This window comes from Prionailurus bengalensis, chromosome B3 (assembly GCF_016509475.1).
Source record: "Prionailurus bengalensis isolate Pbe53 chromosome B3, Fcat_Pben_1.1_paternal_pri, whole genome shotgun sequence".
NCBI lineage: Eukaryota > Metazoa > Chordata > Mammalia > Carnivora > Felidae > Prionailurus > Prionailurus bengalensis.
In genome coordinates this window covers 79,131,710-79,203,798 of record NC_057355.1, presented here as the reverse complement: position 1 = coordinate 79,203,798, position 72,089 = coordinate 79,131,710, and the positions used below count along the sequence as shown (strand labels likewise).

General features: G+C 39.5%; 2 protein-coding genes, 1 long non-coding RNA gene and 1 pseudogene across 3 annotated transcripts; 1 reads left to right on the top strand and 3 right to left on the bottom strand.

The window, feature by feature from the left end:
* The first annotated feature begins 18,002 nt into the window (after positions 1-18,002).
* Positions 18,003-36,656, top strand: LOC122468085 (annotated as a pseudogene).
* A 2,797-nt stretch (positions 36,657-39,453) lies between these two features.
* LOC122468084 (serine/arginine repetitive matrix protein 1-like) lies at positions 39,454-49,312 on the bottom strand. Its single transcript, XM_043554547.1, has 3 exons — positions 49,150-49,312; positions 45,267-45,549; positions 39,454-39,801 (listed from the first exon to the last, which is right to left on the bottom strand). The coding sequence occupies exons 1-3, from the start codon at positions 49,310-49,312 to the stop codon at positions 39,573-39,575; spliced, it is 675 nt and encodes a 224-aa protein (XP_043410482.1). The 3' UTR covers positions 39,454-39,572.
* A 423-nt stretch (positions 49,313-49,735) lies between these two features.
* LOC122468976 lies at positions 49,736-58,363 on the bottom strand. Its single transcript, XR_006293359.1, has 3 exons — positions 58,002-58,363; positions 57,452-57,522; positions 49,736-49,876 (listed from the first exon to the last, which is right to left on the bottom strand). It is a non-coding gene; the product is annotated as an uncharacterized LOC122468976 (long non-coding RNA).
* A 2,894-nt stretch (positions 58,364-61,257) lies between these two features.
* Positions 61,258-63,936, bottom strand: FOXG1 (forkhead box G1). The gene has a single exon (XM_043555953.1). It carries the CDS (start codon positions 63,677-63,679, stop codon positions 62,207-62,209), a length of 1,473 nt encoding a protein of 490 aa, XP_043411888.1. The 5' UTR covers positions 63,680-63,936; the 3' UTR covers positions 61,258-62,206.
* Between the last annotated feature and the right edge of the window lie 8,153 nt (positions 63,937-72,089).

Below are 72,089 nucleotides of genomic sequence, written 5' to 3'. Positions count from 1 at the left end.
GAAAGTTCATATTTAGAAAAAGAAAACAAACAACTCATGAGGCAAGAAATAAGGAAAGGAGGGATTATTTTTAGAAGATATTTTATCTAAATATATTTGTATATTAAAACTAAAAGTTTCATTTTTCTACATTTGTATATAGAAAATAAAACTATTACTTTCTTTAAAAAATTCGAAAGGAATAAAAAATTAGAAGACCATGTTGTCCCAGTGTGCTAAATAAAACATACACACGCATACCTCCAAAAAAAGAAAGAAAAAGAAAAATCACCTCAACTGTTTTTTTTTTCACTTCAAAACCTTGCTCTTGTGCTTGTTATAGAGATTTTGGAAAGCTTATGGTTGGAGCATTTTTTAATAAAAATGACTTGGGAAGGTAAAGCATCAGTTGCTAGCCTTGAGAATGTGAAGGTCCAAGCAGGTAATAATTGTTCTGAATTGTCTTTGGCTAGTCAAGAGCCTTAGGACTTTCTTTTGTCAAAACCTTGCAAATATTTATTATTTAAAAAGACAAACAAAAAAGAGAAAAATAATGAGGTGTCAGATTTTCACAGGGTATGTACACCAAGATTTTTTTTTTCTTGCATTAAAACATGACATTGCATTGATTTGTATGTACATATCGTTGTACCAACAGACTGGTATCAGTTTCCTCTATTGAAAAAAAATGTTATGAATTAATATTAGTGTCATCATAGAGAAGTCATAAGCAAAAAAAAACAAGCAAAGTGGTTAATATTGTAAAAACCTGCAAGATAATTAAGGGGATTTTTTTTTTAAGAAATTCATTGTCAAATTGGTTTCCATACAATACCCAGTGCTCATCCCAACAGGTGCCTCCTCAATGTCCATCACCCACTTTCCCCTCCTCCCCACACCCCATCAACCCTCAATTTATTCTCAGTATCTGAGAGTCTCCCATGGTTTGCCTCCTTCCCTCTCTGTAACTTTTTTTACCCCTTGTCCTTCCCCTGGTCTTCTGTTGAGTTTCTCAGGATCCACATATGAGTGAAAATATATGGTATCTTTCTCTGCCTGACTTATTTCACTTGGCATAACACTCTCCAGGTCCATCCACATTGCTACAAATGGCCATATTTCAGTCTTTCTCATTGTCAAGTAGTATTCCATTGTATATATATAAACCACATCTTCTTTATCCATTCGTCAGTTGATGGACATTTAGGATCTTTCTGTAATTTGGCTATTGTTAAAAGCACTGCTATAAACATTGGGGTACAAGTGCCCCTATACATCAGCACTCCTGTATCCCTTGGGTAAATTCATAGCAGTGTTATTGCTGGGTCGTAGGATAGATCTATTTTTTAATTTTTTGAGGAACCTCCACACTGTTTTCCAGGACAGCTGCACCAGTTTGCCTTCCCACCAACAGTGCAGGAGGTTTCCTGTTTCTCCACATCCTTGCCAGCATCTGTAGTCTCCTGATTTGTTCATTTTAGCCATTCTGTCTGGCGTGAAGTGGTATTTCCGTGTGGTTTTGATTTGTATTTCCCTGATGAGGAGTGACATTGAGCATCTTTTCGTGTGTCTGTTGGCCATCTGGATGTCTTCTTTAGAAAAGTGTCTATTCATGTTTTCTGCCCATTTTTTCACTGGATTATTTGTTTTTTGGGTGTGGAATTGTGGTTAGTTCTTTATAGATTTTGGATTTTTTTAATGTTTATTTTTGAGACAGAGAGAGACAGAGCACGAAGGGGGTGGGTGGGGTGGGGGTCAAGAGAGAGAGACACAGAATCTGAAGCAGGCTCCAGGCTCTGAGGTGTCAGCACAGAGCCCGACACAGCGCTCGAACTCACGGGCTGTGAGATCACGACCTGAGCCAAAGTTGGATGCCTAACGGACTGAGCCACACAGATGCCCCTAGATATTGGATACTAGCCCTTTATCTGATATATGATTTGCAAATATCTTTTCCCATTCCATCGGTTGCCTTTTAGTTTTGTTGATTGTTTCCTTTGCAGTGTAGAAGCTTTTTATCTTGATGAAGTCCCAATAGTTCATTTTTGCTTTTAATTCCCTTGCCTTTGGAGATGTGTCAAGTAAGAAACTGCTGCGACTGAGGTCAGAGAGGTTTTTTCCTGCTTTCTCTTCTAGGGTTTTGATGTTTTCCTGCCTCACATTCAGGTCCTTCATCCATTTTGAGTTTGTTTTTGTGAATGGTGTAAGAAAGTGGTCTAGTTTCATCCTTCTGCATGTTGCTATCCAGTTCTCCCAGCACCATTTGTTAAAGAGACTGTCTTTTTTCCATTGGATGCTCTTTCCTTCTTTGTCAAAGATTAGTTGGCCATACTTTTGTGGGTCCAATCCTGGAGTCTCTATTCTAGTCTATTCCATTGGTCTATGTGTCTGTTTTTGTGCCAATACCATGCTGTCTTCATGATTACAGCTTTGTAGTAGAGGCTAAAGTCTGGGATTGTGATGCCTCCCGCTTTAATCTTCATCTTCAAAATTACTTAGGCTATTCGGGGACTTATGTGGTTCCATACAAATTTTAGGATTGCTTGTTCTAGCTTCAAGAGGAATGCTGGTGCAATTTTGACTAGGATTGCATTGAATGTGTGGATTGCTTTGGGTAGTATTGACATTTTAACAATATTTATTCTTCCAATCCGTGAGCATGGAATGTTTTTCCATTTCTTTGCATCTTCTTCAATTTCCTTCATAAGCTTTCTATAGTTTCCAGCATACAGATCTTTTACATCTTTGGTTAGGTTTATTCCTAGGTATTTTATGATTCTTGGTGCAATTGTGAGTGGGATCAGTTTCTTTATTTGTCTTTCTGTTGCTTCATTGTTAGTGTATAATGATTTTGTATCCTGCGACTTTGCTGAATTCATGTATCAGTTCTAGCAGACTTTTGGTGGAGTCTGGCAGGTTTTCCATGTATAGTATCATGTCATCTGCAAAAAGTGCAAGCTTGACTTCATCTTTTCCAATTTTAATGCCTTTGATTTCCTTTTGTTGTCTGATAGCTGATGCTAGAACTTCCAACACTATGTTAAACAACAGCGGTGAGAGTGGACATCCCTGTTGTGTTCCTGATCTCAGGGGGAAAGCTCTCAGTTTTTCCCCATTGAGGATGATATTAGCTGTGGGCTTTTCATAAATGGCTTTTGAGATGTTTAAGTATGTTCCTTCTATCCTGACTCTCTCAAGGGTTTTTATTAAGAAAGGATGCTGAATTTTGTCAAATACTTTTTCTGCATCGATTGACAGGATCATATGGTTCTTATCTTTTCTTTCATTAATGTAATGTATCACATTGATTGATTTGTGAATATTGAAACAGCCCTGCATCCCAGGAATGAATCCCACTTGATCATGGTGAATAATTCTTTTATATGCTGTTGAATTCGATTTGCTAGTATCTTGTTGAGAATTTTTGCATCCATATTCATCAGGGGTATTGGCCTGTAGTTCTCTTTTCTTGCTAGGCCTCTGTTTGGTTCAGGAATCAAAGTAATGCTGACTTCATAGAATGAGTCTGGAAGTTTTCCTTCCCTTTCTATTTTTTGGAACAGCTTGAGAAGGATAGGTATTATCTCTGCTTTAAATATCTGGTAGAATTCCCCGGGAAGCCATCTGGTCCTGGACTCTTATTTGTTGGGAGATTTTTGATAACTGACTCAATTTCTTCGCTGGTTATGGGTCTGTTCAAATTTTCTATTTCTTCCTGTTTGAGTTTTGGAAGCGTGTGGGTGCTTAGGAATTTGTCCATTTCTTCCAGGTTGTCCAATTTGTTGGCATATAATTTTTCATAGTATTCCCTGATAATTCCTTGTATTTTCTGAGGGATCATTTGTAACAATTCCATTTTTATTTATGATTTTATCTATTTGGGTCCTCTCCCTTTTCTTTTTTCAGAAGCTGGCTAGAGGCTTACCAATTTTTTTTTATTTTTTTCAAAAAACCAACTCTTGGTTTTGTTGATCTGCTCTACTGTTTTTTTAGATTCTATATTGATTATTTTTGCTCTGATCTTTATTATTCCTCTTCTTCTGCTGGGTTTGGGGTATCTTTGATGTTCTGCTTCTATTTCCTTTAGGTGTGCTATTAGATTTTGTATTTGGGATTTTTCTTGTTTCTTGAGATAGGCCTGGATTGCAATGTATTTTCCTCTCAGGATTGCCTTTGCTGCATCCCAAAGCATTTGGATTGTTGTATTTTAATTTTCATTTGTTTCCATATATTTTTTAATTTCTTCTGGGAAAGGTTTGATTTTGAATACCTTTCAAAAGGGCATTTGCCTCAGAGAATTGAATATATTTTTCCTCCCCCCCTTCAAATCTATTGTTTATCTCATTCACTGACATGATCAGTTTCCAAACTTCAACTTCTGCCGATGTGAATGAACTTGCACTTTTGTTGACTTCCTTCATCCCATGCATTCGCATTCCAAGTGGCATATGTTATCATCCACTGAAAGTTCCTACATAAGCAGCTTCTGCTCTTTTCTGAATCTGATACTGATAAAGGTGTGAGCTTTTAGCCCATACCATAATGTTTTGTTAATTTTATCAACACTTTCTAAGATTAAGCAAAAATTTTCCTTCCCTTAATTGAGGTTTCAAACTAGAAATGAGAAGCTTTCAAAGCAACAGTCACTACCAGAATTATTATTAAATAAATTCCTTAAGTTATGCCCTCTGTTTTCTTCCTGTTTCTGATGCTGACACTAGAAACACTCCAAATAATACATTTTCAGTTTATTGATGTTTTTTAAAGTTTATTCATTTCAGTACCCTCTTCAAATTCTCCCAATCTTCCAATAAAGACACTTAAGAAGCAGTAACATACTTAACTTTTATTAAAAGTTTGAAAATCTTATTACACAAAAATGTGTATAATCTTATATATATGCAAATATAAGAACAAAACAATATATATGCTATTATATATATTATATATTATTATATATATTATATGCTATTATATTGTGACACATGTTATTCACTATACCATAGAGTGTGTCTATACCTATGGAAATGTATTCAGGTTACTAAAGCTCTGTTTCTCAAAGTACAATATTCCAAACACTTGGATCAATCATTTTTTCCCTATGCTTTTATCAATTTCCCCAAATCATAATATATTTTCTTTTGTAGTATATTTAGAAAAGTATTTCTTTTTTTAAAAAACATTAATGTTTATTTATATTTTATAAGAGAGAGAGAGAGTGCAGGTGCAGGGAGGTGCAGACAGAGAGGGAGACACAGAATCCAAAGCAGGCTCCAGGCTCTGAGCCTGATGCAGGGCTTGAACCCACAAACCATGAGATCATGACCTGAGCTGAAGTCAGATACTTAACTGACTGAGCCACCCAGGACCCCATAGAAAATTATTTCTCACAGAATATTTTTCTTTCCTGGATTTCCTGGAGGCTCCAATTCTATTCATTTCATTCTTAGAGACTCTGTGATAAATTGGCCACTTGCAAAGATCTGTATGAGAAAATGTACTCTTATTTCTAGGATGCCTTCCTGACCTTTAGCACTTGACATGATCACTTTGTCTTTGACAATGAAGTGTGGCCATTTAGCTTCTGCTATTCTGGAGTCAGTTCATCCCCAATGAAATTGGAGAACCCATCTCATTGTGGGATCCCGTACAGTCGTATCTGGTCTACAAAAGGAGACCAACCTTAGAGTTTTTCAAGGATGCAGGTACTTCTCTTACTAATATTAATGTCTCAGTGAAGCAAATGTCCTCTAGGATTTCTCATGGAACGTATTAGGTGGGTGTATAAATGGTGCATGATAAATCCAGTCCAACTTTCCTGTCTCCATTAACTTTTGGATCCTTCCCTACACATCCTTCCAGAGAGGTTCTAGAATCACAGTCTCTTTAAATGTAGGCCAATATTGAGTCCAAGTTTCAGTCAACCCAAGCAAGTTGTTAGAAACATCTCCTGCTGCATTAGCTAACTCGTTCAATTTTAATTTCTTATAAATAATACCAATAAAATCTGTGTTATATTATGCCTTCCTGGGTCTAATACCTCAGAATGCATTCTCATACATGTATCCTAGGCTTTTGCTGACAGATATTAACAAAGTCTTGTGATTTCTTTGGTATGTAAGCTGTATCTTCCTAGTTCATATTGTGTAACTATTTGCCCTAGTGTGGTGATTCCCAACTAGTGGTAATTTTTCTCCCAGAGACATTTGGCAATTGCTGCAGACATTTTTTTTATTGTGCAACTGGGTAGATTTTTTTATTGTACAGTCTAGTGGGTAGACACCCACAATATTGCTACATATCCTACAAGGCACAGGACAGCCCACATAAGGAAGAATTATCCAGTTCAAAATGTCAATAGTGCTGAGGATGAGAAAACCCAACATGGAGAATGCTGAGATTTGACATTAGTTCTGGGTTTAATGGCAACAGAGGGTAGTTGAGGTGGATCTTAAGAAGAAGCGTCCCCTTTCAAGGCATCTGTTCAAATATGATTATCACAAGGCTTTGAGAGCAAGCTACTTACACTGACAAGAGAGTCTCAGAATGGCATGTGGATCCAAGATTGTCTGTTCATTTAGATCCAACCAGATGTCCCTATTGCAAGTTTCAGAGTTTTATTCTTTTCCATTTTCACATGAGAAACTTAGCAAGTGTGTGGGTTTACCTGTCATTATAATTCAGCAACTCACCCAATAACATTTTGCATTTCATTTACACGAATATCAGTCATGTGGCTACAAGAAATAATATATTTTTAGGAGAAACTCTCTGGTTATGAAGTTGTAAGTTAAGTTTAGAAATAATGAAGCTAAGATGGTTATTTTCTCTATATAAGTGCTCAAGTACACACGAAAATATTTCATCCCACATTCTAGTCATTATAGGATTCATTACTTCCATCTGGTCAAGTGTAACAGCCACTCAAGTTCCCAAGAAATGTGCTTCAGTTGGCACTTCATTACAATCAACCACAGTTGGTAGCTTAATTAACTGTGATGCCACGATAAGTCATGGATTACTAGCATCCATTTCCCATTGACAAAAATGCTCAGCACTGTGCTCAAGCTCAAGGGCATAGCCAAACAATCTCAAAATCCCATCTTGAAGGGTCTACCTCCTGAGACCCATCCAAATTCTTATCCCCATTCTGAATCAGTCTGGGTCTAACCAGGAGATAGAAACAACATAGTGGTTCAAGCAGAAGTTTAATATAAATAATTATTAATCTCTGATAAAAGACATAAGAAAATTCTATAATTCTTCTTAGGGCTATGGGGGGAGTACCTAAAGAATTGCAAACTTGGACTGAGGGCTTCTTCCACAAGACTGTGGTAGAAAAAGAAGGTACAGCTGCAGGTTTTGAGGGATGAATTTGGAGCTGAGAGGCAATAAGCTGATTGCAGGTACATATTCTGTCCTCCACTGTCACTTCTTTCCAATCTTCTCTTTCCAATCATTCTTTTACTGAACCAATATTATTGAACACGTATTATACCTCAGGTACTCTTCAGTTCTAGAGATAACACGCTAGGCAAGACAAAGCCTCTGCCCTCATGTCTTTCTATGAGAGGAGATAATAAACAAGGAAAAAAAATCAAATAATACATTCTCAGATTATAATGTAAAGAAACTAAAGTAAATAAAATATCTTGTTTCTTAATAATTTTTTTAAAAAAAGAAAGCAGAGTAGGATGGTGAATGTGATTTAAGAGATATGATTATTTTATTTGAAATGGTCAGCAAAGTCTTTCTGAACAGGTAACTTTTGAATAGATCTTTTCACCAGCAGCACCTATCCACTAGCACTCTTATAGTTACCAGGCAAAAATCATAGTTGAATCATATCACTTTCTTCTAAAAAAATCTTTCATAATTCATATGTAGTTTAAGCAGATCAAGGCTACATTTCAATAATAAAAGTAGTCAGGACAAATCTCTAATTCTAGAAAGGTACACTAAGCAAGATAGAAAGATGGAGGGGCACCTGGGTGGCTCAGCTGATTAAGCCTCAGGCTCTTGATTTCAGCTCAGTTCATGATTTCACTGTTGGGTTGGTGGGATCGAGTCCTTCATGCTTGGGATTGTTTCTCTCCTCTCTCTCTCTCTGTCTCTCTCTCTGCCCCTCCCCACCACTTGCATGTGTGCTGTCTCTTCCTCTCTCTCAAAAATAAATAAATACACTTTTTAAAAAAGGTATAAAGATGGAAGTCAAATTGTTTGGACTGAGTAAGCCCAGAGGAGGCTGAGGAAAAGCTCTCTCTTAGTTGAGACTTATGTGCCTAGGGTCTGTACTGTATTAGGGAGACCAGATACAAGATCTATGGAAAGTTGCAAAATTCTAGACATTACAATAATGGCTTCTAATCTACTTCCTTTTAAGACTCGTTCAAATTCCGTATTAGATAGGTGGAGCTGAGTTTAAAGGTTTCAAGTGTTCAATCCTCTGATAAGGTATTTGAATGTGTAAAATGGGAAGACGTGTTTGAACACATAAAAAAGGAAGGAAAGGGATCTGACTTTCTGAAAGTAGTCACTGTAGATTATCCCAGGTCCTTATTTACTTTTCACAACATGTGATAGGTAGTGTCAACATTTTACAGATGAGGAAACAAGTATTAGAGTAAAATGTTTAGTCTCCATTTCTACCTTTCCTTCCTTCCAATGATGTGACACACCAGGCAGAAGACTTTCTTAATTTGATTAACAATTTCAGAAAGCTTACCTAGGCACGCCTTGCAGAGTCTTTTCTTGCTTTTCCCTCTTGGGAGTTCTCTATGCCTTCCCATCTTATGTTTCACTTAGGCTAGGGCATCCTATGGATCATTTCCTCTTGCCACAGATAATATACTTCATTAATGGAAAAACTGTGTGCCTTGAAATGGTCCATCAGTGCCTGTGACTGGGATTCACTTCATAGTTTCATTTGTCATTCATATTAAGCTCTATCCTCCCACTGATACCCATTAGAGATAAAACGTTTTAATTTCCATCTGGTACTTCCTTGTTTACTCCTTTTTTACCAGAACCTGGAGAAATAGAAGTTGACTCTTTACTGGTCTCCCACAGAGTCACAAAAAGGAGATTATGAGAAATATAAGTATCTTGCCCAAGATCACATGAATTAATTGGTGCCAGCCAGGATTCAAATCCTATTTTTATCCTACCATAACTCTCAAAATATGTGCATGATAAATTAATATGTGCATGATAAATTAGTCCCTCCATGAAAAAAATCTATGATCAAATAAATTTGGGAATCATTACATACCACCCTCCTAGAAATTTGAGTTATATATTTGCATACTTAAAGCTTTGAGAGGTCCAGGATTTGAAGGGAAAAGTATTTATTTGTTCATTCATTCGTTCGTTCATTCATTCATTCCTTTAACAAATATATATTGAATCCTGACAAAGTTCAGGGCATTTGAGGCAAAAGAAAGAGCATATCCAAGGACCCCAGGGCAAGAAAAAAAAATTGGCTTGTTAGAAGAACTTACATTAGGCTGGTATGGCTGACAGGTAGCAGTGACATGAAAGCCATACGAGGCAAAGGGCCAGAAGCCAGCAAGGGCCAGATTGCGCAGGAATTAATGGGCTACCAAAAGAAATTTGGATTTTTGTTCCCAATAGAATCAGAATCCACTGAAATGTTAGCCCAACATGAAACTTATTTGGTCACAATCCTCTTTATTCACATAATGTTTTGATAAACATGTGCTTCTTTACACTTTTTGACACCCTTTCACTCCTAGAAATGGATAGTGACCGAGATAAGCTCTTTCAAGGTTGAGACCAACTGATAGTCACTGTAAGGCATCTAGCATGGACTCTTCACATAATGACACCTTGATACATGATTTGTGGAGTGAATCAAAACCCTGAAAAGATGGAAAGCTATGGCATTTACAAATGCTCGAAAGAACTTGACATGTTTTACCCAGACATCTAGAAAATTTATGATTAGAAAACAAGACACAAGCCTTCACATGTTTACAGTGGTACCAGAAAATGAATTAGACTTACTTTGTAAGGCTCAGGAAGGTGTAACTAGGAGCAAAGGAATGGTAGTGACAGAAAAGCAGACAATAAAACGGACTTGTTAGGAGGTAGGAAGTTTCTTATCTGTTTTCAAGCAGGGATTGTAAAACAATTATGGAGAATACCACAGCAAAGGCTGGATTGCATATGTTAAAGGTCTCTTTCAATCCTACGATTGTAGGGTTCCATTTGAAAAAATTGGAGGAAGGAAAATGATTAAATGAAGAAGTAGGTGTAGCAAGAAAGAACTTTTGTATGACAAAAAAAATAATTTTGCAATTAAGGCAGAATAAGGACAATCATGTAAAAGAATAGGAAGCAAAGTAACTTGCAATAAAAGATGTCAGCATAAAGATATTATACTTCTCATTCTGACTCTAATATGAAATTTAAAAAAAGAATAAAAACTAAAGGAAAAAATTTCATCACCAAAAAGGCTATAAAATTCCCAGAATTCCAAGTCAAAACCTACAAAATCTGTCAATAAAACTAAAGAAACTCCCTTATAATTCATAGAATTTTACATTTTTTTAATACACAAGAAAGCCCTAAAAATAGAGAATTTTAACAAGTGAGGACTAGGTTTGTGGAAAGGTAGGAGGGGACTTCTGTTTTTCACTTTGTACATTTCCCCACTCTTTGAGCTTTTTTAGGTAAAAATGTACATACATTTTTGAATTGTTTACAAGCAATTTCAGTAGGATAAAAGTGGGGGAAGTGAATTTTTACTGAATGTTTTCAAGAGGACATATCTTTGGTGTTACACATGTGAGTACATGAACAAATCAAGAGGTCCCCGAAGGGAAAGAAAAAGGGTTAGCCAACAAACAATGTATTCTACCTCTACACCCTGCAATCCTATAAAAAACAAGTTCCTGAAAACCTGAACTTCCAATGTGATGCATACCACTCTGTAGAGACAGCTGGCAGACACAGGTGCTCATTAATAAAAGTACAATCCCCTCAACAATAAGAATAACTCCGTGTACAAGGTTGTAGGAATAGGCTGAACAGTAGCTGAGGTTCTAATCTAATTATATCCTCGTTTTAGCCTCTAGAGTTTACGTTCGCAGCCTATGAGTATCACCTTAACATGCTAATTTCAATGGGGAAAAAAACATGAGTGAGTGGGGAGATACTTTCCCCAAATTCCAACTTTCAAGTAGATTTCGCTGAGAATATATTTTGTCTTCTGTGAAATGTATTACGTTGGAAATATCCTGAATGTTAGGTCATGTTTTAAAGGGAAATTTTTCTTTTAATGCCACTTACAAGAATTGACCTGGAGCTATACAGAAGTAATTCCATTCGCCTTTCTTTTTTAAGAAATCTACATTCTACCCAAAGCATCTGTAGGCTACAGAATATTATCAGACAACTAATACATCCCAATCAGACTGAATTTATTTATAGACAACGTTCTTTTTGCAATGTTAGATGCCTCATTAACTTGATTCAGCTTGTGCATAGCAAAAATATTCCCTCCCTCTTCAGATTTTTGATAGAGTGAATTATAATTTCTTGTCTCACTCATTATAAACCTTTAGTTTGGAGGACATTTCAGAAATGTGTAGTGCCACTTATGTGAATCCTGGATTACTTGTCCTGGATTAATTAGGTGCTTTATTTATTTTTCTTTGGGAGGAATATGAAGTGGGATAGCGACCATTCTTACTTTTTTACTTTGCAAGGAAAATAAGTTAAAATTTAATTCTGCTATAAACCTCCTCCCAGGAAAAAGGAAAAGTGGATTTGTGTCGGAGTAGATGCCATTATATACATTATTGTCAAGTTAGTGGGATATTGATGGGATAGCTGGGGGTGTAAATCTCCTTACTTTTAGATATGTTCGTCTGAGAACAAAATTAAGGAGATACTATGAAAAACCAGTACATGTAACCCCCATATAATGTTACACACCTTCAGAATTTGAAATTTCCATTTGAATATCACTAGGTTCTTTTAGTTGGTTTGCACTTCAATAAGCATGGGGAGAAAGGATGTTTCTTTCCGAATTTTTCACTACACCTGTTTCAAATTTATCATTTTTTAAAGCAGATTTAGTAGGTCAAATTGAGCTCAGAAAAAAAGATAATAATTTGAAAAACTAACTTCTGTTTCTCTTAAATTCAACCTGTCATGCTTTCAATGAATTTTCACACAATTAAATAAGAATACTTCATGTTTGGTGTCAAGTGGCCACAAATGATACTAGGAAATATTTCCACATTTTGTTTTAAATAAAATAGTAATTCTGTGAAGAAGCAAAAACAACTTTTCTTAAATTATAGCCTGCAACGCTCTGTGATTTGAATAACCTGTTCTATGTGCCGGAATGTAGAATGTCCAATGTCTGTTGTTTTCATCGTCTTCCACATGGCAGAGAACATACTATCTTGTGGCTCTGATACACTCACAATTGTTTTAATCAAAGTTGGTCATGTAACTTCAACAGCAGGAAAGGCAGTTTCACTGCTGAGTCTCAATGCTTGAAAATATGTAGCAGAAATGAGAACACCTCAAGCAAGTTTCAGGACTTCTGTTTTCAGTTAAGGGAAAATGTAGAAAGTCTTTCCATTCTGCAAAGCAGACTTCATTCTTTCTTCTTTCTGTTTTAATCCTTTATTATGTGTATTCTAAGTGAGCTGTTCAGAAAGGATGAAAAGGAGATCTGTAAATATGAGATCCTGTTTGCAATTAGGAAAGAAAAAAAAATATTTTTGTAATGTTTTTAAAAGCATCCCCATGCAGTGTTTTGTCACTAAAGACAATGACATCAACTAGAAAGTTTTCTCCCCTCCTAGACCATAACAGTCCTGGATCCATACTGTTTGATACAAATTCTGATTCTCACACAAAACTGGGAATTTGTGTAGAACAGTATGATCCACATCCATCAGAAGCAATACTGTTCTTCGTGATGGCAATAACGATAGAGAGTTGAAAGGGTTTGAAATTACAATGGAATTCCTAAACTTTTGAAATTGGTCTAGAATGTCAAGTGTATGCCAAATAGTATTGGTCATGGTTTAAGCATATATGGTTAGCCAGTTGACGAGCTGCCTTTTACAGAATATGTTGATGGAAAGTTATTTGTAAGCCGATGTTTTAGTCCAAGAGAAACTGAGTTTACCTGACTATCGGGCTTTGAGGCTTCAGAGTACATATGGTATGCCCAAACTAGCCACCATCTTCTATTCTAATCACGGTTAAAGTCAGCTGTGGGAGGCTGCCGCCCTTGAATGGTTTATAATCAGCTTGAGACATGAAACTGACTCACTTCTGGAAGTGTGGGGGCTGTTCTTTCACTCTTTTCAGTACATGAATGCCACCATAAAATAAGATTAAATGCCCTGGGGTTTCCCCCGCTGCTTCTCTTCCCTATTTGTTAACTTTTCATGGTATGTGGGCTCATACTGTATTTATATTTTCTCAGCTTCAAATGATCTCACTCACAATTTTGCATTGGGCAGCCTGCTTTGCTGTACTTCTAAAATAGGACGTATTTTCCTATTATGCTATACTTTTATCACATTACTTTAAAGAGGTGAATACTTTAAACATAAATAGATGTAATACTTAAACTGATTAAAGTTATAATATCTGTCTTGGTGCCCCACTCCCTTCAATGTCATCTCTTGGGAGGTTACTTGTGAGCTTTTTTCACATTGTCTAAAGGTAGCTGTAAACTCGTCCTCTAAAATACCATTCTTAGGGAATCACACTGCAATTACAGACTTTCTTCCTAAAGCTTCTAAACTTCAACTATAATATTCTGTTTCCTTCTTCTAAAAGTGTACTAGTCTTCTAAATTATGGACATATCTTCTAGGATCTTATAGATGTTTCTCTTATTTGGGTTACTGTTCCTGTGAATTTTGAAAAATCTTATAAAGATCTTCCCCACGTAGGATGTTCTTGCCATGAATTTCAAATAATCTTCCTGAGCAATTTCACAAAGGTAAAAATCCTGTATGACTGTGTTAGTCTGGGAATTATGCATAAAGGCAGTTAACTTATATCCATAATCCAGAAGTATAAAGCTTATTGGTACCATGGGACAGCAAAATAGAGAGAAATAAAAAGATACTGTCGAAACCTTTCTCCATCATGGACACAGGTATAGGCAAACTCTTTGAAACCCCCAGTGTGCTTAGCACAGCACTATTGCCCAGGAGTGTTAGCCATATATCAATACACACCTGTGTTGGCCCCACACTGGCTAAGGTGCTGTTAGTTCTTACTATGGTGGGAAAAGATAAGAGGCTTTCTCCAAGTTCTGAGATTCTCTTGTCATTGGCATGGTATGTTTGCCCCTTACCTGGCCTGGATTAATTGTGTCATGTGGATAACTGTCTTCTGCATGCTTCTGAGTCTCCAAGTAGTCACTCAACTCTAACATCTCAGTTCCCTCTTCAATACCATCCTTGACACTCTCCTTCATTTTTGACAGGATATTCATCCTGATTATGTACTACATTACCAACATCCCTTTGGAGTCTTTGATCCCATAATTTTATAATCTCATACCACTGATCATACAGCATCCACAATACATTCAAGATGTATGTTCCATTTTGTAAAGTGCAACTGCATAAAGGCATTAAAGCATGACATTTAAGAAAAAATTAAAATTAAACATCAAAAAATTAGACATCAAAAAAAAAATTAAAACTCTCACCTTTCCAATTTTGCTAAATTGGGAGCCACTCAGAGTCTAGAGTTTCCAAATCGATGAATAAGATTACCAAAGTCATGTGAGATTAAAAGGAAAAGAAAAGAAAAGAAAAGAAAAGAAAAGAAAAGAAAAGTTATGGAATATCCGTAGGAAGATGACCCTGTAACATTAAATCTCAAAAAGTTCCACCAAAAAAATAGAAGCCCTAAAGGAAAGAGATAGCCACCATTAAAGACAGAATTCAGACGACTGTAGGGGTTTATGTTTCTACCATGATGGAGGAAACAGTACAGGACTTACCACCTACCATTATCAACTAGAAAAATGGGAAAATACAAATAAAGGGTTTTTAGACATTGTACAACAGGCTTTAATCACCAACAGTAGAGAAAAAGTTAGGTGAGCTTTATAATCAATGATTTCTGCTTGGAAGAACTTGCTGGGCCCTGTTGTGAGGAGGTAGCTCCCAAGCAGAGTTCAGTCATACTTTCATAGCTCAAGGCAAATAAGAACAGGGACCTATATGTCAAACAATTCCCAGAAATCACAAAGGGGTATGAAAGCTCAAGTTCCCAAAAGTCAATGTAGATTCCTCACCGACCACCTAGAACATTCAATAGAGACACCAAGAGAGCTCAACTAGGCCTAATGCAAAGACTGTCCCAAACTAACCCTACCGCAGCTTCCAAGGAAGCCCTAATTGGATAACACTGAACTGTAAGTAACTTAACTGCTTGGCAGAATAAAGTTAGATAACAAATAACAACTTGAAGGAAAATTTAAAAATACAATGCTCAGCAACATGAAATTTATAATGTACAGCATTTCAATAAAATATTGTTACACATGTGAGAAGAAAAGAAAATTAAATCCATAGTTAAAACATAAATCAGTCAAGGGCACCCAGGTGGCTCAGTCGGTTAAGCATCTGACTTTGGCTTTGATCATAATCTCACGGTTCGTGGCTTCGAGCCTGGCGTCTGGCTCTGTGCTGACAGCTGGGATGCTGGAGCCTGCTTTGGATTCTGTGTCTCCCTCTCTCTCTGCCACTCCCCCACTCCTGCTCCGTCTCTCTCTCTCTCTCAAAAGTAAATAAAAAAAAAAAAAAAAAAAAAAAGTAAATAAACATTTTTTTAAAAAGATAAATCAACACAAAAAAACCCATAAATGATAAAGATGAAAAAATTAGCATAAACTAACTTTAAAATAGGTATCAAAAAGTATACTCAAGAATTTGAAGAGTAACATGAACATAATGAGACAAAGCATGAAATACATAATAAAAATATAAAACTTCTAGACAAATACAATATCTGCAAAAATAAATTCCTAGAAGAAATTAACAATGAGTTAGGCATAAAACATTTAATTTCTGTAAAGGAAAAGAGTGTTTAAGACAAATGTTAAAACCTCATTTAAAATTTTAGGTAGAAATAAAATTTTATGTACCATAACAATTATAGGAGGGAAAGAGCATATTATTTGAAGATACACTGCAATAAAAGTGTGTCAGTCAGAATCTATACAGGATAGAGAAAACACACAGTACTTTGAACAGGGTAAATATAATAGAAAACATATTAAAATCTGTTTGTTTTTGGAAAATAAAAACATGAAATATAAACCAGAGAACAGTAAAACTGATTATATGCAGAGTGGAAAGAATCAGATGGAAGGGATTTGGGATAGAGTGACACTGTTCTGAGTATACCTTTTTAAAATAGTTTCTATTTGGAAGTATTCTACATAATCAAAAATTTAAATCAAATTAACATTTAACAAGAATGGGAGGAAACACCTAAAACTAAATGCAACCCCCCCCAACAAAATTAACCCAACAGTATTTCAAATAAAGGACATAAATACACTAAGGAAGGAAAATATAATAATACAAGTAATTTTTAACACAATATTTTGACTATATACTGTCAATCTAGGGAAAGCAAAGAACTAACAGATTTTGAATTCTTAGTACATTTGTTATTCTGTGTATAGATAATTGAACAAATGAGTTAATGTTGTTGTGAGTCAGGGTTTTCCCTGTGAAAGAACAGAGATACAAATATAGAAAAACCCTGTAGGTTTGGTTTGCAATTGAAGGCATCAGTATGCACTCTTAATTTCATGTATATATGCATATCATAGCTCTGTTGAAAGAGTCTGGAGGCAATAATACACCAATAATGAGCATATCTACTGCCACAAAAAAATCACCAAAGGTGAGTCAAGAAAAGTACAAAATGAGTCTAGAACATCTTATTGTGTAAGGGGGATAGTATTCAAAAAAATAAATAAATAAAGGATAAGAACAAATGTCAAGAAGGCACAGAAGCTAAGCTATAGGGTCTCCTGTTGGGCAAATTTGGAACAATTTGAAAATCAAAATAAATAACGTAGTGATGGAGTATAACCCAATGATTAGAATAGAATCTGTAAGTCCATACTGATGAAAGATGTTAAATAGATAGATGATAGATTGATAAATAGATGATAGATGGAGAGAGAGAGAGAGAGAAGATGATAGAAAAAGAAGGAAGGAAGGAAGGAAGGAAGGAAGGAAGGAAGGAAGGAAAGAAGAAAAAGTAGAGACAGGCAGACAGGAAGAAAGTTATCTCCATTACAGTAAGATGACACCACAAATACAGATAATGATGGAGTTGGAAATTTGTTACTTTGCAGCCCTCATAGTGTACTTGCATAGTGGCTTCAGAGTGTACTTGAGCTCATACCTTTATGGAAAACAAATATTAACTGAAGTTATATTTGCTTATGTGCAGTTCCTTGCCTTTGGTCTTACAGAATCCACTCATTCCCAAATTTACCTAGGCCAGAACCTTTTCTCCCTATCCCTGCAGTGAGGTTGTTTTGTTAATGTCATATAGTCAGATTCCTGTGTGACAGTATGTCTTACATTCTGAGCTCTCCCAATCTTCTAAATTGCCTTTTTATTTGCACACAATAAAGTTCATTATGGTGCTATAAAAAGTCTTATGGGTTTTGACAAAGGCAAAATGTTGTATATCCATCACTCCGGTATCGGTATCGTATGTAAACTTATCTCCACAAATCCCTGCTTCTTGACCTAAACCAGCCTGCCTGCAAACATCATCAATGGCCATGCCCTTAAAAAAAATAATTATCCTTTAAAAAATTCCTAGGGGACACAATCCCCCTCCTTTCAATTTGCCACACTCCCCAGCCCAAATCTCCTTGGCTTCTTTTTTTTTTTTTTTTTCTATTCCCTCAACCCCCACTCCCAGCTGCCTGTATTTCTTTAAGGAAGGTTTTTTTTTTTCTTCCCCCTCTCCTCATCCCACACTGTAGGACTGTATGAACAGGCCAGATGAGCAGTCGAATTTTCCAAGGAATAACTTCACCAAGATGTCCAGTGATAGGCAACGATCCAATGATGAGAGCCCCTGCACTGGCAATGGTAGTTCAGAGGCATATCAGAGAGATCTAGCTGTTCCAGAGCCTGAAGGACAGCAAGAAGGAATATCTTGTGTCACCCAGCAGGAAAAACAAAACAAAACAAGACAAAACAAAACACAAAAACACCGAACTGTCTAGGAAAACCGCTGCTAAATTACCCACCAGTTGTGTCAAAAGACTTCAGAAGGAGCTAACTGAAGTCATCCATGTTTCTCCTCCCAACTGCCATGCTGGTCCTAAAGCAGACATTTATGAGTGGAAGTTAACTATACTTGGTCCACCAGCCTCTGTGTGTGAAGGTGGTGTGGTTTTTCTGGATATCACATTTTCATCGGATTATCCATGTAAGCCACCAAAAGTTACTTTCCACACCAGAATCTATCACTACAACATCAACAGTTAAGGACTCATCTGCCTCTACATCCTTAAAGACAACTGGAGTCCCACTTGGACAATTTCAAAGATTTTGCTTCTGACTTGTTCCCTTTGACAGTCTGTAACTCTGCAGTTACTCCAGTTGGAAGCATAGCTTCTCTGTATTTGAGGAACAGAACAGAACGTGACAAGAGTTGGGCAACACAATTCACATACTTTCTATACAATGAGAAGGAACAGAGACACCTTCTCACTGTGCTGCAAATCTTGTTTTTTTTTTTAAGATTTTATTTTTGACTAATCTCTGCATGCAACATGGGGCTCAAACCTACAACCGTGAGACCAAGAGTCATATGCTCTACCGACTGAGCCAGCCAAGCGCCCCTGTGCTGCAAATTTTTATGACCTTTACATTATGGATTTCTGTGTTGTTGGGGACAAAAAATTTTTTCTTCTACCATTCTATCTTTTTGGCTGGTCTAATAATCAAATTAACATAAAAGAGATTAATGGGAGAAAAACAAATTTAATTACATACAAATGGAGATCCCAGAAAAATTTGAGACTGGGAACAAGTCAGGCGGTTGAGGCTTATATGCCATCTTGAGTAAAGGGATGAGATAGAGGCTGGGGGCTTCAAACCGTAGGAGGATGATTCACAGAATAAGAAGAGCAGATATGTAATAATTAGATGTCTGTCCTGCCATACGGATAGGTCATTTAGATATGTTATCCCTTGGTAATAGATCTTTCTCTGGGCCAGACCCCTTATATAAATATTTTTGGGGGTAGTTTAAGGGAGAAGGAAAAAGTTTTCTTGAGTTTTTGGGTCTTGATTGCCTTTAGCTCAAAATAATCCACATGCCAAAGTGGCGCATTTTGGGGAGACTTGTTCTGAACCCCTTCAGCGTATATAATTCTATTCTCTGCTTTTATCCTTTGAAGATTAAAGGACTTCCCCAAAGGGTAAATGCTATCAAGAGTCAAATTTTGTAGGGATGCCTGGGTGGCTCAGTCAGTTAGGCATTCGATTCTTGATCTCACCTCAGGTCTTGATCTCAAAGTCATGAGCTCAAGCCCTGCAGTGGGCTCCCCACTGGGCATGAAGCCTACTTAAAAAAAAAAAAAAGTAGAACTTTGTAGCTGTGGTTTTGTTTGAAATTTCTACTTGCAAGTCTTCCTTATTTTGGATATTAAAATGAAGATGTGCACTCAGTTAAGTGACCAACTCTTGATTTCAGCTCAGGTTCTTGAGATCAAACCCTGGGTCAGGCTCTGCACTGACAGTATGGGGTCCACTCAGGATTCTCTCTCTCCTATCTGCTGCCCTCCCCTTGAATGTGCTCTCTTTCTCCTCTCCCTCTCTCTCTCTCCCTCAAAATAAATGAAAAAACAATTTTTTAAAAAAATAATAAAATAAATGATAAAATGTATATTATGGGGTACTAAGAATACTGGTCCTGAAATTTACCAAATATTATAGTGCATTTTATATTTTATATTATATGCTATATATGTAAGTGTATATATAATAGTGCATTTTAACTTAATTCATTATCTGTATAAAGTTTAAAAAGTAGCCATAGGGGACTGGGAATGAGGTTATTTATAGCAAACCCATATCTCTTTCTGAGTATGTGGTTCATGCTGTTGTGAAAAATGTTTTACCTTTTACTTTTATCAACTTGTAATAAGAGAATGTTCTTTTACCTTTTGTAGCTCAGGGACTACCTCATGTAACATCTCAAATAAATACACTACTAAAGGCCCCCCCAAAAATCCCAAGGGATTTTGCAACAGCTTTATAAAATACAGGATCTGAAAGACTATATTGTAATTGCTTCTTGCATATTTCTAACCTTATGAAAGCTTACCTATATTACCATGAACATCCACGCCCAGCACACATCTAGCACATGATAGAAACCCAGGGACCATTTCTGAATAAAGATAGCAACCCCAGTTTATCAGAATTGAAATAATCCATACATAGTTTTCATTCTAAAATTTTTCTGAAATTCAAGTTTTTTAATTGGAAAATGTGGAAAGGTAACCAAACCCTTGAGATTCAATATCGGCTCTATAGGTATATTTATGATTTAACACATTCATTACTAACTAGCTCTATATAGTCCTACTAACTCAGCAGGAATTCTGCATACACATAATGAATATTTCATCATGTCTTTGCCTATACATTGAAAATGTGAACTTTTTTTTTAATGGCCTAGATTTCCTCTTTTAAAATGTTAGAAGAAATTCTCAATAAGGAAATTATAAATTATACGTTTAAAAAAATTTTTTTAATGTTTATTTATTTTTGAGTGTGAGCTGGGGAGGGGTAGAGAGCGAGAGGGAGACACAGAATCCGAAGCAGGCTCCAGGCTCTGAGCCATCAGCGCAGAGTCGAACATGGGGCTCGAACTCACGAACTGCAAGAGCATGACCTGAGCCAAAGTCGGACGCTTAACCGACTGAACCACCTAGGCGTTCCAGGAAATTATACATTTTTATATTCAAAACAGAAAATGTTCACAAATTTATTTTCTACAATTTGGCACATGTTGTATCTATAGGCAAACAAGGTCAAGCTTATAATTTTCATAAATGTAATTTTGCAAATTTCATAAAAGCTAAAACTCCTTTTACTTAATGTAATGAACAGGTGATGGTGACATGCATAATGCAATTTTCACAAATGAAGGTAAATGTAAGTTCATATTTCTGTATTCGAGAAAAATATGAACTAACTCAATAAAGATGAGCAGTATTAACCTTAAGGAGTTAATCATCAGAGTGAATGAGGGAAAATAGTATAATTAGCAATATATGAAGGTAGTCATTAAGGTGAACCAAGGCACATAATATAGTTTGCAATATAATGTAAACAAAGCCAAAGTTCCCATAGCAACACAAACTTTTCTTCAATGTACACATACTCTATTTTGGATTACCGGTTAGAGTTCTAAATTTATAGTTTCTTATGCACATGTATAATAAGGGTATATCAACATTATTCTAAGCACAATAAGTTTTATATATTCAGATTCAAATATGTGTAAATTTGCAAGCCTCACACTTAATTTTCTATATAGTTGACATCTCGTAAAATTATTCTGGCATTTCAAGTTGATGCTATGAAATTACACTTCTATCATGCATTGCAATGTTTGTAAGTATCTTTATTGGTTAAGCTTGTATGTTTTAGAATATATATATATGCAGTGTGTGAAATTCAATTTTTTAAAATTTTGATGATTACATCTAGAGACAATAAAAGATTATGTAAATATTAGGATATCTACTAGCCAGCCCTAAATTATTTCACTTAACAATAAAATAGTAACTACCGTAAAATGATATTCTTTGCTCATCATGGACAATTGTACTGAGTAATTCTTTCTGCAGGGAAATTTTTTTTCTTCTGCAATTCTAGCTCAGATAATCCCCTCTGTTAGAGTTGTATCTTTATTTTTCTTCTTTATACAACAGAGCTGCTCAAACATTTATATCTACAAAGCGCTTTTCAATCATTTGTATACTAATCCTCATAAGACTTTTGTGAATGTGTCAGAGGGGGATAGCTACAATTTTTTATTTTACATATGGAGAAACAGGCAAACCTAAGGTCACATAACAGTAAGAAGTGGACAAAACAGTTACTCAGCCTACCAACTCTAAGTCTTATATTATTTATGTAGGCACAAAAATAAGGGGAAAACTTGTGTTTTATTTCATATTCATATATTTTATTCACCTAAATACAAGCCCTTAATCATTTTTATAAAGAACGGATAATCAAATGTTTAACATATTCTGGAGAATCCTAGTGACTAGTTCAAAGAGAAGTTCAACTCCTTGAGGTTTACATTACTGACAGATTTCACTCAAAGTAAAATGGAGAGTTTAAAAGAGGCTTGGTTTTACTAATCTATCTTTCCTCAGTTCCAAGGCCCTCAAACAAATTTATGTGTTTTGAATTATATTATGATAGGGACAGAAGGATCAATCTTTAACTGAAAGATTAATGTGAAGTCTCAAAATTAACCATTTGTACTTCAAACTCTCAGTGGTGCATAATGAGCATCTGACCTACGGGAGATAATATTTTTTCTTATAATTGGAATAGGCAGAATAAAAATATAAAAATATCACCATGCTTTTCAGAAAACATATATTTGCACTCTTCTGCTATTAGTTAAAATATGTTTGTTTGGTCAATACATGTGTAAGAACTCCAAGAAGCTGAAAATCAGGACAAGGGTTAAAAGTTCTCTTCAGTTAAAAATGAGGCAAAATGAATAATAGTAAGAAGAATCATAGATAGCATTAATATTTTAACATTTTCTATCACCCAGACGTGTTCTCATTGTGGTACAATATACATGGTATCCTTCACTTGTCAAGATATAATTTTTAAAACAAAGATGTCCAGTTTCAGGGAGAAAAAGTCATCCCTTTTGAAGATCATGATAAATATTCAAGTTTTCCTTCATGAAGGTAATATTTTTTATCTAAGTCAACATACTTTACCATTTTTAAACTTTTCTCATCATATTTTTGACAGCAGGTTTTCCAATTTTGACAGCTCTTTAAAAGTAATTTTAACAGCCGAGTGATTTCTCTTCTAAGCAAAGTCAGATTATGTGAAATGTCAATGTAAAAACTATACACTCTGACACATAATCATTTTTAGTTGAATTTACTTATTAATTTTGCTTGCTATTACTAATAAAACATAAGTGCTTAGCTAATTGTATTGCTTTTTGAAATGTTTTAAAGGTAGTAAAACTGTATCCTCTTCACCACAAAATGTCTCACTTTATCACAATTCGTTTCCCTTCCGAAAATGGAGAGAAGGGGGAAGTAATAGCAGGACTAGGTAGATAAAAGGCAATTGAGAGACTGAGTGAAGTGGCTACTGTAAAGTGGAAATACAAGCTTGCACTGGTTAAACCAGCATGGAGGTATATCTGAATCCCCTAGGGACTCTTACAAAATATACGCACATCCCTTCTCCCCTTCTGAACGCAGCCCTATATTCTCAACTGCCATTGCTGAGATTCTGACATCCTCCCAGGGCAGAAGGATAGAGAGTATCTTTTCACTTACCCACCTGACTGAAAATCTCTAAAAACAATTTAAATAAAAACTGACACTTTTGTTGACTGAATTAATCCACTTAATTTCCTCCATCCTTTATTTCATAATCAAAGTGTTGCAGGAGGTGAAGTAATTATCTGGTAAATATAAATAAATGGGTTGTCAGTTCACAAATTATCTTCCCTTTTCAGTGTTTGCTCTAATCTCCTGTTCCCTGATCACTTTACTTTGGCAGTTGAAAGCTTTTTTTTTTTTCTCCATAGAATGACTTTGTCAGAACTTTAAAGAAATTAAACATGTTTTACAGAAAAGGATTTCATTTTAGTTAATGATACCCCACCATGTGTTGCCATCTGACCACCATTCTAAGTGGAATTAAGATGTCATCTAAGGTGTATCAAAAGAAATTCCAATAAAGCTAGCAAAAATTAGAAAAGTCGAATTAAATGTATTGGACAAATCCATTGAGCAATATACATTGTCTAGAAGACTAAATTGGATTTTAAACTATCCTACATTCTCCATCATTGTAGAATTTGTTCCACTTCACTTGGAATAAGTAGACCTGCCTGAAAGGAATGAGGAGAATTAATTATATTTTGTAGTATAAACAAGTAAACAAACAAAGTCATAAATAGGATTCAACAGCTCAATAGCATCACTGAATAGAAAGTGGAAAACGAGGGGAAAATAACAAAAATACTGAGAAAAACTTATTTCCTACCAGCCTATCAATCAAGTGTGAGAACAGAGTATAGTCTTTCCAGGTCATGTCTCAAATAACTTACCTTCTAGTTGGTCTTTCTCAGGAAGCTATTGAAGGAACTGCTTTTCACCAACTCCAGGACAGTGCCTCAAGGAAGTGGCCTCTAGCAATCCACAGCTAGGGGATCAAACTCAGGAAAGAGACAAAGGTCACATTTTACAGAGTTGCCAAATTGTTTTACAAAGTGACTGTACCATTTTACCATTCCCCCAGCAACATATCAGAGTCCCGATTTCTCCTCACGTTCATCCACACTTGTTATTGTCCACCTTTTGTATTTGAGCCACCTTCATAGGTGTGAAGTGGTATCTCATAGTGGTTTTGATTTGCATTTCCCTAGTGACTAATGTTGTTGGGCATCTTTCCAGAGGATCATTGGCCTTTCGAATACTCCTTTAGAGAAGCATCTATTCAAATATTTTGTCTATCTTTAAATTGAGTTACTTTTTATTGTTGAATCGTAAGAGCTTTTTTACATATTGCAGACACACGTCCTTTATTATATATATGTGATTTACAGATATTTTCAATCAGTGGGTCAGAATATTCTTTCAATAAAATTTATTATATTTTTAGGATAGAGATATGGAAAGTGATTGTTGGGGGTGGGGAGGAATTTTGATTCACTTGGCAATTATCTTGCACTTGAGACTAGAACAAGAGCCAATCCAGTTCTTGTATTTGAGTAATATGCTTGTTTTTGTATCATGCAAATAATATGAAGCTGGTGAAATATGAAGTTTGAGTGCTCCTCAGTTTCTCCACACTCTCTACTCGGTATCCTCCACTTTCTGCCCCTTAGTCTACATATGCAAATAGGAAGCTGACATAAAAGCAATTGGACATTACTTAAAATGCTATTATGATGACAAAACAAAAACTTGACTGCTAACACTGAAGAGTTAAAAGAAACAAACTCCAAATCAGCCTTCTGCAAAATGACTTTTGGGAAAAAGATCTTCTTCAAAATGTCCTAGAAGAACACAACTTTGTCATGAAAGATATTCTCAAGTTTTTAAAAGAAAACAAGAATCTAAAAACATAAAGATTTTTGTAAAGGAAACTACCCAAAACCTAGGTCAGTGTGATATGCTTTTTCTGTGTTAACAGAGTGCATTTATCAGGTGATGATTCTTGAAGACCAAAACAGGCAGTAGAAAGCAATGATATGTTGGGGTGCCTGAGTGACTCAGTTAAGCGTCCAGTTCTTGTTTTGACTCAAGTCACGATCTCACAGTTCAGTTTGTGAGGTCGAGCCCCATGAGTTAGAGCCCCATGAGTTCAAGCCCCATGAGTTCCAGCCCTGTGAGTTTGAGCCCTGCATCGCACTGAGGGCTGTGTGGAGCCTGCTTAGGATTCTTTTTCTCTCCCTCTGCTCTTTCCCTGCTTGTATTCTCTCTCTCTCAAAATAAATAAATAAATAAATAAACTTTAAAAAATTAAAAAAAAACATTTTAAAAAACGAAGCAATGATATGTATATCCGTGCCTATATTCGTTATTAATTTCACTACATAGAATAGCTTTCAATACCATGTATTAAATACTTATAATGCACAGACACAAAATGCAAACATGAACAAAACAGACACAGCACCTGTTTCATACTCTCAGGAGTCTCAGTGGAACTGATTATGTCCTATCTCTAGAGGGCAGAAGTACCTAGAATACTAGACCATTGGTAAATGTTTGTTCATATTTTAGGCATTGAGTTTTGCGAGATATATGCATAACAAAATAAGACAAGCACCCTGCCTTTAATTCGTTTGAAGTCTATTTATTATAAGAGACTGAAAAATAAACATTTTCACCAATGTGTGGTGTCATGAGAGAGGAAAGTAAGTATGGCCCTTAACCCCATTTACAGAGATGGAAGTGATTAAGAGAAGATTTTATCAAGAAAGTGACATCTAAGCTGAGACTTCAAGGACAGAAATTGAAAAGTTGAAGAAGGAGTAAAAACATATTGGGCCAAAGGAAAAGTCGATACAAAGAACCAGAAGGGAAGGAGATCATCACACATTCCTTCTGATTGTAATTTTTTAAATTCCAGAATAGGTAACTTTAAGTTACTCTCATTCATCCATAATGAATTTTATAAATAGCATTCTTTTTCAAGTGGGACATCTAGGAGATAGAAGATTAAACTATCGTATGCCTGATAGCAGAGCCTTTGAAATTAACAGTTGCAGTGACAGAGTTGGCAGGTCAGATCAGAAGACTCAGAGAATAAACATACAGTATTAATTGTTTCCTCAATTCGTCAGACATCATACAATTTATAAATAATTACAAAAAATTAAAATTTAAGAAAATATTTTCTTTACACAGCCTTCCCTAAATCATTCGTTCATTCATTAAACAGATACTACTCATCAACCTTATCTCAGGGCATGTTTTAAGCATTGGAGATTTATCATAGACAAAATAAGATGAAGAAGACAAAATCCCTGACATGGTGGAACTTGCATTCTAGTGGGAAAGATGGACAATAAACAAGTTACATAAGTAAAATATATAGTATGTTAGCTAAATGGTAAGGAGAAAAACAAAGCAGGGAGAAGTCATGGGAATCATGGGAGAAGGATCAAATTTTTGGTAATATAGTCTGGGAAGGACTCATTGAAATCTGTGTTAAGGAGGTGGGGCATAGATGTGCCATATAACACATTTTTTGTATGTGTGTACGGTGGAGGCAGGGAAAGCTTTCCCAGCAAAGGAAACAGGAAATGCAAAGGTCCTGTGACAGGAGCAATTTTGATACCTTTGAGGAACAGCTAGTAGGCTAGAGAGGTCAGAGTGCTTGAGGAAGAGAGGAAGTGATTATGAAGTCAGAAGGATAAGGAAGAGCACAGGTCATGCAAGGCCTTATAATCTTTGCAAGGATTTTGGCTTTTAGTCTGACTAAAATAGTAAAACAGTAGGAAGTTGAACAGAAAAATGAGATTGCCTGAGTTAGAGTTGAACATTTCCTGGCTACTGGTTGAGTGCAATCAATGAGAGACAAGGGCAGAAGCAGAGGCAGAAGAGAGTTGTAATAATCCAGGTGAGATATGATGAATGGATTGGACCCAAGTTGTGCCAGTGAGGGTGGCAAGGAATGGATGACTTTGGATACATTCTGAGAATAGCACCTACATAAATTACTGACAGATTGAATGTCGTATGTGAAAGAGAGGTAACAGCCAAAGGCTAGGCTAAGGAATTTTATTTCGTGTAATTAGTAGAATGGAGTTGCCTTTCCCTGAACAGGAAAAGAGTGGGTGAGGTTATGGGAAAAGACCATGTTTGGACATGTTAAACTTAAGATGTATATTTGCAATCCAAGTGGACGTATCTTGTGGGTAGCTGTAAATAACGTAATTCACAAAAGAAATCTGAATCACTTGTATCTATATGCGATTTGGTTTTTTTAATTTTTTTTAATTTTTTAATGTTTATTTATTTTTGAGAGAGAGAAAGACAGCATGAGAGGGGGTGGGCAGAGAGAGAGGGAGGCACAGAAACAGAAGCAGGTTCCAGGCTCTGAGCTGTCAGCACAGAGCCTGACGTAGGGCTCCAACCCACAACTGTGAGATCATGACCTGAGCTGAAGTCTGACACTTAACCAACTGAGCCACCCAGGCGCCCCTATGCCAATTTATATATAATATGTTTATAGGTCTATATACAATGTATTTATATATTTTACATACAAATATATTTTATATGATATATTTGTACGTTTTTGTATTGTTATATCAAACATAGATCTGTATATTAAACCAGCATATCAATGGCAATTAAAGCCTTGAGATGGATGAGTTCAACGAAGTAATTACTAAAGATCAAAAAAGAATTGATGTGAGTTCTGAGCCCAGAGGCACCGCGATGTTTACAAGTCAGGAAAACTGGGAGGAAATAACAACAAATCTGAGATGGAACTGTTACTGGGCGGCCAGAGTCTTGTCCCAGATGCTAAAGATTTGGAGACCCGAGACAAGAACAAGGAGACAGGGGTTACTGAGTATCTTAAGTGTAAGTACAGTACACTTTCCAGACTGAAACCAGGCTCCTGCCAGAACAACAGAGGGAATGGAGGAGAGAAGCACTAGCTGCATCTTTTTGCGCCAGCTTTCTGCATATGTAAATTAGGCCATGATTGACATTTTTGATTGACAGCTGGTGGTTACCTAACAGTTTGGCTTCAGCGCATGTGCCTACCCATGATGCATTGTGCTATAACTGTATTTTTGCGTGTGTTGTATATTTATGAGTTTCGAATGAGCTTTGGCTGTGGCCTTAAGGGCAAGCTGCACCTTTTAGATGCATGCTCAGCTCTTAGAAGTCCCCTTGCGGCTTTTGAGCCAGCTCGGTGCCTAGGCCTCTCCTGGTGTCTTGGCTCTTAGAGGTGGCTCTGAAGGTGTGGCTGTTAAAGCGGGAGGGTGTGGTCAGCATCTGCTTTAGGCCTCCTCACTCTGGTGAAACCGCCTAACAGAACATCCAGAAGTGGGAAAACAAAACAAACATAAAGCAAAACAACATGGTAAGTTTGGAAGCCAAATAAAGCCCAATGTGGTAAGAAGGAGATGGTGATCGATTTTGTCAAATGTTAATGAGAGTTTAAGTTAGATGAAGCCTGGGAATTGGCCATTTGATTTAGCCACGTGGAATTCCCGGCGACTTGATCAAAGCCGTTTCAGGGAAGTTCTGACGCCGTCTGTTTAGGTTTAAAGAAAGAATGGGAGAGAGAAGTTGGAAACTGCATATGGAAACTCTTTTTCAAGGAATTTTGTTTTAAAAGGAATGAGAGAAGAGGAAAGATTGTAAAGAGGATGAGACAGAAAGTGAAACGGAGGCAAGAGTGAGTTTATTTAGAAGCGCAAGAAATAACATGTGTGTGTACTGGTGTGAACCATCGGGTATGGAGGGAAGTATGTGCGGGTCCAAGGAAGCGCAGAGAGAATTGCTAGATTCACGTTATAGGGTAGGGAACAGAAGGATGCGATCTGGTACCCAAGTAGAGTGGGCTAGCCTTTTTCTAGGTGTATGGTAATAAAAAGTTCAAGTATATTTGCACAAATACAGTCAAATGTAGTTAGGTCAGTAGATGCAGAAGTAGGAGCTCATGGAAATGAGCTGTTTGCTCCATTCTTAGTGGGGTAAAAATTATGGACAGCAGTTTAGGATGACGATGAGGAAAGACATGCTGGAGATCTGAGGAGAAAAGATGTAAAACCATCATCTGCATCTTATGAATGAAGTAGGCAAATGTAGTACGAGTGCTGCACAGAATTAAAGACCTGCTTGAGGAAAGCAATCCCAGGGGCGCTTGGGTGGCGCAATTGGTTAAGCATCTGACTTTGGCTCGGGTCATGATCTCCCAGTCGGTGAGTTCAAGCTCCAGGTCATGATCTGCCAGTCCGAAAGTTCAAGTCTCGCGCCAGGCCCTGTGCTGACAGCTTGGAACCTGGAACCTGCTTTGGATTCTGTCCCTCCCTTCCACTCTCTCTGCCCCCTCCTCCACTTGCACTGTGTCTCTCTCAGAAAAATAAATAAGCATTAAGAAAAAAAAAAAATTTAAAAAGAAAAGTGATCCCAAACTTAGGGTGAGATCAGTCAGCATTGTTTCATGTTTTGTTTTGTTTTTTTTTTCTCCAGCCACATTCAGTTAAGTGGGCGAAGCTTGCGTAACTGAAGGGTTTGACTTAACAAAGGTGGTGCTTTATCCTAGTGAGCTGTAATGAAGCAAGGGTAGGGCGAGGGAGTGGATGTATTTGCTGGTTACTGATTATCACTGATAGAAGCAGCATTAGTAGAAAGTTATTCCAGTTTAAAGCCAAGATATATTTTAAGCATTTTCATATTTCATTAGTTGCTAAGTTTTATGGTCTTCCTGGACAGCACAGAAAAGTCACAAAGTTTTACATGAACCTTTTCATTTTGTGGTTCTCAAAAAGATGACTCCATTCTCTGCTGGTCTTTACACTGTATCATTTGAAAACCAGAGTGCTCCATTGTCAGTATAAGCATTAGGATGTGGGCTTCTCTAGAACAGCAAAAAAGTTAAAAAAAAAAAAAACTCTTAAAATCAAACAAGTAATATTAAATTATCCCTGAGTGCACATTATTTAGTTCCTCGTTAACTTAATTGTTTTCCAGTAAAAAGTGAAATGTGCAATATGCAAATTAAATAATATTACATGTCAGAGTTTGAAAGAAATATTCATTTAACATTGGAAGAGGTTTTTTTTTCCCAGGAAATCTTGTTCATTTATTTTGTGAGAATTTTTGTTTGTCGCTATTTGTTCAAAACATAATACAATTGTGAGATCCAGTGCCTGCTGGCAAAGTTGGAATAGCTGTCAGCAGGAAATGGCAAACTAATAATAAGTGCTGGTAAAATATTTATATTATAGTTTACTGGGAAGCTGAATGTAGTTTTGTATTTCATTAGTGCTTGAGGCAGTACAGAGTAACATAGTTGTGCTCCAAAAAATGGATAGAATTCTAAATACTGTAGTGGCTTATCTTTCAACTATCTGTTGAGGAAAAAAAGAATTAATAATAATAAAGCCTTTTACAAGCTGAAATTTAAGAAATTTTAAACGAGGTCCATAGGGCAGTAATTAGTAGCATCTCACGTTCAGTGTTATTGGACACTAGGCTGTGGATCAACCTCTTCTGTATGAGGCCTCGTAATTTAGCTCTGGTTCATAATTTTCAATAACAGAGCTATTCAAGAGGGAGGGGTGGTCCTAAACCACCAGAGGACTCAGAAGTATGGTGATGTTCAAGTACAACACTGTGTTTATGTACTCCCCAAAGTGTATCAAAGCTCAGATCCAGAGAAATAAAAGAAAAGTCAAACAAAACAAGCATTAGACTGCGTAAAATAAGGTATGGACAAGGCAAACAGGTGAGGCATTGTTTAGGTGGCTAAGGTAGATCAATATCTATTCTTGCAAGCCAGGAATCCTGCCTGCTTTCCTCTGGCGCTCTGCAGATCATCTTACGGCTTGCAGACAGACTGTCGCCTAAATCCAACTGACAGACAACCTATTTCACCCCTGTAAAAATCATACCCATCTTCTTTCTTTGTGGTTCACCGAGGAGAGAAAAAAACATAACTGCCAACATAAAATAGTACCAGATTGGTTTTACCACATGTTAACATCCCTTTTTGTTAACTTAATTGTAAAAGACTGGTTCCTAATTTCTCTTTCATATACAATTTTAATCTATTCAATAAAATTTAACTATATTGTGGGCATAACAGTGTGTGTGTGTGTGTGTGTGTGTGTGTATGGAGAGATGACTAAATGTATCCAAATAGTAAACATATGTAAAGTGTCTTGTACATAATAATCACTCAATAAATATTGGTTAATATCAATATTCCTATCACAATAATTCTAAAAACCTAACAGAAGGATGTAGAGATTCAATTAGAAAATGAAGAAATGTCTTTTTATATTTGCCTTGAATTCATAAAGAGACAATATTTCAGTAATTTTGAAAACGTAGTTAAAAAGTTCATGATAACCGAACTTTGAATAAAGAACAGAAAATCAGATTGTTTATGTTTTGTAACAGTACTATCAATTTTCCTTGTTCTGATGACCTACATATTCATTCATAACTATTAGCAATATTTTAGTTTTCCCATTTAATGTTTTCATTTCAATGAGAAAATAAAAACCAGAAATATTTTCTCAAAAACAGTCATTATACTCTAGTTATACAAAAGATAACCAAAATATAAAACCTGTCCTCTAGTTCCAGAAGGCTGGACAAAATTATCCAAATTTCTTTGCAAATTAAGCATTGTATAAAATTTTTACTTTGCATACATAATTTTTATTGACTTTTTTTTCACTTCATAAGTTTAACTAAAAGTTAGGAGGATGCCTTTTACTATAGTGAAAGCAATGGTAATTGCTATAACAACAAACATTCTAGGCAAAGGAGAAATTACAACAAAGGCTACTTAACAAAATATAAATTGTAAAAAATGTAAACAATTCTTTCCAGCCTGCTTTGGCAAATGGGGGACATTGTGAATGTTTTCACTTGAGATGGCATTGACTGAGGCTTCTCATTCTTCATATGTGTCCAATAATTCATGGATTTCATTTTATCCAGAGTTTCCCATCAAAATCCATCCGCTATTTTTTTTGCCTTTTGAGTTGGCTAATAAAAGGAATGACAATTTTAATATAACATTTAAAATGCTAAAAGTATTTGAATAAATTTATAATATTTTAAATAGTAAAAGCTGAGGTTTTGTTTTAATCTTGAAGTTTGGAAAAGCTCCTATTTTGTAGACTGCATATCATATCTCTGAGTAAGAAGAATATGTCTTTTCATCACTGCTATGGTTTTCTGCTTACCTATTTATGGTGGAAGAAATGTAATTTACTTGTCAGATTGAAATGTTTGATAGAAGTCCTTATCCTATCTTTTGAACTAGCATTTCTGAAACACTACAGTGTAAACAAATGACATGTTTAATTAAACAACTACTTTACTACTACCTGAACAAGAGAGTATGATTATATTAATTCAAAATTGATCGGAATATAAACAAAATATTTTAATTTCCTGTCTTAGGAATATCAAAATAGGTCTTTTTAAGAGTTAAAATGAATACAATTTAGAACATATTAGCTTACATTAAAATTTCTTCTTTAATAATGTACATACAAAGCTAAATTTAAAAGTCAAGTAACAGCTTACTATGACGCTAAAAACTTATTTTAAATGTAAACAATTGTGATTTTCTGAGGGATTCATTTTCCTTTTGTGTGTGACTGATTTTTCACAGCCACAGGTTTGCAACTCTGAAATATATTAGCTCTATTCTAATAAGAGTGAAAGTATGGTGAGGTAAATTTAGCTGAATAATTAGGCATACTATAATGTACATGATTATATATGTGCGTATGCATGTGTTTGTGTGTATAGGTATATAAATATGTATATTTAAGTATATTATATATATGTATATATATAAATATATGATGGTTGAAAGCCAAGAATTAATTTTACTGTCAAATTTCAAAATATGAAATAATAGATTTGCTGTAATCCTTCAAAAGCACTCATTGTTGAAGGTCAATCCATTTTGACTCACATGTGGGAACAAAGAAAAATTTAAAAAAATCACTGGGTTCTGACCTAATCAAAGCCATAAGTTGTTTTTCAAAACATGCTTTGTTAGGATCTTAATTATCTTATTTGTGTTTGTTTAGATAGATAAACAGATGAGACATTTCTGATCCAGATGTGACAATCTCAGCGCTGTCACTTACCTTTCAAGGATCATAGAATTTTTGCTTTTAACACATTCCCTCGAGTACCTACATGTTTTCATTATAAACCAGTAGTTGAGAAAACATGTCAGATGCTAAATTCAAAATCCACCATGCAGGAAACAGGGGAAATGTAACAACTGTTTTGGAAAAAAATGTCTTGAAGTCCATGTACATAAAATCTTAAATGGTTTGGCAATAAACTATAATTAGCGTTTATGTTACCACTGCAAATGCTGAACAATTTGTGCTTAACTACTATAGGACTAAAGTTATTTTTGTCAAATGTGCATAAAATCTTAAGCTCAAATGTCTGTGGTCTACAATGTAAAAGTTTGGTGATGCAAATGTAGAATTTTTAAATAACAGTTCAAGTTTTGAAACAAAAGGAACAAAATAGTTTCAAGTCTAGAGCACTTAAACCTTTTCAATCCTTAATATATTATATGAAATCTCATAAAGAATATGCAGCATTCAAGGTGATAATTTCTTAAATGAATATTCAATAACTTCTATGTCCAAGTATGCTGAAACTTAGAAACTTGTCTAGAGGTTCATATTTACTAGAGTAAATGAAATTAAAGTTTTAGAATGCTTGTATAAAGGTTAAAATAACTGAAATTATTTTCTCAGTAAATGCTTCCTCATCTTCAACAATCATTATTTTAAAATATAAAGCAAATTATTTATATAATACAAACAATATAATTAATAAAAGGCTGTATACAATGATGCATAATGCAAGACAACTGAATTTATAATGCATAACATCTAAAATATTTAATCATAGTTCTTATAGAACTCCACACTTAATAACTTATTTCTACTGAATAAAATAAGAAAAATGCCATTTTCTTCTTTTTTAATGTATATTTTCAAACATTTTCTCTCACAGAATTGTTCAATTAAAAAATATGCTTTTCCAGAGAACTAATGTAGTTATGGGTATTAGTTTTTCTACTTTTATTTCTTTAATAAAGGCTAAAGTTGCTTAGGCTATCATAGAAACAAAAATTATGATGTTATTTTCAATTCTACAACCTCTTAATTTTCAAACAGGTAATTATATGAAAAATTATAGAATTAGAATGCATTAAAAAAGCAATTCAAAAACAATAAATATTTCATGTAAGAATTACTAATTAATGTAATAACCATTAAAAACAGAAGTTTGTGCAAAAATATATAATCATCCAACGAATGTCAGTCTTTGACGTTTGAGTCTTGGACATTATTAAACTCCACTTAATTACTAAAATGGCCATTTAAGGGCACCTGGCTAGCTCAGTCAGTCGAGCATGCCTCTCTTGATCTCAGCGTCTTGAATCTGAGTCCCACATTGGGCATGGAGCCTTCTTAAAAATAAATAAAATAAAATCTTTAAGGGGTGCCTAAGTGGCTCAGTCAGTTAATCAGCTAACTTCAGCTCAGGTCATGGGCTCCTGGTTCTGAGTTCGAGTCCCACACCAGGCTCTCTGCTGTCAGCACAGAGCCCACTTCAGATCCTCTGTCTCCCTCTCTCCCCGCCCCTCCTCTGCTCTCACTAGCTCTCAAAAATAAATACACTTAAAAAAATACAGTTATTTAAAAAAAATGTTTAAAAATATAAAAAGAAAGTTTTTTAAAAATAAAATGGCCACTTAAGAATGTACCTAAATGAGTGTCACAAAAATATCTTTTGATTAAACAAGAATAATAAGGGATAGTTTGACTTCTTTTCTGTAAGTTTTTATTTTGATTTCTAATAAAATATCAAAAATATCAAAACATAAGACCAATTACATATTAATTATGAGAAAGTAATTAAAATATTTATACCTTCAAAATCGTATTAATACTTAGTGGCAATGAAATCATTTAATATACACAGCCAGTCTCCAACAGATTATTAGTATTACTAAAATGTGAGTGTTGAGTGCTAGTTGCTGTCATTTGTGATTTGTCGGATAAAGTGTAAAATAAATACGGAGTTTGACTCTCTTTCTTTTGCCATGAAGAATAAGCACCATCAAGAAAACATTAAAAGTCTGTCTTTTGGAGAGTGCCTGGGAATCTGTGTGCTACATAGGTTTTAACATAAGGAATTCTTTCATCAGTAAAGTGAAACTTTAGAAGAAGTCATATTTTGAAGTATCATAGCAAAGCTTGTACTATGTGTAAAGTTTACTGTCACAGCAACTCTTCATAGAAAAAAAATTCTTAAATGTAAGGTTGTCAATCTGTACTTTCTGGAGTATTGTAGTCGCTGAGAATTAGCAGTTAACAATGAAAAAGAACTCTTAAAAGCATTGACTTTTACACTTCATTCTAACAAAACAATTTGCTATTTACTTATTTTACAGTTAATCTCCATGCTAAATCTGAAAGTATGCTCTCAATAACAACTATAATAAAAGAACGTTGAGATAATGACACAAGATGATAAAAGCAAGGAAAATGCTCATTTGAGGATATAATCTCTTTCACATATATGAGCTTTAGGTAGAAATGAAGTAGGAGAAATGTTCCACGAGGTTACCCAGAGAATTCCTATAGAACAAAAAACTTAGCAAAAGGTATAGAAAGCTTTCCGAGATTCCAATCCTTGTTGATAAAGCCTTTCTAATATGAGATATTTTGCTCTATAAAATTATGTGCAAATAAACTTTGTAAGCAAAAGTTCCTTACCATCTTTAATTAATGAAAAGTTAGAGAAGAATCATAAGACTTAGTTTTGTTGGTGGAAGTGTTTGGATGGTTGGTAAAGCAGAGATAATGCTGAATGTTCAGCAAACCCATTTATATTCTTCCTTAATGCGCAACTAAATTACATTCCCAAACCTCCCTTGCAATTAGCTTGGGCCATGTGACTGACTTTGGGCCAGTGGTAAGGTATTATTGTTCAAAATCCTCAACAAGCTTTCTTCCTGCCCTATCTAGTACAGCGTGTCCAGTGGAGGACTCCACGCCTCTGGAAGAAGACGGGAGAGCCACCACTGGGCCCCTGAGTGACTGGATGGAACAAAGACCCACGCCCACTATCTTTCTGACCCACACTAGAATGTGACATAAAGGAGTAATATTTTTTTTTTTTTAAGCGTGGAGCCCAACGTGGCACTTGAACACATAACGTTGAAATCAAGACCCGCGCAGAGATCAACAGTCAGATGCTTAACTGACTGAGGCACCTAGGCGCCCCAAAGCAATAATAAATCTTTATAGTATTAAGCCACTGCAACTTGGGAAAGGCTAGAAAGTTACTCATTAATTTATCTGTTTCTCATATATTATGAATAATAAGAATTACAGGGGACAAAATAAAATTTGGTACTTTGGAGGAGGGAAAAGATGGCAATTGTATTGGATGTAAATATTAGATTAGGAATAGTTTTTAGAAACTACAGTTCACCCTCGAACAACACAGATTTGAACTACACAGGTCCACTTATATGTGGGTTTTTTTTTTTTTATAAATACAGTACAGTGCTATAAATGTATTTTCTCTTCCTTATGATTTTCTTTTTTTAAATTTTTTTTTTCAACGTTTATTTATTTTTGGGACAGAGAGAGACAGAGCATGAACCGGGGAGGGGCAGAGAGAGAGGGAGACACAGAATCGGAAACAGGCTCCAGGCTCCGAGCCATCAGCCCAGAGCCCGACGCGGGGCTCGAAGTCGTGGACCGCGAGATCGTGACCTGGCTGAAGTCGGACGCTTAACCGACTGCGCCACCCAGGCGCCCCTTCCTTATGATTTTCTTAACATTTTTTCTCTAGCTTACTTATAAGAATAGAGTATATATAACACATATAACATATAAAACATGTGTTAACTGTTTATGTTATCAGTAAGGCATCCACCCCGTCAACAGTAGGGTATTTAGTCAAGTGTTAGGGGAGTCAAAAGTTACATGCAGATTTTCGACTGCACTGGGTAGGGTTGGTGCCCCTGACCCCTGCATTGTTCAAGGGTCAATGTATATGATCTCAAGTACTCTGCAGTCGGTCCCTGCCAAACTCTTACTTCCCCAGTCATATGCTGAATTTATATCAGCTTAGTATAATATTAATATTAGTGATAAATGCTTAAAGCATTAGCTGCCATTCATTTCATACCATACTGAACATAGTGCTTAGCATTTTATATGAATTATCTCATTTAATTTCAAAGTAACCCTATGAAGGAATTTTGATAATATACTGATTTTATAGAGGCAACTGATGTCGGTGAAAGTTAAGATGATCTCATGGCTAACCACTGGTGAAGCCAGCATTCAAAAGTTCTTTTTGACTCCAGGGCTACCCTATTAACATACAGTATTGCGTTCAGGGTAATATTTGATTTCAAAAAAACTACTGTTTGAGCAGTGATAATTTCCTTCAACTACTTTCCTACCCACAAACAGAATCATATAGTTGTATATTCATTTTGTACATCGCAGAAAAGGCCAACAGAGTTGACTTTAGCCAAAATATTGTAATCCTGGATCTGCCCCTCATAGTGAAAATCTTATACCCTGATTTGATCAACATGCTAAAAAAAATCCATCTATTAAAGGTAGAGGCACAGTAATCATTACTGTTTTGACCCATAAATCAAATTATTCATTTATGATGAATAATTTAAATTTAAAAAAAAACTTCACTGAAGGCCTGGGATGTAGTAATTACTCACCTAAAGTTAAACTGCCATTATCAATGATATATATGAAATTAATGTGATTAATATATATCCTTGGAGCAGAGATACTTTGGAAGCTAAATAATAATCGTAATATTGCTTGAAAAACATGGATTCAAGAATGAAAATATTTTTGTGGATAGAATGTTTAATAGCATCAAGTATAAATAGCCTGATATTCATTCACAGTATGAGTGGCCTGGTCTTTGGGACTGAGGCTCAATGGAATTAAGCACCAGTCCCTCATCTCTGAACCATATCTGGGTAGGCTTTACCCATATTGCTTCTGACTTCTCTGTTATCTGATTTCATGGCTAAAATTCTTCCTGTGGATATGTCAATACCTTCAATTAGTTTATGTCAAACCCTGCTGCACAGGAATTTATGTGTACTTTTAAGAGAATTTTGCACATCCTTGAACTGATCTATTTTGTGTTGATCTTGAAATGCAACCATCCAAAGGCAACCTCATCTTGCGTCCTTTATTTCAATTTTTTTTTATGCCAATACCTCTCTCATAATTGTCTATAATTTTTTTTAATGACAAGAATTGAAAGAATTCATTCCAGGATGAGATAGTGCACACTGAAAACTCCTTCCTATTGATGAGAAATTATGAGGATAAGTAATAGCAGCTGTTCTTTTTTTTTTTTTTTTTTTTTTTTTTTTCACTTGGTGTAGAAGCAGTGTATCCACAGGATTCAGTTAATCATCTTAACACACATCTTGATTGCTGGTGTAAAGCTCTCCAAACTCCTCCTACAGGAGTCACCGTGTTTCTCTTTATGATGGTACCAAACCCCATGCTAAGCTAGAACTGTTATTCTGGAAGGAAGTATGGCCCAGAATTCATCAAAGCTGCCATACAATGGCAGGGAAAGGTGGTGCCATGCCAGTTGCTCCCCATCAGTGAAAAACTAAGCTTGTTCAGGCTTCATGCTGCCACCAGGCCATGCACTTCAAGAGCAAAGTCTAGTGCCACCGTCCTGGAGTTCTTTTTTCCAAAGAGGCAAATGCCAAGAAGAGCACTTTCCCACAAACAAGTATGTGGGAGATAGTAAAGGCAATAGCAAAGTTGATTAACCCACCAGGGTGCTGCAAGACTAGAATGATTCAGTCACACAGAAACGAACAATTTTTATTCCTTTACTGTTGTTTCTTTTTTATCTGTGAGCCAGGGGGTGGGAAAGAGGGTCAAGAATTCAGACATGGGAAAGAGCTGGATGGACTTAGGAACTATTCTGTTACTTTAGAGTCTGGAGACTCCTGTAGAAAGAGGTATTCCAAAAACAAAAACCAAGAAAAATGCTGAAGCAGCTTTCTCTGGAGATGCCTGGATCCAGCTACTTTTCTTTGAGTTGGAGAACACATATTTGGAAACCTCGGATTGACAACAGCACACGGATGAGTAGATATGCTTTGATGTGTAGGGGGCTATCAGACTGTCAACCTCCATGGTACTGACCAATGAGAAACCTCTGAAAAAAACAACATGAAGAGGACAAGAAAATAAGTGATCAATACAGAAAAGGCAAAACTTCTTCATAGTAAGAGATAAATAGACAAATATAAAAATGAAGTTACAAAAGCAAAAACAACTTTAAACGATATTAATACCAGACTTCTAATTTGTGTAAGTGTTGTGGCGGTATCGAATGTTGTTACATTTACCAAATTTTATTTTTACTAGAATTGATAATAAAATGAGGGGAATTCCATTAAAGTAAGCGTCGTCTGTGGTGTCATTGTAAAAGTTTGGTAAGATCTGAATACTCTAAACTACTTTGGTAAAGTAAAAACAAACAAAAAAAAAAGAAGAACATATGAAAAATTGTTGTGTATAATTGAGCATATGCAAAATTACCCTCCCCAAAAATTATGAACAAAGAAATTTAAAGAATTTGAAAGAAAAAAATGCCAAGAATAATTTTTCAAAAAAAATGTGGCAGATCCTAAAATTCCAATTATCTTACTCTACTTTTAGCAACTGTAAAAGATAAGACACAGCATAAAAAACTCACCAACTATCATGGTTTCACTTGATTCTTCTTAACAGTTTCCTATAGTCAACAACAAACTGAACCATATCAGTGGACAGAAATCAGAACATAAAACTCTAAAAGAAAAAATATATATATAGACACTCCAAAGAAAAAGCTGAAGAAAATAAAAATCTAATAAAACACCCAAAATAAGAGCTAATTACAGTCTGGCAGAACTAATGAATGAAAAAAAAATGAAAGCTTTATTACATCTCCATTACTACTGAATAGCACCTTGAGGTGCTTGTACAAAAGCTGGGTTTGGGGGAACAATGACTTTAGCTTTGTGTTTCTTTTTCAAATACTATGACTTAATAGTATATGCATAATAAACAATGGACCATGAAGCTTTTCCTAAGACTCTCAACAATTATCTTCAAGAAAGAATCTCAAACTCAATTATAACCATGGAGGAAACTTTCATTTTTTAGAATAATGTGTTAGTCCTATGTAGCTATACTCCAAGGGGCGGGATTTGACTAAAAAGTCATTATCAAGAGGCTCTACTTTAATCAAGTAACTGCAAATCTGATCCATGGTTTCCTTTCCTTTTTTTTAAGTGTATTTATGTATTTTGAATGAAAGACAGAGAATGCATGTGCTTACAAGTGGGGAGGGGCAGAGAGGGGAAGAGAGAGGATCCTAAGCAGACTCCAAGCATGAACTGTGAGATCATGACCTGGGCCAAGATCAAGAGTCAGACACTTAACCAACTGAACCACCCAGTTGTCTCTCAGGTTCCCTTTTCTAAAAAGGGGATATCAAAAAGAATAAAGAACCAGCCATACAATCTTTTCTTTAAATGTATGGGAAACATGGTACCCACGTATAGTTCACAATTTGGGGCATTTGGTTTGTCTTGTCTACAATTAAATGGGGCAATACACAAAAATGAGAGCCCATTCAAACTTTTATATTTTCAATCAGCAAAAGAAGGTGCTCAGATCTCGTGAATTACCTGTCCTGTTTCATAGGTGGCACCTGTACTGCTGTTACACATCTGTGGAAGCACAATATCAGCCAACTGTTAATCAAGGATCACTTCCCTTCAAAGTGACTGATGATCCACTGTTAAAACAGCTTATAAAAATAACTTCTCCTTCGAAAAGGTGCTTCAGGGTTTTCAGACACATCTCACCATTCCTGCTAGCTTAATGCATGTTTGAAAGTTAATTTCTCATTAATATTTAAAGAAGAAATGGCTTCAGAACAAATTTTAAATGATCCATTATATTTTAGAAATAAAATATTATTGGCATTATTTTCATCTCGATTACAAGGAATAATAATGTCCAAGATTGGCTTTTAAAACTGTTAATGAGCCCTGGCAATGTGAAAAAGATATGGATTAGGTAGATGTAATGAGATATGATTAAAGGGTGCAGGCACTGAAGGGTGTTGGAGAAATTCTTTTCTGAAAGAGTATAATTAGTGTCTGATAAAAGTACTTAGTAGATAAGATTTTTGAAGAAGAAAGGTTACGATAAACACATACTTTATGACAAACCTGCTTAATTTTTCCCCTTTGGTTCCCTTACATACTCAATATTATGTTGAAGTTTCATACATAAATAATGTTTGTCAAATACTTCACGCAATTCTACCAGACAATTAGAGTGTTTTAATTGCCAGACACGGAGAGCAGAAAATGTGTTGAAACATCTTATTCCATTTTCAGTGTACATTTCTTTGTTGATTTATGTAATGTAGCTAATAATATGCAACCTACCCTAGTTTTAAACAAACAAATGAACTTCTAAAAAGCAAGCTTTCCATAAGTTGCTAAGCAACTCCAAAGGCACATTTTATCAATTTAATAAATAACATTTAGATGACAAATCCTTGAGGAAGATTTCTAACTCCGTTTTATAAAAAGTAAAAAATCCAAGCAGGTACCCTTCTGATTTTCCTATTTCTAAGGCTTCGGGGCTAGACAGAAGCACTGCCATTTTCAGAGGCACATTTGACTCACTAAACAAATAACATATTTTGTCATCTGAAATTGTTACGTAATAGAAGTTAGGTTCTGGGACTCATTGTGTAGCTTTCCAGAGTTAGAGCTCATGCTTCATTCCCATAACGGACGGTTTCTCAACATCAGCCCTATTGACACTTTGGACCAGATAATTCATTGCTGGGGGGGGGGGGGGCTCTCCCATGCTTCGTAAGGGGTTTAGCAGTATCTATCCCTGGTTTCTAGTTACCCATGCCAGTAGTGGCCCCCTAGTTGTTAAAACTAAAAATGTCTTCAGACATTGCCAAATGTGCCGGGGGTGGGGTGGGGGGTGTCAAAATCACACCCAACTGAGACAGTCGAGAACCACCACAGCTGAATAATGAGTAAATATGCTGTAAGAAAGATATCTTGAGCTTAATTGGTGATGAAGGCACCGTAATATTAGTTGCCATCAGTCAACACCTAATATCTCCTAGTGCCACCAACAATGAAGAATAAAGGGGTAAGAATGATTTCAGGGGTACTGTGGCTCTTGTTCCATTCAAGGCTCATTACTGACTTTATCATTTCACTGTAATTTCCATTGTATAAAAATTGGGGAGGAAGGGCCTAGCCATAACTCTGTCTCTCTAGTAATATCCCATTCCAGAACTGCATTAAACTCTTTTCTCCTACTCGTTCTCCCTCAATTTTCCCTATCCTGGGTTGCTGGCTAGAATCATCCTAAATATAACTCTCAACTTTAATAAAGCCACTCTCTGCTCATAGGGCCACAATAGGTCTGTATCACTTCTGTTACCAAATACAAACTCCTCTGCATGGTCTTTAAGGTTTCCTACAAATTACCACCAAACTCCATCTCACCAAATATCTTTCTTCTTCTCCATTTATGCCACCTTTACCCCCACAAACGCAAACGGCTTGCATACACCCATCTCCCTACGTGACACAAAAAGGACAAATTCACTTCCGCCATGACTGTTTTCCTAATTACTCCTTCCTTAATTTCTTATCAGTATCATTATCCCTGTTAGAAGAATGACATGACTGCAAGTTAATATGTGACGCAACTGTTTACTGAATGTCTTCAATATGCCAGACACTGAATATTGCATAGTAGCTATTTCTACCAATTTATGCTCACATTACTTATGCTCAACTAGATTGTAAGTTCCCAGAGGATAAGAACAGGTCTTATTTGTATCCCTCTGAGGCCTCTTAATAATGATGCTAATAAATATGCTTTAAATTTGATTAGCAGTTATAACCTTTCAAATTACTTTCATGGTTATTAACTTATTGATTATATATTTTCACTACTTTATAGTCAATGAAAGTGGGACATTACTCTAGGGACTAGTCTATGGGTTACACAACTGGTGCTCACTAGAACATGCATTTAATATATGCTGACTGACTGCAGTCTCACAACTTCACAACTATAACATTTCTCTCCTGTTTCTAAAGCTCTTATGGCATTTAAAAACAAATGTTACTGTAAAGAACAACTGCAGTTCAATGATGCAGGAGACACAATGCAGGAGTGAATCAAGGGTTAAACTATGACACAGCAGGAAAGCAAAAGATACATTACTTAGCTACTGCCTCAAATTGGGTAGAAGAGATTAACTTCAGGGGCACCTGGGAGGCTCAGTTCATGAAGCGACCCACTCTTGGTTTCGGGCTCAGGTTAGGATCTCCTGGTTCATGAGTTCGGATCCCTCATCAGGCTCTGTGCTGACAGCACGGAGCCTGCTTGGGATTCTCTCTCTCCCCCTCTTTCTCTGCCCCTCCCCTGCTCATGCTCCCTCTCTTGCTCTGTCTCTCTCCAAAATAAATAAATCAACTTAGAAAATAAAGAGATTGACTGTATAAGACCTTGACCTCTCACCGCAGAAAGTAAAACTTTAAAAAGAAAGCAGAATGGAAAGGAAGAGCTGCAGAAGGGTTGAAAATCCCCCAAATTCTAAAAATCACAGCATTTTAACTTCGTACATATGACTTGGTCCAAGAAAACATTTTCAACAAGTCTCCATTGATTTCCTTCCTTCCAAAATGTCTGTAAAAACCATTTATCTATCAACTGACTTCAACAAAACATCACAAGTCAGAGGTCAGCTGATTTCTGAGGCTACCCACTAACTCTAAGCACCGTGCCCCCAAAGAAACAGTGAATTCTTTCAACATTTATGGCAGGCCTACTAAGTACAAATACTGCCGTAGGTCCCGGCGTGGGGGGAAAAAAAAAAAAAAAAAAAAAAAAAAGATGCCTACGTCTTAGTTGCTGATGTGAATTTGTCCAGGGAACTCAGAAAGGGGCAGGTGATCTGAAAAGGCAAAAAAAAAAAAAAAAAAAAAAAAAAAATGGTTATCTTCAATGGGCCTTTTCTCTCCACCTCTAGCCCTCCTCCACTGCACTCCCCACCTCCTGCTAGGTTTAAGGAAGCAATGCAATGAAAGGAAGTGCGGAATTGAGAGAAACGACGGGAGCAAGCGAGGTCCCCAGTAGCTACAGAAATATAGACAGGACAGCCCTCCAAAGATCCCTCAGCCACGTGACTGGGCGGAAGTGCCCGGGTTGCGGAGTTTCAGGGCCCCACAGGGGGACCGGAAGTGCAGGCTCCGGTGTGCGCGGGGGAAACTGCCTTGAGCAGGGTTTGACCGTAGAACCGAGGGCGTTCGAGAACGCTCCGGGGTTTCTCTGACCACAAGGTGCCATCCCATCATAGCAGCCTTTCTGCAAAATGGGGATTTTTTTTTTTTTTTGAGCTTTTCCGAAGAGGTTCCTAAAACGTGGCTGTAACCCTGGCGTGAGTTGCGCAGGGAAGGGGCCGCGCTCCCCTCCCCGCGTTTTTCTGGCCGAATCTGCGCCCCGCACCCCCTGTACGGGGAGGGGAACGGGCACTCGGCCTCGAGTCACGCGAGCGGCGTGGGGGATGCTGACCTGCCTGGCGCTTGCCGAGCGGCGCCCCCTTCCTGAGAGCGGAAGCCTGGAGTGGGAGGCGGGACGCGGTCCCGGCGGACGGGCGGTTGAAAAGCGGGCACTCTGGGGCACCGGGGCTCCGACGGGGGCCCTGAAGATGCGGGGGAGGGGGAAGGGGAGGGGCTTCGTTCTCGCCGCCCTCCTTCTCCGAAGCCCGGGCCGGGAGCGGCGGGGCTGGAGGTGACCCGGCCCGAAGCGCTCCGGCTCCGCGGACGTCCGGGCTCGGGCGGCGCCGTGCGGGCGGCTGAGGGAGCCTGGGGCGGGGGGGAGTGGGGAGTGAGTGCCCCACGGGGCTCTTTTCAAATTAAATTGTTAAGAATGACGTTGGCTCCAGGAGTTTTATTCAGAGGGTAGAAAAGAAGGTGGAAACTCTGAGTCTCAGTATGTCACCCCCCACCCACCCACCCACCCGGTCCCCGAATGGATTCTGAAGCTCTCAGCGTGGCCTGCCACTGCGGGAGCCGGAGGAAAGACCGCACCTGTCGTTTCCTCTCTCTCTCAAGCTCTTCCTCTCCCGCTCCCTCTTTCTCTCCCCTTGGACCGAATCGCCCCCGCCCCTACCTGCACCCCACGCGGTTCGTTGAACCATCTCAGGAGTCCCTTATACATTCCACACAACGACCGCAGCGTTCCACTTGACTTCATCTCAGCATTAGGCGACTAACATCAGAATAGGCTGGCCAGGGAGTTTCTTGCTGGTCTTAACGTAATTGGAATGCACCAGCACTGTTTGTTCCCAAAGGCCGGAGAGGGAAAATGTTTCGACTTGGCGCTGAAGGTCAACCGATCTTCACAACTTGATTTATAAGATCGCTTTTAAGCTCTCCTCAACCCAGTTTCACTGAGAATTCAGTCGTGAGAGGAAATAGCTTTTGAGATGAATTTTCATCACATTAAACGCACGACTCCTCACTCTCTACTGTCTTTGAATGTCCAAAGGCGGAATGGAAGCTCCTAAGTTAATTTCCAAAGGTCTAGGGGCCCAGGGAAGCCCTACCCCCCACCCCTGCACTTCTTGCACCCTAACATCCTGGAATGGGGAGAAACTCTGGGATCTGTGGCTACAGAACCGAGAGGACCTTAACAAGTTATGGTTGTTGAAAGGGGGAGGAGGGATGGAGGAGAGAAATGGAAAGGAGAAAAAAAAAATAACATTTGTGTTCATTTACACATTTCCTGTGCGGAACAAAAAAGTCCCACCATCAGCAAAAGAAGTCTCTTCCTCCAAAATAGCAGCCAAAGAGGGAAAATTAGAATATGCATAAATTCCTTCATTTTCATTCGCACAGAGCATGATTTCCGGCAGATTTGTATCTAAACTGCTCGATTAATCCCAATTTCTGAACAGCATTTTACTTAGCATCTTCCCAAAACTCACCTAAAGAGTACTGCTCTCCTCCCACCACCCCAGTTTGAATCCTCCCTCTTCCCTGTTCTCCAACTGTCAATGAGAATTTCATTGATAAGACTGTACCTTTATTTTTCCTGTCTGTTGTTTTCTTTTCAAAACTGGATTGATGCATTGGGCTACACTTTAATACAAACTGGCTGCAGTCTGTGAGCCATAACTGCAGATGAGAACCTAGTGGAAAGGATATGTTTTTGAAGTGTGTACCTGAAAGAGACTAAACGTGATAGGACCAATAGACTTTTGCAGCTTCTCTCAGGGCATGGAATCCTTTCCTGTTCTACACAGGTCATATCCTTTCACTATTAGCAATAGTCAGGATGCTTGAACACGTCCTCCCCCAAACCTCCCTCTCTTGTTTCTCTCCATTTATAAGGAGCATGATAGACAATCACAACCCTCTTCAAAGGAATATTACTCTTCATAAATATTCAAAGTGTGTCAGTCCATTAAATCCCCCCACAGCCCATTTCTAAAATATTTGCTTTGCCACTGGTGCAACAGATCTGGCTGTATCTGCCTTGAAAAGTTCTTTGTTGGGGGAAAAAAAAAACTGTTAGCATCATTTGAAACTATTCCTTTCAAAATATCATCAGTTGACTTGGGCTTACCTCTCCTATCTTCGAAACTGTATATATTTCTTTTAATAGTAGGATGTTAATGTTTAAAGGAGGAAATGACTACATCTTGGTTTATTGAAAACCTATATAGATCGTAATTCCATTCATCCCTAAATTCCTTATTCTTGTACACTCCTGGACAGAAAGAAACCTTTATTTGCTTCTTAATACAGTCTAAGCAGAATGCAGTGGTTCTGGCTTTCCTTCATTGTTTACAGATCATAAATAAAACCCAACTATTGGTGGTCAAGAAGTTATAAATGCTAATAGTTGTTTAGTTCTTAGTTTTTATAAAAAATGAACATACATATTTGAACTACACGCAACATGGTATATATAACGTATATACATAAATGTATATGCATTTAAATATCTGGTTTATGTTGGTTAAAGAGTTTTCAAGATCTCGGAATGTGGAAGCCTATTAATTTTGTTAAATAAGTGCATAAAGTGAGTGCATGCAAATGTCTGCATGACTTTTACCACTCTGTAAAATAACTGCTTTTATTGTATTTTTACTTTCAGATATTCCCATTATAAAAGTATTAACTTAGTTTCTTTTAGTTAGGCATGTCTCCAATGACTCAGAGGCTCTCAGTTATATACAGGGAAAACCAAAGTGTTTGAAAATAAATTCTTAAAAGCCATACTTTGGGGATGTATACAACAGGATTGAGGGCCTTTTCACTGAAATATTGATTTCTTTTAATTTTCTTACTGAGGCAAATAACACTTGTCTCTGAATCACAGGAAAAATTTAAATAAAAATCCCAGTAACTGAGACTATTTTCCTTAAAATATGACTTGAATTAGAATTGGATTTTCTATGGAAAACTCCGGTTTGACTTCAAGTTGCAGAGCTGTACTTCCGGAAGAGTTGGAGTGAACTTAGCAGTTATTGATTCTGATTAGTGCACGGAGAAAGCCTGGGGTACCACTGAAGAGCAGAGCGATACACAGCCAAAGTCGCCTTACTCCCGTTGCAGAGTAAGCATCACCCCAGTGAATTTATCCCTAGAAATGAAAGCCCCTCCTTCATTGCCGATTTTTAGTGACACAGTATTCTCGTGACCCGGAATATTTTCATACTTTTTAAAATGACAAGACCAGACAGACACGGAAAAGGATTGTTCAGCCTCCCTGCTGTGAAGGGTGAGGAGATACATGCACACGGTACTACCAGCAGGGAAGCCGGCCCTTCTTTGCTGTCCCCTCCCTTGCTTCAACTACCGTTTGGTTTAGTTATGAACTGTGCATATACGTGAGGTTGAAGACAGTAACTAAAGAAAAAAAGTTTTCTAGAGGACAAAACTGGCGATTGACAGTTATGCTTTTCTTTTGTAACGTGTTTTTTTGTTTTTGTTTTTGTTTTTTTTAACAAGGCATGCAGATCTTGTTCTCTCATACATTTTCAGGGCTACGTTAATTTGCAGGGAAACAGAACAAAGCAAAAACATTGAACCGCCACCCTTCCTTGCTCCCAAACTGTTCTTCTGTAACTGAGATCTGTTTGCATTTGGCCTTAGCTGCTGGGCTGCTAAGGAATTTCTCTCTCAGTCTCTGCTTTCCTGTCCTATAACCCACCCTTCATCTCCTAACCAGCTTTCTTTCCCCTCCACGAATGAAGGCAATTATCAAACAACCTGCTTTAACCCCAACATCTGCCTGACAAACACTAAGTCTCATTCCCTCCACACCCGATTTTTTTTTTCCTTTCATTTCCTTTTTCTTGAGGCTGGGGGAGCAACTGGGACTTAGGAGACAGGGAGAACATTTGGCTGAGAGGAGAGTTAGATTCCTGCAGGTACAAACTCACGGGCAGATTCTTTACAGCCTAGACTCAGGACCTGGTGGTAGCTGTTCTTGCCCGTTGAACGGTGAACCTTGGCAGGTTTACAGTTGGCAAAAGCACCTGTACCTACCTCCTCCGTGGGAGACAGGCTTAGTTTACTAGCCCGATAACCACTGGTTACTAACATCTTCAACCTGGTCTCCTTTCACTTCTACTTCCCTCACTTTATTGTCCCCTTTCTGTCCCTTCAGCCCCAAGGAGTCAAAAGAGTTCATCAGGGGGGACCTAATTCCTAATTTTTGTGTCTTGCCCTTTGGGCTGAGCTCCTCAGGGCCAGTGTTCTCCTTAGACTCAGTTACTTTGTCCTTCTCAAACTCCTCAGCTCTGCAAACATGATTCCCCAATATGACAACTTGCCCATTTATCAGCTTAACTCCAGCCTGGAGGCACCAGGTCTTTCTACCCAAGAATCCCTTCACGTGTCTGCCTCTGTTCCCAGTCTCCATCCCCGACTGATTTACTTGGGAATGGTGTCCAAGGGAGACCTGCCTATAGGAACGAGGAGGAATGGGTACGAAAGTACTTAGAGCTATTAAAAAGACCTACCATATTAGACCAAGGGAGTCTTTATTAGAATACTTGAGTTGGGCCGGAATGGATCGTCCATCTAACCAGTGAAACAAGAAATCAGAGGAATGCCCGACTGCAGCCATGAAACACATTTCAGACTGAAATGGATTCCATCTTCATCCTGTCGACCAGAGAGATTATTTTAAAATTGGTTCTGCTATTATTGTTTGCCTTATTATTATTAACATTTTATTTCTGTCATTATTGCTGCAGTGTATGTTATTTTATTTTTGTTGTTGTTGCAGCTATTATACTATTCAACAGAAGTTTAGAAAGATTAGTCAGATTAATTAGTTTATTGGTAATTTAAAGCTGAAAACTGGTAATTAAGCCAAAAAACTAAAAATGATCAGGGATGATTCATAGCAATGTAGGATTTGGGAGGAAGAGAAGCTAAATTTTGGATATAAAATTTGGCAGCTGTGAAATAAACAGGACTTGGGGATCAGAAATATGATAATTGAAATATTCTTAGTCACTCAACCTCTCCCCCCTCCTCCAAATCCAGCTCAGATCATTCTGTGATTTGCTTGATAGAGGAAAAATACTATATTTGCTTTTGTTGACAGAGAACAAAGACCCCATGCTTATTCTTCATGTGATTTGCATTTGCACGTGGATTTCCTTGCTGAGGACCATCCAAATGCCTAAGCTCACTCCCCTCCAAGTTTGCCTCTCTTTGCTCTTGTTATGCACCTCACTGAAGAGGGTGCATCATATAAGACAGGTATACAATTTCAGCCCTCTCCACAGACAGATTCCATGGAATATAAATTCAATAATGCAATTCTCTCCACAACAAGCTCTCTGCTCTCTTTCAAATATAATTAATGTTTTGATAGTGTAGTTCTTTAACTACATATATACACACAAAAACAGACGCACCCTCTAGCTTCACTGTTTGTGCATTTAAAACAGAAATGGATGTGGCTCTTTCAGTGACTCCTAAAATTCCTCAACTCAGTCAGCCCACAGAGAAGAAATCTGTTTAGGTAATAACTGCACAGTCTGTTGTGTGCCCAGAAATATTTAAAACAATAAAAAATGCAAGCCCCTAGTTTTTGATAGTCATTTTTTGTCAAATTTCCTAGAAAATAAAGGATATTCTGATTTGATTTTCGGAAACAGACATTCACTAGATAACAGTCAAAATCAACAAAAACACTGTTCTAAACTACTGGTTGTCTTTTCCAAGTTTTGATGATGGAAATACCTTCTATTTTATCCAACTGGTGTGAAATTAACACAGGTATATAAAAACTAGCAACTATAATGGACAAAACTACAATAACTTCTATAGAAATTGCTTACTCCATCCAACACCTCAGGTACATGTTTTAGGTGGATTCTTTCATTTAATTGCCGTCAGTTGTGTATTAACATATTCACATGTGAAGTAGGTGGTCAGAAAGGAAGGTATGTAGATGACAACATGACTAGCGGGAGTTAAGTGAGCGGGTGCTGCTGAATTTCCATCCTCAAGCGTACCATATCCCTAACATTTCATTTCTACAAGCCGATTACAATTCTGAGGACACATAACCTTTCAGACTGTAGGACATGATATATTTGCAGTCTTTAATAAGGAAGAATACATACGCTATAATACTTAATCCAATGAAAATACAAACCTTAATCTTCCTATATTGTTACCGAGTTAAAGAAGCTGGTTATTTGGAACTAATACACTGATTTCCAAGCATCTTGGCCATTTTGTTTGACTCCTGGATGTATACCAGGGGCTGTCAGGGGAAGCATTTTACACATTTCTCTTCACAAAATTTTTAGAGAGGATATGTAAAAGGGATTTCTTTCACATCTTTTGAGATTTAGCTTTTGTACTCTTCACGTAGTATTGGGGGTTTGGAATTGTGAAAGAAGATAAAAGAATGAACAAGGAAAGGAGAACGTGTGGCTGATTCCAAGTAGTTCTTTTAACTGGATGGGAAAGAAACAAAAATATTTCCCCAGTGCAGTGGTGCAAAGAAAGGGAAGAGTGTGTGATCCCTCAAGAGCTCACTTGTGCTTTTTGTTATTGTTTTAGATGGTGGCCCATCAGGGTTCCTTTCCCATTACTTTCCTCCAAACTGTTTTCCTTGAGAGCATAAATGTGGAAACTACTTATCCCTTCATTCTCTCACAGGCCAATATATAAACAGCAAATATTTTAGTTAAATATTCAACAGAAGAAGTTTTCACAGGTTCAGAGATTCAGTCTTAGTGCAGAACCAAATTACCAATCCCACTTGGTTAGCTAACAGTTAAATTGAAATATGCTTGTAGTGAGCTATAAAGTTTTTTATATATGTAAGGTTTTTTACAGTATTGATCAGCAATGACATGTGAGCTATCAAAAAGAAACCCTCCCTCAGACTTTTTATATTTGTTCTGATTTCTTCTTCCTTTCCCCTTTTGGTTTGTTTTGAAGCAATGACTCTCAAATGAGGTTTCCTTTGGCTCAGATTAATATTAAAGAAGATCACATACACGGTTGGAAAATATTGTTATTTTTCTTTAATGGGGAAAATTGGACTCCCGCGTGTCAGATCTGTGGTTTTCCGAAGGGCAGTGGAAATGGTACTGACATCACTTTGCACTTTAACAATCGGATTTGGTCAGGGTACAAGTTGTTTGTTTAACCCGACAGCTCGGTGCACTCCGTCGCACGCTTTGCACACTCATTAAAACGATTATTCACGACCTGTCGAGTGTTTTCGGGTTCATTCACAGGAAAGGCTTGGAGCAAGCGAGAGCAATTCAAGTCAACACTGTCCACTACCCCGTGCACGTGAGGACGAGCTGGTGCGTGCGTAAAAAGACGGAGGGAGGGGTGGGTGAGCACGCCTTAGCTATAAGTCCTGTTCATCCGATGCTCTGGAATCTCAATCTCGAAAGAATGCCAAGAGTGCTTGGTCTTAAAAAGGCTATGTCGCCGTGTTAACTTCAAGGGCTTGGCACAGGACAGAAACATAAAATAAACCAAATAAACAAACTCAAATCTCTCTTTCCACTCCTCCTTTCAACCTTCTGCAAAGCTTGAGGTCCCCAGGCTCGCCCACCTTCTGCCTGCAGCCGCTGGACTGCCAGGCTCCACCTCTCACATCGCGGAAGCTACAGATAAGTAGTTTCAGGAAAATTCGCCAGGGTGAAGAGATTAAGTCCCTTTCCATCTCCCAAGGGCCTTTCGTTCTCAAGAAAGAACTCGGTTACTTTTACTCTCTATATTCCTCTCAAATACTGGAGGGGGTGGCAGGAGTGGGGGGTGCAAGAAACGAATAATATGACTTAACCATATTTGGTAGGTGTATTCCAAATTACTAGGAAAAGAAGATTGGTTGTCCAAATTGCAAGCAAAATCCTATAAAATGAGGAGTAAATAGCCCTGGATAAATAAGGCTACTCCCCCCCCCCCAATTTCCAAGTCATCTTTCAACATTTTGTGTTGATGAGAATAAGAACAAACACGAATGCATCTCAATCTCCCACAATTGTCTTGTACCTACAAAAGACACACCCCACCCGTGATCTTTAGTTGTTGCATTTGCTCAAATGAGACGTGATATATAACAATCACATGTGAGCTATTAGTTCAAGAGAAATGCCTATATTCCTAAGGTATAATCACACATATACACTAAATGATAGAATATATGAGTGTATATATGCATTTAATATATACCGAAGAACTCTGGAATATCATGAGTAAGCCCCTCCAATAACTTAAAGTTAATAGATATTTTTAAACAATACCATTTCTTTATTCAAATCCTGCTGCTCCTTGATTTTTCATCTACATCCTTAGTAAACCCAGCGGCCACCTTATTGTTATGAGAAAAACCGAGTCGTGCCAACAGAAGAAAGACGAGGCTCATTCATCGGTTTCACTCTATCATATCTGACATCATAAAATCATCTGTTTTTCCATTTTACTGAAAGATATCAATACAATATGTGAAGAGGGGAGGAGAATGGACGTGTTCTGGTAGCGTGAGATTTTAATCAGAAACAGGTTTCTCATGGCTAAAAAGCAAGTACGCATAAGAAATTTTGTAAACTCTTTGGGTTGCCATAATTCACTATGAAGTTTGCTTAAAATCGATCTGTCAAATGTGTTTCCTAGGTAAGCTGTTTCATTAAAACCAACCTGCAAAAATAATCAAGAGGCAGATGCTGAAATATGTAGGTAAATAACTGAAAATCTCTGCATAAATAAACACAAATCAATGCAGTCATAGACAACACTATCGATGTAGGAATGATCGATTTTAGCCTTCCAACCTGCAATCAGAGCTTGCAACGTATAATTAAAAGTAAAATTGTCAACTCTACTACTCTTACTATTGCTACTACTATTACTACTCCTGGAAAAAAAATAAATAAATAAACAAGTCCTGCTGCCAGTTCTATCAAATTCTACTTTGTTCCATCTAGAGTACGAGTATTTCTGAAGGTGTGGAAGAAGTACTCCACTTTTTCTAAGAAGGCTCGGTCGCCCTTTAAAACTACACTGTTAATGATAAAAGTATCGAATAGTAAAATTACTTCCTTGTTCTTGCTCTGCACTTTTCAACCTTTATAATAGCCTCTTGTTATTCAGTCAGCACATTTTAATAGGCAAAACACAGGAGTGCTTATTATTTTACAAGTGCTTATTTTTCCAACTACTCTGATGCTTGTGGGTTTAAAGATTCTTTGGGCCTTTTGTTAAAACAAATAAGAAAAATTTAATTTCCTCAATATACTCTGAGGCTCTCACACCTATGCCTGTATATATAAGCAATCTGAAACAAGAAAGGGGAAAAAGCATCTGCGTTATTCCAAAATTGTTTCATACAATGATTGCAAAACAGTGTCTGACTCAAAGAAATAAATATGCCTTGGATTTCTAGAAATTCACATCTAGAATGGCTCAGATTTTGCTTAACGCTAAATTTCCTTTTTGAGACTATTTATCCTTGGAGGGCAGAATTCATTTAGATTAGCAAGAACCAGTGTATGATGATTTTGAGTATTTAGGTTCTATAGAGTAATGAAAATACGGCGTTCATATTTTTCTCTTAATCAACAAAGATGCTTATTTACATTCATTCTTGAATTAGTGTTGCCCTTCTAGAGCACAGGCCTTTAAAAGAATTTCTTAGTTATGAAATTCAGCTTCTTTGAAAGTGATTTTTCTTACATAATAGCACCAAAATATGGGTGTTGATTATATTACTATGTGATCAAGGATTCTCTGACTCCTCTCCTTCCCATCCAGGGGCAACCAGACCCAAATGGAAAATATCATCAGTTATTGTTTAGGGCTAATTTAACAGATAATTTAACTTCAAACAACAATGATCAGGTCATTAAATTTCAGAGCAGTGAGAAAATGAAAGGGCTGAGAAACAACTCTCTCTAACTCCACTACAGTTTTTGGTCCTTCTGCCCAATCAATGAAATCAACAACGTCTTGCCATACGGACTGACGGACTGACCGGACGTGGAGTAAGATAGGTTTGCACCTTAAACCTATTCTGATTGAAAGAATGACACACTAAGGGGAGCAGAATGGGGGGAGGGGGGGCGGAAATAAAACTGAAGAAGACAACCCCAATTCAGGGAGTGCTAGCCGTGTAGGAAAATTCAACCTAAGGCGAAAATGAATACCCAAACACGTCTGGCAACGGAACACTTTCTTTCATTCGGATACAAATCTCCAAATCTCGCAATGTGCAAAGTGCTTTCCTCCCGTGCAGCTTTTCTGCGAGGCCAAAGACCGGGGAGAGGACTGTAGGTGTTAAGCAACAGACCCCCCCAAAGGTCGTGGGACGTTTTAGCTCCCCTCCCACACCCACAGCCATAATTTTGAGAGTTATTTGATATTATTTTAAATGCCTTTTCTGACCACAACAGTTTCGAGATTTCTGCCTACCTCAAGTTGTGACAGAGGGCCAGGTGAGGATGGCGTTAAAGCACCGAAATTGAGTCTTATGGGGTCTGGGGGGCAGTCGGAAGTGGACGAGCTCTATTCTGCCTGTCCTTTTCTTCCCGTCCTCTTTCCAAGGCTGGAGATCACCGCCAGAGAATCTTCCGCACACTTGGGATGCCCTCTGTCCACCCAAAACCCTGCCTCCCTCTCTCCAACCCAGGACCACCCTTAGTGTCACGGGAACTCCTATCCCCAGGCTAGCTCTTTTCCTTTAAGAACCCTTCACCTTGGACCGCAGGCTTGGACAGAAGCGAAAATGGGGTAGAAAGCGAAATAGAAGAGGAGTAGGGAGTGGAGAAGAGAAAAGATGTCTATTACAAAGAAAACAGTTTTATCAACTAGCAGATACGTGCTGAGATCTGAAACCGCACCAGGTAAACAAAAAGAAACAACTTTGAGGGGGAAAGGGGGTGGGGAGGGAGGGACAAGAATAAAGAGAGAAAAGGTGGGGAAGCGCGCCAGCCAAGGCTGTGGAGTCGATTTCCCTGGCACCAGCCTGTGTGAGCTACCAGACTCCCAGCTCTCCTTGTCCTGGGCAAGAGCGCCCTCACCTTGTTGCTCCCCGCTCAGCGTCGGCCTTCCCCTCCGCCGGAATCGCGGCCGCCGCCACTCCCCGAAGCGCCTCTCCTCCCCGGCTCCCGGCCGCCAGCGCCGCCCGGACTCAGCAGCCTAGAGCGCTTTGCTTCTCGATTCCAAAGCCCCAGACGACCACGCCGCTGGGTCCCTGCCGCGACTGCTTGCACTCCCGCCACCGCGCCCTTCTCCGACTTCAGCCGGGGGTCCCGGAGGCGCGGGGAAGGCAAGTAGGAAGCCGCGGCCAGGGCCCCGGATTCGCGGCGAAGGAAGCCAACCTGTGTCTGGCGCGCTCGCAGGCACTCTCGGGACAGCCGGGCTCTCGAGCTTACGCGGCCGTCTCCTAAGTGTGCATTAAGAATCAATTATTTGCCTGAGATTCCCAAAGCCGGGAACTGGGATATTCCCAGCAGGGACCAAGTCAAGCCCAGAACGGTGCTCTTTTCCTTCGTCCTTCGAACGGGCGGAGGGGAAGCCTCCCACCCCCGGCCCGCCGCTCAGTACCTGAAGCAGCTCCGCTAAATCCCGCGGGGACCCTCGCCTGACCCAGGCCAAGGAGCTGGGGGCGGAGGGCCAGATCTGGGAGAGCTTGGCAAAGTTAGTGTGAAAATAGGGGGAGGAGGGGCGATCTACCAAAAAAACAAGGGGAAGGGGGTGGAGAAGAAGAAGAAGAAAAGAAAAAAGAACTTCAGAATTAGGCAAGTCCTTGGCTTTGGAGCAAAAGAGCTTTGTCTCAAATAGGGAGAACAAATAACCTAGGAGTTTGAACGTTAAGAAAGGTCCGTTAGGGTATTCTCGAAGCTGCGGCAAGACTCAGAAATCCTATCTCCACGATTTGAACTACTCTGCACTTTGGGACCGATTTCAGGCTCCCACTACCCCTCCCCTCCCTATAAATTCGTCTCGTTTTCTCTTCATCCCTCTTTGCCACGTCTTCATCCTCTTTACTTAGGGATCCTTGGTGACTTTCTGCCGACGTGGAAAAACCATGCATTCTCTCAGCTACTTCTGTTGATAGCGCGCCCGCTAAGGAAATTTTTTCCAAGAAAAGAGGAGGAGCACTTTAGCCCCCGACCTCAAAGCCGCGGTTTAAGCGTTAGTCAAAAGCAGTCTGGCATAGCTCTCCTCCCTCCGAAAAGCACTTGCACTTACCAATCTTGGGGTAAGAGCGTCCCAGTCCTTAAATCTTTTTCTTCAGCATCCTTCGGCCAACACCAGGCAGTCTTAGGTTAAGGGGGGGAAAAAAAAATAGAAATCGGAAGGGAGAAAAGAGACTCAAACATAGCAATACATCATATATTCCCCGGAACCACCTTGGCCTACATCCTCAGGACAAGGTCTGGGCGAACTGACCGCTGGAGTGGGGAAAAGGTCGGTTTGGGGCCAAAAACTATGAGGTGGATTATTTCAACTGCTGGTGGTTGGGGGGAGGGGAGGCCCTAGAGGGAGGGAAGGGAAAGGGGGATGATTGGAATGAGAACACGCAAAAGAAAAACACGGAACAGAAAATCTAGAATGAAAGCGCCTTTGAACTCTTACAGGTAGGTAGTTCTTAGGAAGAGTGCAGACGTGTGTACGCGCGAAAGGAAAATCTAGATGACCCCTATTCTTTCCATATCTCCAGGATCTGGCCTCAATTGGCTTCAAGTAGGGAAAAAAAAAAAAAAAAAGAGGGGAAAATCTTAATTCAAGTTTCACCTACCCTGCTTGGTGGAATGGCTGCGCAGATTTTCACGCTGGAGAGTTCCATCTGTCTGGCAGAAGCTGCAGTGGTGTTGGGGGCAGGTTATCTGGTGAAGTAGGAATGTACAGGAACCCCGCCCTCCAGGCACAGTTATACAACCCCAGCAACCCGTCTCAGCCAGCTCTAAAACCTCTAATGATCTTCACCTTCACCCTTTGTTAGCCTATTTCTCCAACAGGCATTTACTTCCAAACACAACTAGCCACTTCAGCTATTTATAAAATTAGTTTCTCAAAAGCAAAATTATTTCAACACAAATTCCTCAACAATGTTGGAGGAAACACAGTTTTTAAAAACCACATTTATATATTTAGAGCTCTATATATATTTGATTTATCCACCTATTTGGGTGAAATATCCACCAACTTAAATATATACAACTATACCAATATGCTACATGACTCATTTTCTTTTTGTCTCTCTACACTTGATTTTATGCAAGTCATATAAACCACACGAAGTCTTCCATGGCCATAAAGATACTTGTGCTCAATCTTGCTAGTTCTGGACTTCATGTTCACTTGATTCCCAATTTTGTAACAAGCTGAAGAAACATATTTGGAAGAATTCTCTCCCTGCTCTAGTTTAAATCCTTTTCTCAATGCTTTATATATTAATGATTTGTATTAACTTTATACCAGACAAATTCAAGCAAAATATCTGAAACTTGGAGATAAACTGCAATTTGGGGTTTCGAGTTTTAAGTTATGATCATTTTCAGTTCCAAAATCTCAAAAGGAGCAACCTTCATCTCATTAAAAATAATTATAAGTCTGAAAGAAGAAAAGCTTCAAAAAGTTTTGAAGTGTTTTTCTGGCATAAGCCAATTTTAACTGGCAAAGTTTGGTGACAACAAATATCAACACAATATTACAACCAACTTTTTGCAAAAAAAAATCTATTAAATGACATGCTAGAATACTGTATGCTTTTGAAAAAGATAAATTGAGAGATGATAGGACAGACGGAGATAAATGAAATGTTCTTACTGGGCTTCAGGAGGCCTTCACAAATTTCTCTCTCTGTATATTCCCCTCCCTATCTTGTAAGCGTATTCAACAAGCTATTCTTCTAGTCACATCCATTATATATGTAACTTGGAGATGTATCCGAATAGAACTTCCACTCCAGTTCTTAGCTCCTATGAGTTCAAAGAAGTCAATTTTATGCTTGACCTCAAAATGAAAAGTTTGCCATTGAAATTCTATTTCTCAATCATGCAAATGAACATTTATCACAAATAAGTGTACTTATTTAATATGGCCAGAAGGAAAAAAAAAAAAAAAAACTCGTGGAGGAACTTTTCTATGTCTATGTCCCTTTGCCTCAATAGAAGAATTCAACTTTCTTTTTAACTTTTGATAGGCCAAAGACTATTTCTTCTGTGCCAGTACATTCTCACTTCCACAAATAAAATCCATGGTAAAAGCAAACAATACATCATCACCTTTTTCAGTCTAAACACATGCTTTTCTTTGAGCTGTTTTGGTTCACAAATATGTAAGGGGGATTTCCCTTGCCTAACCTCATTCACTTGGACTCTACTACCATTTTTAATATCAGCCACAAATTTGGTTTCTAAAACAATTTATTTGTGGAATTTTCTTTCATGCTTCATTCTGAAGAAATGTTACATTTCAAGAAAGTTGGATCTCTGGTGAAACTGCTCTCATAACTAAGAAAATAAAATCATGTCCAGTCTGCTTTAAGGAGATAATTAAACTAGCTGTCTTGGTCTATTTTCGTCGATTTCCCATTTGTGTATATTTGGTTCCAGATCTTTTAATTTTCCTGGACTTTAACTTTCTTTCTTAAATAGCATTTCTCTCTTTCTCCTTTCTTTTTGGTAGTGGGAGATGCTCCCGCCCCCACTAAAGATCCTCTTTCCCTTTCTTCTTTCTCTCCCTCTGTCTCTCCCTTCCACAACCCACCCATCCCTATGCCCTAATATTAACTATTCTGCATTCCTATTTCAATCTATTTGAGTCAGCTTGCTTCTCTCCTAGGCTTTTTTTTTTTTTTTTCCTTCTTCTTCTTTTTCCCTGAGCAACTCTCTAAGTGTTTGCCGATAACATCTTGGGGACAGATTATTTTTCATTGGGCCCATTGTAAGAAGTAGCCAGCTTATTGCATTACTGCAGAACACATTTCAGACTATACAATTGTAACAAATGAACAACTTGTCCTCCACAGACTCTCCACAGGATCCAATTAGTTACTAAATCTTTTACTTAGGTTTTCTAATTATTTTCTGGAGTCATAGCAATTGGGATACTGAAACAATTCAAAAAATGTTTTCATTTTTGTTTCAGATTGATATATATGCATATATGCATGCATATGTATATTGTAAGTTAAAACAAAATTATGATTGCAAGCAAAAGGAACAAATCTCTAGATTAAATTATACAGACATATTTAAAAGGGAATCAAATAAATACCTCTATGTTGTAAAAATGAAAGAAAAGGAGAGAGAGGCATTTTACGTCTTCTGAACATCTAGAATTTTAAGTTGTTATAATTAAAAATAAAATATAAACATTGATCTGCAAGTCATTACAACAGGTGATCACTTCAGCAAATCTATATTGCAACTTCAGCACATCTTTATTAGAACTCTTTCATTGTGGGTAAACAGCCACAAAAATAAATGCTGACTTAGAAAGTATAAATACAAATATTTAAACAAAAATATTTGCAGCATTCATAGCGCAAATTGTACCTGAACTGAAGGGCTCTGTGTGTCTATATATATATTACATATGTGTGCATTATATTTACTTCTATCTAGCCATATACATATATTTATTTATAATTTGCCAAATGCTATAAACAAGATACCTGAAACAAAATATATAAAAAGTAAGCATTCTATCAACTGATTTGAAAATAAACACAAGGTAAATAGCTATGCACATAAAAGTAAATTATTGGTTGTTTTTTCTTTTTTTGCTGTATATCTACAGAAACTTGAAGATTATCAGCTGCAAAGCCTATACTTTCTTTAAAGCTAGTGTTTATTAAATAGGCCTGCTCCTTGTAAAATTTGATTCCACAATGGAAAAAAATACTATTTTCATTTTTAAAGTCTCGGTTCAAATGAAAGGAGCAGTTAAATTTTAGGTGGCTGAAAAAGCCTTTTGAATTCCCTAGAACTTTAATGGTCTTTTAAAAATTAGCTCTACTTAATAAAAGAGACAAAAGTATCAAGATATATATGAATTTAGCCTATTTTTTATTTCTGTGTGTTCATAGTAAACATTTTTGTAAGTGACAAACACGGGCATATGACCACAGTATCACAATCAAGAAATTTTAAGACAACATTAACAATCACTCAAATTGATGCGGCATTTGCGCAACACAGGTTACATATTTGCAAGGTTTTACCTATAAGTACAATAGGTATTAACATTTCACTACATTTAGAAAAAATAAAAGTGACCTGTTAGTGACCACATACATCAAAATATACACAACACAAACTGAAGGCAATCATTAATTTTGTCCCCTTCCGATTCATTTGAATGGGCAGTGCTGCCAACTGAAACAACTTTCCTTTTTTTTTTGTTTTTTTTTTTTTTTTTGCTTTGTTTTTTAATACTTAGCATACCAAGTGCATTTTAGAACCCAATCTTTGGTCTAAAAGTAAACAAAAGAGAAAAAAAACCAGTTTTTTAAAGAAAAGGACAAAACAATAAATGGCCAAAATAATTTCTTGGGCACCTTTACTACGAATGCTTCTTAAATACAAATTACAGTTTAACATTTTAAAACTCTCCCCATAATTTAGGTTGTTCTCAAGGTCTGCGTCCACCATAAAGATCCATGATAACTTATAATACTGCACACATGGAAATCTGGCGGCTCTTAGAGATAGACTTGTCAGGTTTGAATGAAATGGCAAAGCAGTCACTATTTAGATACACATTCTACTATAATTTTGACTTCCAAACCTTATATTCTACAATGTATTCTCCCCACATTGCACCTCGCTGACACTCCACACCTTGTTAGAATAATAAACAATCCTAAAGACTGAACAAACGTACAGAAATGGGGGGGGTGGGGGCTTAATAAAAAATACCTGGACTTATTTTTTAATTATCATTTACAATGCAAATGTGTGTAAAACGTTCACTTACAGTCTGGTCCCAGGGATGTTAATGTATTAAAGGGTTGGAAGAAGACCCCTGATTTTGATGTGTGAAATAATCAGACAGTCCCCCGGACAGTCCCGTCGTGAAACTTGGCAAAGAGGGTCTTAAAGACTCACAGGGCAGGGTCGAGGGGGCCTGCGGAGATGTGGAGGACGACGCGGCCCGGGCGCTCATGGACGTGCTGCTCTGCGAAGTCATTGACGGGTGCGGGACGTGGGGGAAAAAGTAACTGGTCTGGCCCGCGAGCAGGTTGACGGAGCAAGGGTTGAGGGAGTAGGTCCCGGAGCAGGGCACCGACAGGCCGCAGGGCACCGAGGCAGCGAGGGCGGCGGCCGTGAGGTGGTGCGTGGCGTACGGGATCTCCCCGTTGACCAGCCGGTCCACGCTCAGGCCGTTGGCCGTGGAGAACGAGTGGTTGTTGCCCAGCGAGTTCTGAGTCAACACGGAGCTGTAGGGCATGGGGTGGCTGGGGTAGGCCGACGTGGTGCCATTGTAACTCAAAGTGCTGCTGGCGCGGGGGTGGTGCAGGGACAGGAAGGGCGACATGGGCCAGTAGAGGGAGCCGGCGCGGTCCATGAAGGTGAGGCCGGTGGAGGTGAGGCGCGCCCCGCGCTTGAAGGCCAGCTTGGCCCGCGACGTGGTGGAGCGGCGCCGCAGCTTGCCCGTGGTGCCGCCGATGAACACGTCGTCGCTCGACGGGTCCAGCATCCAGTAGTTGCCCTTGCCCGGGTCGTCGTAGTGGCGGGGCACCTTCACGAAGCACTTGTTGAGGGACAGGTTGTGGCGGATGGAGTTCTGCCAGCCCTGCTTGTTCTCGCGGTAGTAGGGGAAGTTCTTCATGATGAACTCGTAGATGCCGTTGAGCGTGAGCCGCTTCTCCGGGCTCTGCCGGATGGCCATCATGATGAGCGCGTTGTAGCTGAACGGCGGCTTCTCGTACTTGCCGTTCTTCTTCTCGCCCTCCTTGCCCCCCTCCCCGTCCTTGCCGCCCTCGCCCGCCCCCTTCTTCTCCTCCCCCCCGGCGCCGGCGCCCTTCTCCTTCTCGTCCGGCCCGACGGGCGCCAGCTCCCCGGGCCCGCCGCCCGGCTCGCCCTTGCCGCCCAGCCCGTCCGCTTTGGCCCCGTCCAGGGCGGCGGCCGGCGGCGGCGGCGGCGGCGGCGGCGGGAGCAGCAGCTGCTGGGGGCCCTTGTCGTCGTCGGCTGCCGGGGCGCCCCGCGCCTGGGGGGGCTGCGGTGCCTGGGGCGGCGGCGGCGGCGGCGGCTGCTGCTGCTGCGGCGGCGGCGGTTGCGGGGCGGGCGGCGGCGGGTGGTGGTGGTGATGGTGGTGATGGTGGTGGTGCTGGGGGTGGTGGCTGTTGTGGTGGCCGTGGCTCGCGTGGTGGTTGTCGTTCTGGACCGCCTCTGGCACCAGGCTGTTGATGCTGAACGAGGACTTGGGGATCATTTTCACCTCTTTCCTATCTCCCATGTCCAGCATCACCCAGTCGTCGGGGGGGAAACGGCGGCGGCGGAGCGGGAGCGGGACAGCGGCGCGGCGGGCGGCTGCGACCGGTGGGTGCCGAGCGGGGCGCGGGCGGCGCGGGCGGCGGCGGTGGCACTGAGCGCTCCGGCAGCAGCGCAGTTGGACCGCAGGCTCCGGCGCTGGCAAGTCATGTAGCAAAAGCAGCAACCACCCCTCAGGAATTAGAAGAAAAAAAAAAAAAAAAGGAAAAGAAAAAAAGAAAGAAAGAGGAAAAAAAAAAAAAAAAGAAACAACCACCGCCCCGGGGGTGAAGCTCCCTCGCTCCCAACTCTACTTCTTGGTCTCCCCCCCACCCCCCGCTCCCCCCCCCTTCTGCTGCTTCCTCCTCCTCCTCCTCTCGCAGCAGCAGTCACAGCAGCAGCAGCAGCAGCCCAAAGGGGGGGAGAGCCGGGCGGCGGGCGGGCGCGTCCCGGAGCGGCCGCGGCGAGGCTGGGGAGACAGCGATCGAGGCGGCTATAGCCACAATTAATTTTCCGAGCTACAGGCGCACACTAGGGCTGTAAAAAAATTTTTGGTTTAACCTTTCCTACCGCTGGGCCAATCAGAGCCGGCGGCGTGCGGGAGCGTCTCTCCTGCCGTCGACCAATCGGCGGACCCGGGCCCACCCACCCCCGCCCCGCCCGCAGGCTCCCGCCCCCTCGGCGCTCGCCTCCCCCTCGCCACGGGCCTGGGCCTCGCGGCCGCGCGAAGCCGCGTAGGGATACGCCGCCGGGAGCACGCTGCGCCGCGGCCCTTCGCTGCGCCCCCTCCACCCGCTCCACCCCGCGGGTCGGCTCAGCCGAAATCCCCCCCGTCTTAGGGCAAATAGCTCCCGTTTCCGGCTGCCTTCTCACTGTATTGGGTCGTTTTCGTTTGAGCGTCAATATGGGTCGTTATTGATTAAAGTTGGTATTCAATGTTATTTTTAAAAGCGGGGGGCGGCGGCGGCAGCGGTGGTGGCGGGGAGAGTGGGAGTGCAGGGAGAGGATGCAAGGAGAGGGCAGGAAATGGAGGAGGAGGAGGCGGCGAGGCGCCACTTTCCCGAGTCGGCCCTGCAGGCCCGGCTCCGGCATTTCTGGGTCCGTAGGAAAACTGTGCCCCTTGTAGGTAACACTGCAGCCAGGCTTGGGATGGCTGGGGAGGGAAGGCCCACCCCTGGCGTGGGGAGGGGGGGTGCCCTACACCTTGGGGGAGGAGGGTCTGGAGGAGGTTTGGGAACGGAGGGCTGAGGAGGAGGAAGTGCGCTGGCGAGCGCGGGGCCAAACAGGGGTTACTTACTCGGTTCCTGCGGCCGGGCGGCGGCGAGCTCGGAGCTCGGGCGCCGCCGGGAAGCCGGGCCTGGGGCTCCTGGCGCTGCGGCGGCGGCGGCGGCGGCGGCGGCGGGCGGGGGCGGCTCAGTGGTGGGCGCCTACGATAGCCTTCCGAAATGAGGGGTGCTCAGAGAGAAAACAATACCAAACAATCTCGAAATAAACCAGGTAACACATGCTATGTCTATGTGCCTCTTCCTTCCCCTTCTCTCCTGCTCCAGATCGTCGCTCACACGCTGGGTGACTCGGTGTCGTTTTCTCCTTGCCGCCGCTCCAGCGTCTCCTCAGCTTCTAATCCGAATTGGAAGCGAGTAGCCGCGAGCGATCACCCTGGAAATGTTTCATTTTGCTTGTTGACATTGGAGGGAAAATAAGGGTGGGCGGCTATTTCTTTCCGTTGTTTTTTTTTTTTTTTTAAGCCTTCCTGTTTTCACTCCCCTCTTTTCTTTTTTTCTTTCCGTTTCTCAAATGCTTTTGATTTGTGCGGGCCTCAATGCTGAAATAACCGCATGCTGAAGCCAGCCCTTTCCCACCCTGAGTGCAGATGGAAGGCAACTTAGAAGCCTTGGGTGCGTGGGTCCCACACTCCCAGCTTCTTGGGCTTTAGAACTGGGAAGGTTCGGTTGAGGGCTGAAGTGAGTGGGGAGATTGTGATTCGGGGGCTTTAAAAGGATCCCGTGGCCAGGGGCAGGGCTAAGGCCCAGCATTTCCCAGGGATTGGAATTTGGTGCGGAGCACACTGATCAAAGGCTGTTTCATCCCACATGGGTACGAAACATACCACATTTTACGGAGGATGTAGCCCTACAGACGAGGGAGGTGGAGGAGAAGCATAAATGAGACGCACTTTCCCCCCTCCTCTGTAAAATAAATAATCATAAAACATAAACATTTACTCACTTTGATAAACTCTCAAACTGGCAGGTTTAGTATTTAAGAAAAGGAAGGAAGAAAAAACGATGCCTACGTGTGTTGTTAAAGTTCAGTTCTAAAACGAAGAATGCAATTGATGAAAACAAGAATGCTCAGGTTAATGTGGAGTTATTCCACTCTCCCCACCCCACTCCCTACCTTGAAATCCCGAGGAAGAGAGAGAGAGAATAAACTCTGAAGAGAAGAACAGACCATTACAAATAGCTAGTGATTTTTAAAATATCTATTACGAATACCAAAAAGAAACCTGGAACATTGGATTAACCTCATCTACCCTTCTACTATATGTATCCCACCCCTATTTCTACATATTTCCTTCCTTAAGCTCTATTTACATGTGGGAAAGTTCAAGGGTCCCAGCTATCAACGTTGGTAGTGGCATGGCCCCAAACATTGACTTCTAAGCTCCAATTTCTTAGAGCCGGGTGAGCTAATGGGCTTTGTGGACCGTTTGGAGAGCTCTGTGAGCCTTCCTCCTTCTGCCTGCTTTCCTCCTTTCACTCCCCTCCTCAGGCCTGTTATTCCTACTTTTCCTCAACTCACTTTCCTCCCTCCTCCCCTCTTCCTCCCTCCTGCTGCTCGCACCCCCCCCTCCTCCTCCATCTATTCCTCTCCCTCACTCCATTCCTCCACCTACTCCTCCCCGTTTCTCCCCCCACAACCCCCCTTCGCATCACCACTTATAATGGCACACAAGGGCTCCCTCTGAGGTGGACGGCCCGGTACGTTTTCGTAGTCGGTCTAGCGTGAAATGATTCGGTGTAACCGGATTCTTGGGAAAGGACAGGTTACGTAAACATTTACTGATGTGGAGTAACTATACTATTTGTACTCTGATATGCAGGAAGGAAAGTGTTGATTAACACAGAAGAAAAAAAAGCGAAATTAGCTGATTGCATGCTCATAAGTGCAAGCTGTCATTGAACTGCTTTTAAAATAGACACAGCTGGGTGTTTGTGTTGAAAAATTTCTTGTGTTTTTGCTAATACTGAAATAAGCATGATTTTGTATACCAAACATTTTCAGATCATTAAAATTTGTAATCTGTGCTGGTTTTAAACACAAAGAAAAGAAACAGAATCATTTCGATGTAAAATTTGCTGATATTATATTAACTCAATCAGGTCTGTACAAATTGTGCATTGTGCCTCCTAAAATCTGTTTGATCAATTTAATACACAAAGTGCCAAACGTGGGTATTGTTTGTTAACATTGGACATTTTATTCAAATCTGAGCTCAGCAGCAAAGTGGAGGGGCATTCCTTGAATACAACACCAGCACTGACTGATGAATTTTTAATGTTTTAAGGTGTTTCTTAGGTCAAAGCTGAGTGTGCATTGTTTTGTAATCTTGCATAAAAATTTAGCAGGTGAAAATAAGTTTTTCTTTTGTTTACTTTCAAAAAGCAAAAACTGGGGTCTGCTAATGAGAGCTGTAGTAATCTGGTCTTATGTGCCATGAGCTGATATTGACTGGGAAAATATTGTGCATGCAAATTAAGAATGTGTTATATTATTTTAAGGGTTGCATGGATGCAAGTTTCAAAATAGGATATTTGTGTAGGAATAGACTACAGTTTAATCACTCTAAAGATCTAGTCTCCCTAATGACAGAGGTCATTTGCAATTTGGGGGGAAGTGATTTTTATGATTCTTTTAATAATTTTAATTGGACTTTATGGTGAGATAGAGTACTGTATAATATATAGGTGTGGGGGTAGGCTTGTTCAACAAAACATGCAGTATTTACTCAGCAGCCCACATTTGTCTCAGCAATGGCTTCTTTTTAGAACTGCTACTAGATGAAATGGAGGGGGAGGGGGTTCTTGGGCAGAGCATTGTGCAAGTTGAAAGTCCCTGGATGGAGCTTTGTAAATCCTACTGGTCAATTTGGGTGCAAATTGGATTTGAAGGGCTGCCCAAGTCCACCTCGGGACCTCGGTCCTAAACACATGAAGCCCCAATTCTGTATTTCCACCTCAGTCTCTGTGATTACTTTCAGAAGACAGAGGGCATCCAGTGGTCTGAGATCTAAAACAAATTCTGTATCATTCTACTAGTTTCTCATCATTAGCTTCATCTTGATCTCTCACACACAAACATCTATAAATGTGCACTGTTGATGAATCAAAGAGAAGTCAGAGCAAATGTAATTTTCTGGTATATACAGGGGTAAATATCTTTCTTTCTCTGTCTGCAGTCCCTACCCCACCACGTCCCCCGAAAAGAGGACAGGCCTCATAAAGAGTGAGCAGTCCCAACAGAAGACTTGCTTGGGATATGAACTAGATGATTTCATGTCTACTTTTAATTAATAACCAAGGCACCACAGCCTATTGCATCTGAGTAGGGAGCAGCACATTTAGTTTTTCCATTTGGCGGTGTTACATTAAGTCTTCTTTAAGGGCTTTTTCCCCCGCTTTCTGTCGTTTTTTTGCACTTCTTTTTTTTTCCCCTTAGTATCTGCTGGCTAAAGGAGGGAGGGCCATTTTTACCTAAAATCCACTTTGCTTTTGGCTCCCTGGACAGAATGTCCTTGGAGTGGCACCAAGCTCTGGCTAAAGCTCTCTTCCTGCAGATGCATAGGGAGTCCCTGACCCCGTGACGTTTGGGAACAAGTGGAACTCGTGCAGAGGCATCCAGGTATTTCCAGAGACTGACGAGCGAGGTCTGCAATCGCTTCCTAACAGCAGGTAATGGTGCTAACATTTAGTGATTATAAGTTACTCTTTAGCGTCTTGTATCCTTGTTCTGTGGGTTTTGGTTACAGGTTACACGATTAGGTTTGCGAGAACAGTAGTGAACTAAACTTCTCAGTAAGAGGTCTTCACACCAGGGAAGTGTTACTTTTCTGCAGCAGCCCTGCCTCGTCACTCATTAGGGAGCTGCAGGTTGTCAAGCGGCTGCTGTCAGCACGCACGCGCGCACCCCCAATACCTCCGGGGGCGCGCACATGTGTGCGAGCCTGTGTGTGTGCGTGCGCGCGCGCACACACGCGCGCGCGCGCACACACACTGCACTAAAACTAAATTAAGAAGCCGATGATTAAGACAAGCGTCTACTAGGCCTGTCATTTCAGCATCCTTCCATCATAACATTGTGGCACAGGCAATTTTGCTTGAGAACCTCGAGAAAAAAAAAAAAAACTATGGGAGAGCCTCATATTTGAGAGTCGAAATGTTAAACTGGCATAAGCTATCGAAGCTTTGGAAGTGAGAAAGTCCAAGGTAAAGGAAGAAGAAGAAGGCCTGAACAGAGACCCCTGGGACTCCCCAGGCAGGTTTTGTTTTTGTTTTTGTTTTTTTGCCCCGTCAGAGGTTTCAGGCTCTCTGAAGGCAAGTGCATATTCATCCAAAGGAACTGCAGGAGATCTGCGACAAAATACACTTCGGGAGTAGCTTCTTCCTAATATTACCCTGTGGAGAGCGAAACACAGAGATCGACAATGCAATAGTGTCACCCTAGGGTCGAAGGACTTTTAGAAAGTCTCTCTGAACCTTTCAAATATTCTACACATTTTTCATAAATATGAAATGCCCACTACCCCTTACTTGTTTCCCATTATTTGCCAGCCTGGTCAAGACCTTCGAGGGTAGACACTTTTCAGGAGTTGAGTCCCTGGTAGTGTGAGGTGAGGGCAAGCATGTTCCATTTCTTGACCTGATCCAACTGGGAGAAATGATCCCACACCTTTTTGGGCAGACCCGCTGAGAGGTCCCTTTTCTCCTCTAGTTGCCCTAGGAAATGGCACAGCTCATCCTTCAAAGGGCTCAGGAAACGCTAAAGAGAAAGACAAAGAGTTGGAGGGGGGATGGTACACGAGTATGATGGAGGTCTTTAGCTTTCACTCTGGAGTCTATCTGAAAAGGGAGGAATTGAGATTGGGCAAAAGTCAGCACACAAGATAATGGATTTTCCATCAGTGGGACACCAAAAGAGGGAGAAAAAGAAAGATTTCATAAATATATATCAGGCTGAAAGAAGAACTTCCAGGCCTCAAAATGCTGAGTTCCTAACTATCCTGTCACTGTTCTCCTTAATTAGTTGGAGCTTCAGTTTGATTTCCCGGAGAAGCCTGAATAATCTACTTTGGGAAGTGTTCTAGAGTCTTCCGAGAATGTGGTGCATCCACTCTGCTCTATTTTGAAGCACCCTTCTAAAGGCCCTCCATACTCCAGTCGTTGTGAGGGAAGACGGATGGGTGTTTGTTACTCAGTCTCGGGTTTTAGGTGGTCAACTCTCAAAGGTACACGAGGAGCACTGAACAGCCCAAAGTCCGTATTGGAGAGTGATGAGTGTGTGTTGAGAAAACACACTCGTACCTACTAACAGTCTGTGAAGGAATGGGGGAAGAGAAAAAACAAGCGCTGGGGTGGGCAGGCCAGGAGGCACGCAGAGAGCCCTCCCATCACAAAGTCCCTCTTCTCCTGGGGAAAGTCAAATGGGAGAAAGCAAACTATTTGCTAATCCAATACATCACCTCCCTTTCTAAAACCCCAAATGGACAAACCAATGAGCCCGTTTTGACTTTCTGCCTACCTCATACCCACCTGCCTCCTCGCTCTCGAACTGCGGTTCCCGAAGATCTTCCTCCTCCCCCCTCCTAACAGCGGTGGAGAATCTATTGGAGCTGCGTTTCCCCAAAGGTCCGGATCTTCCCCCTCCCCCGCTCACGCCCCTAGAGGCTGTACTACCCTGGCAGTTCCCGGAGAGGACGGTCGCCGAGTCCCGGCTCCCGGGCCCGCGCACCGCTCCTCCCAGCGCACACCCGCGCGCCTGCCCCGCACTCCTTTGTCGCTGGAGCCTGCCGAGCGCAGTCAAGCTTAGAGGACCTGCTTTTAGGTTTCATTTCCGGATTTTCCCCCCTTACAGTTACCTTTCCAGACGAGATGTCTCGTGTTTGCACATCATACCGGAAGCACACACACAGATCAGTATTTTTGGGCTAAGAGGTCATCTGCTACGGTGAACGCGGAAAAAAAAAAAAAAGAGAGAGAGCGAGAGACCAGTTGATGGTTTTAAGCCTATTATTTGTATAAAGCACAGATCCGACTTAAAAGACTAGGGTTCGTGTAGGCGAAGTTAATTCGCATATTCAGTTACGTGTACGGGATGTTGAACCCAGTCGGGGAGGGCAGTTGTACCCCTATTTGTCTCCTGCCCTTTGGAAGAAGCCGCGCGCAGGGAGGAAAGGAGCGGCCAGGGTAAGCTAGACGCAGAATGGCGTCAGGAGCAAGTTCCCGTTAGCAGGGGGAACAAACCCACCAGACCCCCCGTTTCAGAATCTACAACAAAGGTAGTGCGGGGGGGGGGTCACTTTTCTTTTAAAAACAATCCTAGATTCTTGTTTACCAATTTCAGTATCTTCCTCCTGGGTTTGTCCTAAGGCACGAAGGAGATCAAGTACTGTTCATGAAAAAAGCCCAGCCGGCAAGTTTGCCTCGTGAGCGTGTGAACTACGAATCGCCACGGCGAAGAGGTTTCTTTCTTTCTTTTCCTTTTTCTTTCTTTTTTTTTTTTTCCCCCCTCTCACTCTTTTCTTTTCTCCTTGGGGCACGAACTTGTTCGATAAGACAGAGGAGGCCACGAAGCAGCGGAAACGCTGCAAAAGCCCCAGCTCCTTTGGAGAGCAGCCTGTGAAGCTGGCAGGCGGCGGCCGCGCGCTGTCTAGGAGCGGAGCGACGCCGCACTCGCTGCGAAGCTGTCCCAACTCCTGCCGCGGCGGCCGCCGGCGACACCCAACGCTGCGCTGGGATCGCTGCCCAAGCGGCCTACCCTTTGGCCTTGGAGTAAACAGCCCAGGAGATGAGAGAAACGGCCCCTAATTGGGCTGAGCGTCTGCTCTCCAGCTCGGAACACTAAACTGGGCTCGCGGGTTTTCCCGGAGGAAGTTGCAAGCCCGACCACAAAGCAAATGATGGGAGACACTAGATTTTAAACAAGTCCGGAGTCACACACGAAACGTTATTTTTCTCATTAATTAGAAGTAGTTCCCTTTGCCTGTTTATATGCACGCGCACGCAATTGATCACACACCGCGATTTACTCGAAGAATGCTTAGGTATCTTTAGCACACACTCTCCATTCTTTGTCTCCTTGAACATTTTCAGCTGATAGTGTGGCTGGTTGGGATCAATTAGCAC

What these genes read in the sequence shown, in the direction of transcription:
- LOC122468084 (XM_043554547.1), bottom strand. Translation starts at nt 49,312, where the DNA reads ATGTTAGTAACCAGTGGTTATCGGGCTAGTAAACTAAGCCTGTCTCCC. An exon ending in AGGCTGTAAAGAATCTGCCC is followed by an intron (nt 45,550 to 49,149) that starts GTGAGTTTGTAC and finishes AGGCTCCCTCAG; the next exon opens with CCGCCCGCACGGCGCCGCCC. An exon ending in GCTCGGCAAGCGCCAGGCAG is followed by an intron (nt 39,802 to 45,266) that starts GTCAGCATCCCC and finishes TGTTTTTTTCAG; the next exon opens with AGGTTTCTCATTGGTCAGTA.
- FOXG1 (XM_043555953.1), bottom strand. Translation starts at nt 63,679, where the DNA reads ATGCTGGACATGGGAGATAGGAAAGAGGTGAAAATGATCCCCAAGTCC.